This window comes from Gracilinanus agilis, chromosome 5 (assembly GCF_016433145.1).
Source record: "Gracilinanus agilis isolate LMUSP501 chromosome 5, AgileGrace, whole genome shotgun sequence".
Classification (NCBI taxonomy): Eukaryota; Metazoa; Chordata; class Mammalia; order Didelphimorphia; family Didelphidae; genus Gracilinanus; species Gracilinanus agilis.
Window position 1 is genome coordinate 193,797,610 of NC_058134.1, and position 72,089 is coordinate 193,869,698.

Below are 72,089 nucleotides of genomic sequence, written 5' to 3' on the forward strand. Positions count from 1 at the left end.
CTCACCTCAGACACTTAGTAGCTGTGGCCCTGTGCCTTCATCCAGTGGAAAAGGAAATGGCAAATGGCTCCAGTATCTCGTGGACTGTATTGGCATGGGCCAATTGGTAAGGGCACAAAGAGTCAGACATGGCTGAAGATAGTTGATAGTGGTAGTGGAAGAGGAAATCTTAGAATCCCAGAATCTTAGACTTTTAAAACTAGAAGGGACAGTAGAGATGATGTTTTCTGATTCTTGTAACTGAATGGTTCAATGGCCAGCTTATGACCACTTTAAGTTTTAGTCACTGTTTTTCTACACTCTTGGAGACCTCTAGGTTTTGTTTTTTTTTAAACTCTTACCTTCTGCTTTAGAATCAATATCATGTATTGGTTCCAAGGCAGAAGAGTAGTAAGGGCTAGACAATGAGGGTTAAGTGACTTGCTCAGGGTCATACAGCTAGGAAGTGTCTGAGGTCAGATTTGAAACTAGGACATCCTTTCTCTAAGTCTGGCTCTCAACCACTGAGCTACCCAGCTGCCCTCCTTTTGACTTCTTAATAACTCTTTTTGTCCTTAGTGGCATTATAGAACAACAATTGGAGGCAAAGCAAATATTTACTGCATTGGAAAAAAAAGAGAGAGATAAAATTAGAGATAAGCTTAGGCAAATAGCAAGCTAGAGAAAGGAGAAAGGGTTAGGTGAAAGGGGAACAATAAGATTTATTCTTTTTCTGTTTTGTTTTGGTTTTAGGTTAGGAAGAGTTTTATTTTTATATTTTATTTTTCCCAGTTACATGTAAAAATAATTTTTAACATTTTATTTTTTTAGTTTCAACTCTCTCTGTCTCTCTGTCTCTCTCCTTCCCTCTCTGAGACCGTAAACAATCTGATAGATTTTCATATATACAATCATGTAAAACATTTTTCCATATTAGTCCTTTTGTGGAAGAAAACTTGAACAATAAAAAATCAAGGAAGAAAGTAAAATATATAATACACTTTAATCTGCACTGAAACTTCATCAGTACTTTCTCTGGAGGTAGATGGCATTTTTTCATCATGATTTTGACTCATTGGGATTGTTTTGGCTCGTTTTTACAGAGAATAGCAAAGTCATTTATAGTTGGTCAACTCACAGTATTGCTGTTGCTATGTACAATGTTCAGGTTTTACCCACTTCTCTCTGCATCAGTTCATGTACATCTGTCCAGGTTTTTCTGAAATCATCCTACTCTTCATTTCTTATATCACAATAGTATTCCATTATAATCACATTCCACTACTTGTTCAGCCATTCCCCAATTGATAGACATCCTCTTACTTTCCAATTCTTTGACAACAAAAAAAAACTGTTATAAATATTTTTGTACAAGTAGATCCTTTTCCTTTTTTTAAAAAAACTCTTTGGAATATAGAACAAATACTGATATTGCTATGTATTCACAGTTTTATAGCTCTTGGGGCAGTGTTCCAAACTGCTCTCCAGAATACTTGAATCAGTTCACAACTCCATCAATAATTAGACTCTCAATTTTCTTCCATCCCCTCCAATATTTATCATTTTCCTTTTATGTTATTTAGCCCCATAGTTATTTTAATTTGCATTTCTGTAAACAGTAGCAATTTAGTGCATCTTCTGCATGACTATATATAGTTGTTTTTTTTTTTTAACCCTTAACTTCTGTGTATTGGTTCCTTGATGGAAGAGTGGTAAGGGTGGGCAATGGGGGTCAAGTGACTTGCCCAGGGTCACACAGCTGGGAAGTGTCGGAGGCCGGATTTGAACCTAGGACCTCCCGTCTCTAGGCTTAGCTCTCAATCCACTGAGCTACCCAGCTGCCCCCGACTATATATAGTTTTGATTACTTTATCTGGAAAATGCCTTTTCATATCCTTTGACCATTTTTCAATTGAGGAATGACCAATTTTTTTATGCAGTTGACTCATTTTTCTATGTATTTAAGAAATGAGGCCTTTATTAGAGAAATTTATAGGTTTTTCCCACATCTATGATTACTGTGCATTTTCCTCCATCCTATATCTCCTCCTGTTATCGTAATCTCTCTCCTTTTACCCTGTCCATTCTCAAAACAGTTTTGCTTCTATCACCTCCCCAAATTTGCCTTCCCTTCTACCCCCCGCCCCAATTCCTGCCCTCTCTTGTCCCCTTCCCTTCCTACTTCCTATAGGGTAAGATAGATTTCTATACCCAAATGATTGTGTATGTTATTCCCACTTTGAGCCAATCCAAATGCACCCCCCTCTCCACCTTCCCCTCCACTGCAAAAACTCTTTTGCACCTCTTTTATTTGAAATAATCTACCTTATTCTACCTCTCCCTTCCCCCTTTTCCCAGTGCATTCCTCTCTCTCACCCCTTAATTTTGTTTTTTTAGGTATCATACCCTCATATTCAATTTATACCCATGTCTTCTGTCTATGTATACTCCTTCTAACTGCCCAAATAATAATAAAATTCTTATGAGTTAAAAGTATCATCTTCCCATATATAAATATAAATAGTTTAACCTTATTAAATCCTTTATGATTTATCTTTTCTATTTACTTTTTTTATGCTTCTCTTGAATCTAGAATTTGAGAGTCAGATTTTCTATTCAGCTCTAGTTTTTTTTTTTTTTTTTTTTTTTTTAAACCCTTACCTTCTGTCTTGGAGTCAATACTGTGTATTGGCTCCAAGGCAGAAGAGTGGTAAGGGTGGGCAATGGGGGTTAGGGGACTTGCCCAGGGTCACACAGCTGGGAAGTGTCTGAGGCTGGATTTGAACCTAGGACCTCCCGTCTCTAGGCTTAGCTCTCAATCCACTGAGCTACCCAGCTGCCCCCGCTCTAGTTTTTTTCATCAGTAATGCTTGAAAGTCCTCTATTTCATTTCCACCCCCCACCCCCCAAAAAAGGATTAAACTCAGTTTTGTTTCATAGGTGATTCTTGGTTATAATCCTAGCTCTTTTCCCCTCTAGAATATTATATTCCAGGCTTTCTGATCCTTTAATGTAGAAATTGCTTAATTAAATCCTGACTTTGGCTCCACTATATTCATATTGTTTTTGACTGCTTGTAGTGTTTTGTCCTTAATCTGGGAGCTCTGGAATTTTGCTATGATATTCCTGAGAGTTTTCATTTTGAGATCTTGTTCAGTGGATGATCATGGTATTCTTTCCATTTCTATTTTAACTCTCTGGTTCTGGGCAATTTTTCTTGGTAATTTCTTGAAAGATGATGTCTAGACTCTTTTTTTGACCATGGCTTTCAGATAGTCCAATAATTCTTTTTTTTTTTTTAACCTTTATCTTCTGTCTTAGAATCAATACTGTGAAAAAAAAAAAGAATTAATACTGTGTATGGGTTCCAAAGCAGAAAAGTGGTAAGGGTGAGGCAGTGGGGTTAAGTGACTTACCCAGGGTTACACAGGTAGGAAGTGTCTGAGGCCAGATTTTGAAGCCAGGACCTCCCATCTCTAGGCCTGGCTTTCAGTCAATCTACTAGGTGATCTAGTCACCCCCAAGAAGTTATTTTCTTCAGTGAATTTGTGTATCTTTTTCCATGTGTCTAATTCTGCTTTTTCTCTTTTTATTAGATTTTTATACTTCTTTTATCATTTGGCCTATTCGTTTTTTTTTTCTTTTTTTTTTTTAAACCCTTACCTTTCGTCTTGGAGTCAATACTGTGTATTGGCTCCAAGGCAGAAGAGTGGTAAGGGTAGGCAATGGGGGTCAAGTGACTTGCCCAGGGTCACACAGCTAGGAAGTGTCTGAGGCCAGATTTGAACCTAGGACCTCCCGTCTCTAGGCCTGTCTCTCAATCCACTGAGCTACCCAGCTGCCCCCTCCTATTCGGTTTTTAAGATGATTTTTCTTCAGTTTTTTTTTTTTTTTTTTTTTTTTTTGTGGTTCCTTTACTAAGCTGTTGACTTTTTTCATGATTTTCTTGCATCATTTTTATTTTTGCCCCCAACTTTTCCTCTATTTCTCTTATTTTGTTTTTTTAAATCTTTTTTAAGCTCTCCCAGTAATTCTTTTTGGACCTTAGATCAATTCACATTTTTCCTTGAGGTTTTGGATGTAGCAGTTTTGACTTTTTGTCTTCTTCTGAGTTTATGTTTTGATCATCCCTATCTCCATAATACCTTTATGTGGTAAGTTTCTTTTTTTGTTGTTTGCTCATTTTTCTAGTTTTTTCCTTGACATATAACTCTAAAAACTATTAAAGTTGGGTTCTGTTCCTGTGGTGGAGGAAGCTCTGTTTTGTTGTACACATGATTTCAGAGCTACTTCTGGGTATTTATAAGTTTTTTTCTTTTTTTTTTCAAACTCTTACCTTCCATCTTGGTAACAATTCTAAGACAAAAGAATAAGGTCTAGGCAAATGTGGTTAAGTGAATTTTTGTTGTTTTTTTTTTCAGTTGTGTTTTGACTGTGATCCCATTTGTAGTTTTCTTTATAAAGATATTACAGTGGTTTGCCATTTCCTTGTCCATCTCATTTGACAGATGAGGAAACTGAGGAAAATAGGATTAAATTATTTCTCTAGGATCATACAGCTAGTAAGTGTCTGAGGCCAGATTTGAACTCAGGAAGATATGTCTTCTTGATTCCAGGCCCAGCACTTTAACCAATGTGTGCCACCTAGCTGCCCATTTATTAAATATCTACTATCTACAATAGGAAAAATAAAGCCCTCAAGGAGCTTATAGTCTGTCTACTGTGGGTTGTTAATATTTGTTTGTAAAGAATTATCTGTGAAAATTACCAAATTATCACCAGGAAATTAATAAACAAAGGGCAGAAAATTGCACAAAAAGGATATCCTATATATCACAATACTTTACCTTAGAACATCTGAGCTGAGTCCATTCAGAAACATTTAAAGACAATAAAGACTAGCCTAGGAAGAACAGGATTGATCAAAAGATATTAACCTCAGGACAGCTAAGTGACTCAGTGGTTGAGAACCAGGCCTAAAGACAAGAGGTCCTGGGCTCAAATCTGGCCTCAGATACTTCTCAACTGTGTGACCCTGGGCAAAAAACTTAACTTCAAATGCCTAGACCTTTCTGCTCTTCTGCCATGGAACCAATACAATACCAAAACCAATTGATTCTAAGCCACAAAACTTTAAATATATATATATATATATGCCTCCATTTATGGCATAATAAATTTGAGGTGACATATTTAGATAGCAGTGCAACAGCATTAGATTGGGAGTTACAGAAATTCAATAAACATTTGCATATAAGGCATTCCTTGCCTCTCAAAGAGATTTCATTCTCATGAGGAGGGCCCAGAATATAGCATATACTCAGATAGCAAGGAGCCTCCCCCAAATACACAATGGTTTCCACACATAAGAATCCCAAAATGTCAAGGTACACAGTGAGTGTGCAACCATTCGTTCAAATTCCTAAGCAAGCCTCCACTAATGTATTTACTTTTTCTAATTGGCCAGAAGATATAATTAGTTTGAAACAGGCCTTTGATTTTCTAGCATCATTTTTTAAAAGGCACGGTTATGAGAGAAACATTTTCCTCATAAACTTAAGCACTTTTCTACAAATACAACCAGCATTAGGAACAATGGATACATCTTAGTAACATGTAACCAAGGTCACCATGTGGAAGGGCACTTTGTAGGGAACATTTCCTATCTTTTTCAAGTGCTTCAGATGAGTCCTTTGATTGCTACCCCCATGCAACTCCATTGGATATGGGGTGTTGAATAGCTTCTGTGTTTTTAGCTTCTAGCTTTAGTTGAATTTCTTCACCTGAGGAAATTCTTCCTCCCCCACCAAAGCAAGAATGGACCCTCTTAATTATACTCTTCTAGCTTGATGTCAGCAACAGCAGAGTTTGAGGACTGAGAAAAGGTCATTTGAGAGCATGGTTTTGGTAGATAGGGGAAGAATCCCAATTGCAATGAGCTGAGAAAAGAGGGCTGAAAGTGACATGTTAAGTGTAGACAAGTTAATCCTACCACTGTGGTACTTTGCTTATTATACTATAATAATATACTATAATAATATAATATATTAAAATATAATAAAATAATAGACATAAAGCATTTAAAAATTTCAAAGTAGTTTACTTACCATAAGGTTTTATTCATGTATCTAAAGGTTGGCTGCATTCCTTATTAGAAATATTGGGTTCTGGGTGCAGATTTCTCAGCTTTGTCCTTGAGTTGTCTGCTTGTAATTATCTTGCCTACTTATTCATAATTCAGACTGTCCTGATTTTTTATAGATAAGGAAATTGAGGCTAGGACAATTCAGTAATAACTGCCCACTATCATAAGTAATAAAGTCCAATTTTGAACCCAGTATCTCTGACTCCAAATTTAGTACTCATTCCACTGCATCATGGTGCACCCATGCTTTAGTCAGTCATGAAGCACTGACTGAATCTGATGTACATTTAATCTTTAGGAGTTCAGTGGGGAGGAACACAGATGAGTTCTGGGATACCAACTTGTAGGAGAGAATTTATTATTATTATTATTATTATCATTATCATTATCATCATTATCATTATCATTATCATTATCATTATCATTATCATTACCAAGCTCACTGAGCCTGCCCAGCTTTTGTAAGGTTCATAGTGCAGTGAAAGGGAATAGACAACCAAAGCTATAGAAACCAACAATTTAGCTGCAAGTAGTCTGGTGTTTCTTCTCATTTCCCTCAGTATCATTCCCCCAGCAGACCTGGTTTGCTGATCATCTGGAACAGGCAACCAGAAGCTCAAATGGACTGACTGCCAGTGTTTCAGTTTAACTGTTGTTTATTAAGTTCTCACTGGGCTCCTGCGGTTATGCTAGATTTTCAAAATACAAGTAGAAAAAAATGAGATAATCTTTGCCTTCCAAATGCAAATACTTTGTCCTGGGAGAGACAGATTTGGATTTGGGTTTAGGTTTGGGTTTTTGTGACTTTTAGTGGGGTAGGAACATTAAAAGCAAGGATTAAGAAGCAGGGTTGGTACCTGATGGAACTAACTTTGAGAGAAGAAAAGGATTATAGGACATGGAGATGAGGAAGGAAAGTCATTCTAAGAATGGAGAACAGACAGAACCCTTCTACATAACGAAATATGAAAACTTTTTGTATTTGTATCCCTTTACAGAGACGAGAGATAAATATGTTGAGTTTAAGCAATAATTAAGTAGTCCAATTTGGCCAAAACATAAACTACATGAAGAATGGAAATAAGAAACAATGTTGGAAAAGTAGAGTAGAGTGAGATTGTTGAAGTAGCTTAAATCAGACTAAGGAATTAGTATTTTATTGTAGAAAAAAATCCCTGACAGTTTGGGGAGCAGAAGGGCAATGTGGCTAATTAGATCTTTGCTTTGGAAAGATTTAATTGGTCAGCTCTTCTGTAGATGGATTAAACAGGAAAAAGTGTATTGTGTGACCAGTACCTCTAGTGAGGAGGCTTGCCAAGCCCTTTCCTGGGCTGCTCATTCACCTTTGGTGTCCACCTGTCATCTAACTCTCACTTGTGGCTCCAGGTAGCTGTGGCATGCACATCAGTCCCACCCTGTATACCCAATATAGTGGGTTAAAACAAAACTGAGAACTACCAGCAGATCTCAAACACTTCAATGAGTTAGTTTGAGGAGATGTCTACCCTGAGCATGTGAAGACATTCCCCCATTAGAAGAGGTGGATGAGAGCAGTTCATTCTGACAGCCATGAAGGTGGCTAAAGCAGAAGCTGGGGGATCCTTAGAGCTTGGTTAGACATCAGAGATGCCAAGGTCATTTGCTGCATCACCAATTGTCTTGACTTGTCTTGCCACTGGATACTGATGCCTCTGGAAGAAAAAGTGAGGCTGATAACTTTGTGCAACTCTGCTTTATTTAAATCAAATTTGTGCACAAATCAAGACATTGCCCATTATTAATTGTGTGTAATCTCACCTCCAACATCATGACATTGCTAGTCTTCTTTGAAGAAGCAAAGGATGAACAATAATATTGCAGGAGAATGGCAGGAGGAAGGGAGAGTCTAATCAGGAGGTTATTTTAGTAGTCAGTGTAAAATAAAAACTGTACCAAATGCTCTGCTTAAAATTGAACCCATCAGTTCTTCATCTCAGTGAATCACCTTTGTGAACCTCAGGGCAATATTTATCCATCTCCAGACTTTCGTGAGATCTTCTCTTCTCCCTAATTTTTCAAAGATTGCTTTTAGAAGGCCTGGATTTGTTATGCCCTGGAGACGTTAAGAGAAGCTCAATGCTTTTCTGTAGAAGGCAGCTGTGTAGCTTGTGGATGGAACACTAGGTCTGGAGTCAGGAACACTTGAGTTCATACTTGGCCTCAGATATTTAGTGTTTTACCTTATATTTATATATATATATATATGTATATATTTAGTATTATTTTACTTTGGGCAAGTCATGTAACCTCTGTTTGCCTTAATCCATTGGAGGAGGAAGTGGCAAATTACTCTGGAATCTTTGCCAAAAAAAAAAAAAAAAAAAAAACGAAAAACCCATGCATCCCAGAGTCATAAAGAGTCAGACATGATTGAATAACAATGTTCTTTCTACTTCTTCCTCCCCTGTGTCAGACTTTAATTCCCCCTTAGCCATGTTTGTCCTATACTTTTCACTTTGGGGAAAAAGAGAAGAAAATAAAAATTTACATAGCACCTATAATATATCAGGTACTGTGCTAAGAAGGGCTTTACAATTATTATCTCATGGTGGGACTGATCCCATCAGCAACTCTGGGAAGTAGGTATTATTATCTCCCATTTTACAGTCGAGGAAACTGAGACAGAGGTTAAGTGGCTTGCTCAGGATCATACAGCTAGTAAGTGTCTGAGGCTAGATTTGAACTCTCATTTCTTCCTAACTCCTGGTGCAGTGCTGCATTCATTGTGCCGCCAGCTGAATATGATATTTTAATATAATTTTCCTGATAAAAGAAGGAAAAGTAAAGTATCAGGTGAGTACACATTGAGTTGCTCTCTCTATTTTCTGCTAACCTTAAACCAAGGTATGGGACAGTTTGAAGAATATGCCACAGAAATCCCAGTCAAGCCTATCACTACAGGGTGTTACACCAAATGGCAGGAAGGAAGGTAGAGAAGGAGCTATGACTCTCAAATGAACCCTGGGGTGCCTGGGGAAAGGGGCAAAGAATTTGCCTCACATCAGTGGTTGAGACCCAAGCCATTTCTTAGAGTTTATGGTAGCCTCATGATGACCAGAGAGAAAATAAATATATTTTAATTATAAATTTAATTAAAAAATAACACACCTCATGTTTGGAAGAGTTGGTGGTTGTCCTTTGTACTCAAAGAGGACCAATATGGCATCACGATGTCCAGGTCAATGTACAGTGTGTCCGATTGTGGCTGATTAGACCAATATGAGCTCAGAGGGCTCTCCTAGACATAAGGCACAAATAGCCAGTGTGAACATTTGGACTGGAGGTGTTTCTAAATTCGCACATCTCATATTTCTTTAGAGCTTCTGAAATTCATAGAGCATGGCACCTTCTTTGATGTGGATAACCAGTGTCTCTCTCACAATTGATAACAGAGTTCTTCAGAGAGACCTTGAGAGTGTCCTTGTATTGCTTTTTCTGACCTCCATGTGACTACTTGCCTTGTGTGAGTTCTCCATAAAATGTATATTTGGCATTCAAACATCAGAGTTTCACTCTCTGCAACAGTATGAATGCTTGACATTTTGGCTTAAGAAAGGATCTTAGTGTCCATTACCTCATCTTGCTGGGTGACCTTCAGAATCTACCCAAGCCAATTCAAATGGAAGTCATTTAGTTTCTTGGCATGGTACTGGCAAACTGTCCAGATTTCACAGGCCTGCAACAATAAAGTCAGCATACAAAAGGAAGTAAAAAAAAAAAAAAAAAAGAATGGAAAGGAATATTCCTTTCAAGAGTAAGTGGGGGGGTGGGATTGGGGGCCTCACTGGATTGAGAGCTAAGCCTAGAGATGGGAGGTCCTAGGTTCAAATCTGGCCTCAGACATTCTCCCTAGCTATGTGACCCTGGGCAAGTCACTTGACCCCCACTGCCTAGCCCTTTACCACTCTTCTGCCTTGGAGTCAATAAGGGCTCTTTAAACAAACAAATAAATGAATGAATGAATAGATAGATAGATAGATAGATAGATAGATAGATAGATAAGTAAATAGAAAGAGTAAGTAGCAGCAACCAGGTGACTCAGTAGATTGAGAGCCAGGCTTAGAGATGGGAGGTTCTGGATTCCAATGTGACCTCAGATATGGCCTAGCTGTGTGACCTTGGGCAAGTCACTTAACCCCAACTGTAATAGCCCTTACTACTCTTCTGCCTTGAAACTGATACTCAGTATCAATTCTAAAACAGAAGGTAAGAGTTTTTAAAATAAAGAGTAGTGAGCCAGGCTGTCTTAGGCATGGCTTATCACATGTGCCTGATTACTCTATTTAAATACCTAGAATATAGGGAAGACCCTGTATTTCTCTAAAAACATTTTGGTTCCAGGAAAAGCCTTTCCTAAGTTTGGGAGCTGAATTTAGAAAATAACTGGGGAATGATTATCAATGAGAGTCAAGATCTGTTTTTCAATTTAGTACCTTCCTTTTATGGCCAACAAACACTTTCCATATATCATATATGGTCAATCCACTTTACCAGGCTCCCTGAGATTACAAAGATTAGCATCTACATGTACAGACATGGTTTCCTCCCTCTTCAGTCTTATTGCCCATCTTTAAAAGTTGAGGTACCTCAGACTGGCAAATTATTTTTACGCCAACATTGGTAACCAGTTGAGGGTAAAGTAGCTCAGTCTTCCACTTTGGCCCCTGTGTTTTTCCTTAAGAAACTGACCTGCCTTTTCTTCTAAAAAAAGAAAAGAGTGAGAAGAGTACAAAACAGATAAATAACAGATATGACTATGCCCAACTGGTATGCATTGGCCAAAGATAAAACAATATCCAAGTGAAGTAAAAGATTGGGAAATGAGAAAAAGTACAAGAAAAGGGTTTTGTGTGAGTCTACCAGAGACTGAAAGGAATTGAGACATTTCTTAAGTGCCCATATTGGGTAGGGTTACGTCAAAAATACTAAACAATTTCAACTCAGACCATGGAGGTAGGAAGTGGTGGCTGCAGATTTTGAAAAGCAATTTGGTGGCTCTGATGAACAATAGATTTAGAATATGAAGACCTGGGTTCAAATGCCAGCTCTGCACCTTATTAGTCAGGGGAAGTTGGGCAATTTAACTTCCCTGACCTTTCATTTCCTTATTTGTAGAATGTGAGGGTTGTACCAGATAATCTCCTCCATCTAAATTCTATGCTTTAGTCTCATTTTCCTTGATATTTGTGACAGTATTATTTTCTTGTATGTTACTTCTTTCAAGGACAGGGTGGGCTCAGAATAGGTAAAACAAGGCAGTAAAATATGGCATTTACAGTAATTTCCCAAACTGTAAGATGTGAATAAAGAGATCAATAGATAGAAAGATGGAGTATTTACCAAATGCTTATGTTCACCAGGTACAGGGTACCATGGGCTGAGTATACAAACAAGCCAGACAAGTCCTTGCCTTCCACAAGTTACATTTTAATTAGGGACTCTGGAAAGGGGGGGAGAAAAATCTGATGCTAGTTAGGGCTGTTTTCCCTTTTAAATAGTAAACAAGGGGTACCAGTGGTTAGGGAGCCATCATGAGGGTATATATCAGATTAGAGCAGTCACAATATTTCAGTACCTCAGGATTCTCTAGTATTTTCAATTAGAAAAGAGTTAGTGATTGATCTACATTTTATAGGACTTTCCTGATAATTCCTCAAATAAAAGTAATTATAAAATTATACCTATGAGACAGCTTAACTCTCTTATTTGGTCCAAAAAATTCTGACCTTTATTTATTCTCTGAGTTTGTCAAGACCAAGGCCTTGGTACAACATTGATAGGAACCTTCATTATATTTTAAACTCAAAAAATATTCCATAGAAAATTCAGTTTGGAAAAAGCTGTTTTAAGTAAAATGAATTTGGGGAAAAAATTTGAATCCACAAAAGACTAAGTTTGTAGAGTGGTGAGTAATATATTATCTGGGAGAAGGTGAGAAATGTAAGAGAACAAGAAATAAAAAAAAAATAACTAGAAAGCTAGAGAGGAATAAGACCCAAAGATACAGAGGAGGATATATCTTAAATGAATTATTTCTTATATAGTTATTGACCTTAATGTCCATTCTGTAGATAGCACATAAGCATTTTTTGTTTATAGGGCAGCTAAGTGATACAGTGGATAGTGTGCCAGGCCTGAAGTCAGAAAGACATTTTCTTGGGTCCAAATCTGGCCCCAGATGTTGGGTGACTCTGGGTAAATCATTTAACCCTATTTGCCACAGTTTCCTCATCTATAAATGAAATGGAGAAGGAAATGGCAAACCACTCCTATATCTTTGCCAAGAAAATTCCAGATAGGATGACAAAGATTCAGATATGATTAAACAACAATAATTAAGGAATGACCCAATATGAAGTAAACTGCCCTACACCCAAACAAATTTCTACAGAATTGAATTATTCCTCAGCCAGTCTCCATGGGAAGTAGATCAGAACAGAAAACTCCTGCCCAGGACTGTGTTTGATCTCTAAAGGTTTTGTTCATCCACAGTTCATCCTTCTGACATCTGGGTTTATCTGTGCTCCTTCTCTCTCTCTCCCTCTCTCTCTTTTTCTGTCACTTTGGTCAATGATTCTTAACTTGTCTTGTATCTAGATTTTGCACATCTTATCCTCTGAATTGCCTTTTCCACCTCATGCCCTCAGGGTCTTGCTGTGGTTAAATCCACATCTATTTCTCTGCTTTTGTGAGATTTTCTTACTGTGCTGTTACTCTTTATGCCTCTTTACTGTATTTCTCTTTCAGCTTGTTTGCTCTATGATGACACTATCTCCATAGCAACCCCTTCTCTAGGGAAGAATGAGGGTGATGTGAAAAAAAATGAGTAAGAAAGGCTCTGTAGATAAGATAGAAAGACATGCAAAATGGAGGTGAATGGGAAACCCATATTCAATTTTTCTTAGGAATATAAGCTTGTAGGCAAGTCAGCTGGTACCTGGCTTCTCTATCATCCTCATCTGTGTCTTCCTCCTGTAGTCAAGGCTCATTAGGTACAGACTCATCTCCTGTGATCTGGGTCAGCTGTGGCTCCTATTTTGAACTAGGCTTTATGAATTTGGTAGCTATAGGGTCTCAGAAGTGTTCAGAGTAAAGAATATTTACATAGAAACCACAGTAATCCTCCCATTAGAGTATTTGTCTGTATTCGGTGTAATTGTTGGCATCATATATTAAGAAGGAACAAATATTTTTTTAAAAACCCCAAAAGGACATAGAAGAAATCAGAAATGGCTGCAGAAGAGGGAAGCATAGAACACCTTGGTAACGTTGTAAAACAGGAATAATAAAGGTATTGGGGTAGTAAAAAAGGCTGTAGCATAACTTTTTTAAGAAATTCATTTACTTTTAATATGTTTTTTTAATATTGAGATCCAAACTCCCGCCAGCCCCTCTGAGGGGCACCCACTGAGAAGGAAAGCAATGTGATATGAATTATACACGTGAAATCACATAGCATAACTTTTCAATAAGTTGAATGGTTTAAATTATATTGATTGCAGCACCCCAAAAGATGGCTACTACCTTCAGGTCAAGGGGTACCCTGGAGATACCCTTTTTTAAAACTAGTTGATAGGATTGATGTGGGCAGCAAGATCAGGGTCTTGTCAGAAGAACTGTCTGTCAGCTAAGGCAATCTTCATTCTGAGCAAGCCATTGCCTTTAGGGAGGAATGGCGTGGTTTGGCTGCGGGGATGGAAAACCTGACAGGTTTTCAGGAAGGCTTTTTATCTTGCTTGGTTGTCAGGGCAGGGGCGTTTGTGGCATCTCTACCCATGATTCACTCTGTTGGCCCAGGTTGGAGGGTAGTGGTGAGAAGGAAAGGTCCTGGTAGAGCTCCAAGGCCATCCTTACAGCAACCTGTCAGTATCTGCAGACCAGCCTGTAACCGGAGCTGGGAAAGTGGAGAGACCACAAATATAACCAAGTGCTTACTTAAATAGGCAAGGAAGCACTATTAAGTCAGGACATGAGAGAATGCCAGCAGGTGCTTGAGGGGAGGAAGGACTTACCAGAGACCCCAAGGGATGCTCATCATTAGCCACGGATTCACTTTGGGATCCTGACAGTCCCCATTTTCCAGGAAGGGCAGGGAACTCAAGGAGCCCCTTCTCCTCCCACTGAGGGAAAGGAGGAGGAGGCATAGCTTTACCCATGGCTCACTTTGGTCCCTGAGGCTCTGCCCATGATTCTTGTTTATCTAGGGGGGTGAAAACCACCATGCACATGGGAAGCCTAGGATAAGTTGACCTCCCTGGAGCTACTCTGGGTCAAATTTGACTAGTTGTGCACTGGCTCCTAGGAGGAAAAGTCCCTGGGACAGCTTGCCTGTGCCGATGGTGGGTTACAGGGTTCCTGCCTGCATCCTTCCAGCCGCCGATCAGCCTCGTATCCCAGCCTGGAGATCTGGTCAGGATGCCCCCATGATTCTCCAGTCAGTCACTGTCTCAGAGAACTAGGAGCAAAGGCAGCCACATGCCAAAAGATCCTCTTCCTAACCTGGGGCACCTCCCTGCGAATATACATGAAATCCACTGAGCTTAAGGCACCTGTCATGATTTAAGACTTTTTTATTTTTTAAGCCTTTACCTTCCATCTTAGAATCAAGATTGGTTTGAAGGCAGAAGAGTGTCAAGAGCTAGGCAAAGGTCACACAGCTAGGAAGTGTCCGAGGTCACATTTGAACCCAGAACCTCCCTGTCCCCTGAGCCACTTAGCTGCCCCACCTCCTTTTTCTTATTTAGCATTTATTTCTGACAGTCCTTCACAATTCAGTGCTAGTTTCTGTCCATGAGAGATTCCATCCCCATGGCTGGTGTCTAGCCAAACTATTTCCCCAATTATTGCAGACCATTTGTCTGCCATTCACTAGCAATCCCAAGCCTTTGGGCTCCTTGGGCTCTTATTACTGTAGTCTAGTATTCTTTTCTTTCCTTCTTTCTTTCCTTCTTTCCTTCCTTCTTTCCTTCTTTCTTTCCTTCTTTCTTTCTTTCTTTCTTTCTTTCTTTCTTTCTTTCTTTCTTTCTTTCTTTCTTTCTTTCTTTCTTTCTTTCTTTCTTTCTTTCTTTCTTTCTTTCTTTCTTTCTTTCTTTCTTTCTTTCTTTCTTTCTACCTTTAACTTCTATGTATTGACTTATAGGTGGAAGAGTGGTAAGGGTAGGCAATGGGGGTCAAGTGACTTGCCCAGGGTCACACAGCTGGGAAGTGTCTGAGGCCGGATTTGAACCTAGGACCTCCTGTCTCTAGGCCTGGCTCTCAATCCAATGAGCTACCCAGCTGCCCTCTAGTATTCTTTTAAAACTGCGCTTCTCCAGTTACCCAAGGGCCTGGGGGAAAGGTGGAGAAGCGCTCGGGTTCCTTGGGCACAAACCAGAGAGCTCCATCCAGCTGAAAGGGCTCAGCTCCAGATACTACCAGAGTGGGATCTACATCGTGGCTGCCATTTGCCCCTGAGAGGTGGCATGCTTGCTTGTCTGAAAAAGGTGCCAGACACACTTTAACACTGAAGAACAGAGTCGGTCGTAGTAAGTGTCGACGTGGAATCTAGAGACCCCCAACTTGTAGTCTAGTAAGATCTGATGAACCCCAAGTTTTAGGACTAGCTTGTAAGTTGGGAGACCCCAAAGCTTGTTCTTGTTCCCTGTTTCTGTAAGAATCCACCCTGAAGGGAATCTCAGACTAGCAGTTCAGACTGAATAATGAACCCTAAGGTAAATGCCAATCCCAGTTAGGTAAGGCTAAACAAATGCTAAGTACTCTCTTTGTCTCAGGTAGTCTTCCCCTTGGTATCAGAGACCCTTTCCCAAGAAGCCCCCCACCGGGGCAGGGACCATCCTTTTAGAATCCGGTTGTAAGTAGCCCCTTCCCTTACACCCTGGCCTCTGGCTGTGATTCCTTTCCCTAGCTTGAGTGTATCTAGTCTGTATAGTTTGAACACTCCCTTTTCTTTGTAGCTATGATAATGTCAATCATCTTTCCCTGCCCCTGGACCCCCCAAATGATATATAGGTCCCCCAAATTCTTTTGTTCCTTGGAGTTGTCATTCTAGCGAGGTTGGCTCTCCCAGGGGTCAGTGACCAGAGCAACTGGGGTCTTGGCACTGCGTGGGTGTGGAGACCTGGAGGAAAGCCCTGAACCCCTTTCCTTAATTAAAGAGTGGGTTTTCTGACTATTTAATAGTTCTCTGTTTTTTCCCAGGTAACAAAAGCCACCCCACCAAGGACTGGGCAAAACCCTGCAGCATGGGAAGCCTGAGGGACTGATGCCCAACCTCAGTGGGCGAACGAATGCCCAATGGGCAAATTCTAGAGAGTTGAGGGAGAAAGTGCTTGCTTTGGGCGGCTTAACAGAGGGGAGGAGCATGCAAAAAATGGCCTAGGAGCGCTGGGAAAAGGGGAAATGGAGCAGCAGAGCACTGCTGAGGCTCCACACGGCTTCCCTAGTAGTTTATAACCAAGAACAGGTGATGTTAATAAGGGGGTTATTGAGCTTTACATGCATTATTGGCAGTAGATATAATTAAATTAGGCTTCTATAGAGGCACATGCAGTATAAATGCCACTAATGTATGGGAGAAACTATCTACACCAGGGGAAATAGAGGTACACCAATCAGCTAGGCTTTCCACAAATGGTGATCTTAAATGACTGCTATTTTAGGGCCACAAGGCCCTAAAAAAATGAAGATCATTTTTTTCTACCCATTTCACTTTCCATCCTTTGGCAGCAAACGCTTGTCTAACTGGGTGTTTTTATGGCCACCCGGGTCAAAACTAGGAAAAGAAAAAAATGAGCCCAGGCACAATCCAAACAATGATTGTTGAATGATGTTTATGTGTAGCCAGCGAAACCTCCGGACAGCTCCAGGGAGGGTATATACCATGCAAGTTTTTAGGTTTGGCATTTGGGTTGGGTTTCAATGAATTGTTTGGGCTGCTGCCTGATGCTGGTGTCTTACCAGGCCATGTGCCTCCAAATGTGGCTTCCTGCCCCCCTTTTTTTAGTTTTGCACTCTTCCCTAGAATTAAACTTTGTGATCTTTGAGTGTACAATTGGTTGAGATGGGCAAAGGAGAGAAGGAAGAGTTTGGGTTATTCTTTGAAAACTTTGCAAATATATCAGGCTTTATTCTTAACAAGTAAGAGTTTTCCCTGGAGGGCCTTGGCTAGACTACAAAAGATTTGTCAGCAAATTTCTCAGGAATTTATGCCTCTACACTGGGGGCCATTAGCTCATAAAAGGCTCTGTGCCATTAAGTTTTCTGACAACTTTGAACCCTCCAGAACCGGCTTCCAAACTCCAAAGCACTCAGTAGGTGCAATAAACAGGTGTTCTTATATTCATTCAGGGCTTTTAGTTCAGTATTTTAGATACTGGGATGTTCTCAATCCATGACATGGGCTAGCAGGTAACTTAACAGAGGTGAAAATAGACCTTCCAGCATGACTCCCCTGAACTTCCTAGTGCCCTCCCCACACTATGTCTGTTCTAAAAATATGGTTCACTTATTGTCATTCCTTCTGATGGTGGCTAACGAGGGTCACCTAGGGCCTCTGCCTGTGGAACTGATTCTATGCTTCTATACTTGAGAAATATTTGATAGTAAAAGAGGAAGTGAGAAACCTGACTGTCAATTCTAGGAAAAAAAGATGAGGTTTACATCAATATCCTTCATGGCAAAAGAGCTTCCTTCCTCTCTTTCTTGCATCTTTGTTTTTTTAATGGGTTTTCTCCTTTATCCTAAACCCATTTCTTCATCTCTTTATTGCTTTATCTGTCAACTTTTTTAGATCCTCTGCTTTCCCCTCTGAAGTCAGTCCCTATTTTGCAGCCTCCCATCTCTTCCTCGTAACTCTTCCCCTGGATAGTAGCACATACCCTGCCCACAAGTAGTCCCTTCCAACTGCATTCCCAAATTTGTCCTACTTAATGTTTGAAATGCAGGCCATGACATTCCCAATCTCATTAGGGCAACCCCCTAGGCTTCCAGGAAATTTTTCCTCTTTGGGGACCATCTTCTTTTAGCCCTTCGAGCCATTCTTTAGCTCTTGTTTGGTCTGACCTGATCTGGCCTGCTCGGCCTGCCCTCATATTTTCCTTAGAGGAAAAAACTTCATTCCTCAAAAAGTGAAGGCAGCTGATTAAGATACCAGATTCTAGAACCAGGGTTTGCTGACCAAAGTTTATGAACCCCAAGGGGGAAGGGAGGGGTAAAGAGATTCGAGTGAAAGTGAAGAAGCTTGGGGGGAGGGGGAAGATGTTTAATGGGGCTATGGGACTATAGAAGGTAGACTGATCTGCCTAGGAACAGTGAGAAAAAATTAGGGAAGCCTGGAAGGGCTCAAGTTAGTGTAGGAGACTCCCGGGACCTTTGAGAGAAGTGGAATTTTATAGATCAAGAGAGGGACTGGCAAAATCGAATGGGACTCAAATGTCTTTGGGGTGAGCTTCCCAGGACTGAAGCATCCTTCTAGGCACAGGTCTTGTAAAACCTCTTCTCCTTCCCTCAGGGTCTAAATAAATTAATGGGTGATGTTTTGGCTTCTTCACCTTTTCTCAGTCAGCCCCCTTCCCTTTTCTGTTGAAGGGTTGGGGGGAGTTGCAGGGCTCAGACTGAGCATGAGCGATGCCTGCCTGTGGCTGCTGAGGACGTGTGGGGTGGCACGGAGCCGAGAGCTCAGCACACATCCTGTCCCCGCCCCATCAGACGAGCTCCCTCCTGGTCCTTCTTCTTTTCAAAGGGATTCCCTGATGAATCAAAAGAGAAAGGCTCCACTGGGTCCTCTATTTTTTTTTTCTCTCCAATGCCTTCCTTCTGAGATCAAGGTCAATATAGGAAGAAATCATAAGATGGAGAAGAGATAAATACGAAAAAGAAGTGAAAATGGGAAAAGATAGAAAAGAGTAGAGAAGGGAGAAAAGGATTTTGGAAAGGGTGATGCATATTTTGAGTAGAGCTAGGCTGAAGAGTAGGGGATTGATAAGATTAAAAGATTTGGTTTGGATATTTTGTAGGAATTGACAGAAGCCTACATTAAGTAACCTAAAATAGTAATTTACAGATAGTGATTATAGTCATTCTGAAGTTAGCAAGCTCCCTAGTTCGTTAAAAAAACTGTTCAATGGGGGCATCTGGGTAGCTCAGTGAATTGAGAGCCAGGCCTGGAGAGGCAAGAGGTCCTAGGTTCAAATTTGACCTCAGACACTTTCTAGCTGGATGACCCTGGGCAAGTCACTTAACCCTCATTGCCTAGCCCTTCCCGCTCTTCTGCCTCGGAACCCAAAGTCAATGTGGATTCTAAGAGAGCAGGTAAGGGTTTAAAAAAAAACAACAAATAAAGATAGTTCAGCATATAAAAATGGCATCCAGCTAGCTTTTCAGAAAGCCCTCTTGAATACACCTGATAAAGTATAGCTGGAGGGTTTATAAATGTTCTGAATTCCTTCAGTCCCTTCACATACACCCCCAACACACACACTCCCACCCCATCAATGCCTTCAAGGGAGAGGTGAAGATAGAGCTCTTCAGATCCTAACCTTTGATACTGCCATTCCTCCTACCTGAGCCTTTAACACATTCAATTTTCTTACTCTGGTTAAAGCAGAAGGCACTTATGCTAAAAGATACCCACCCCAAACCTACTGTGGCTTGAAGTTTCTGGTCAAAGAAAGAGGATCTTCCAACTTCTATCATTAATGATTGTTCTGAAATCCTTTTCTTAGGTCACCAAAAGAGACAAATGGCTAGACAAATCAGGAGAAGAGTTAAGTGGGTTGGTGATATGGGGATTTAAAACAAAAAGTTTCTCCATTATGTGCTTGAGATGCTAGGTCTTAAAAAGAATTTCTTGGAATCTGGGTATTAATCGCCGTAATATCCCTCTAGATTAGGGAAGAAAAGTAAATTTATTAGCTTGTGTTTGGTTTGTGTTTTTTCTTCACCTTCTCAGAGAGAACTGCTAAAAAGCCAATGTCCAAAGATAAAGCATGTCCTCCTCATTCTCTTAAAGTTGTTGTTGTTTTCACATATTCCTGGGAAATGTAGGAGAAAAAAAAAAACAGAGACTGGATTTTAGTTCTATATTCTGGCTCTTGTCTTCTTTTTCCTCCATCTTTTTATGCCAATTTCTTTATGTAATTCAACTGAACCTTTATGGTTGTGATATCTATGATCCAGATAGTTTTTAACCATTCAAAATATACATATAACACACACACCTCTCCTAATAACACTACCCTTTTTTGCTATATCTTCTACCCCAATTCAGTGGGGAGCTGATGTGGCTCTGAGATCTTTCCTTCATATGGTTTTATCTGATCAAATTCAGCCTAACTGAGCAGAAATTCCCAGCTCAAACTGAAGCATGCCTTTTTTTACTCCTCTTGGCTTCTCTTTGGTGTGGAGTCCAAAGTTTCTCAGAGTTCACCAGTTGCCAGCAATATTCTCTATGATGAGACTTTCTAGATTTCTGAGAACCTTCTGTGCTAGACCACTGGCACTCATCTCTTTCCCCTTCCCCCGAGTAGAAAAGTCACTTATCACTAGCCTCAGATTTCCTCAACCCCATCTGCGCTTCCTGTTTACCATGAGCCACTTAAGAAGGAGGCCACGAGTAGATTCCATTTCCAAAACCTAAAGTGAGATGAGAAGTTGGAAGATTCTCCTTTCATTTGGTTTTGCTTTTTAAAACCTTTGACAGTAGGCCAGAAGAAATAGAGATGAGACTCATGCCAGTTAATTATGCTACTTAAGAGCCTTAGAAATGATTGGCCCCCCTATTTCTTGGACTGCCTTTTTATTTATCCATGGTGGTTATGCACATTTTGTGTAATCATGTTCATGAAAGCATATATGAACCTAGTCAAGTACTCAATGCACATAAGACAGGATACAGGTAAACCGAGATAGAAAAGTCTACTAAGAACTTGACAGTCAGGGAACTTCTATCAGTGCTTCATGATTAAACTCCCCGGCACCCACCAAAGTGACATGTTAACATTAGATGCACATGCAAGAACATATCCAGGGACAGTTACGCTACATCAGAACATACACCAATATGTGCTGGCCATAAAAAAAAAAAGGAGAGGGAAGAAAGAACAGGGAAAGCACGCATCCCCCCATCCCCCCTCAAAAAACCTCTTAAGATGCCAGTATCCCTGCTAGGTGGAATTGAAGCATGCCTAAGAATTGATCCCAGATCCAGGGCCAGGGTAATGAGAGCCAAGGGGCGGGACCATCCGGTCTACGGAAAGGATCCCCTTAGATACCTCAGCTGATTCTCTGCACGTCCTCTTACGCAGGAAGGTGGAGCCCACGGAGCTGGTGCCCAAATAGGCAGCCACATCTCCAAGGTGGGAGGAAGGAAATAATTGTTTGGTTCCAAGGCCCGCCTCAGCCAAGTGCTCCCCGACTGAATCAGCTGAGGATGGGCAATTAAGTGGCACAGAGGGAGCTTGGTCATTGGCTGCATTCGGAGTCCAGGGCTCTAAATGGCATGACAATGCAGTGTTGTACTTGATGAAATGAGGAGATTAGAGTGGGGAAATATCAAATAATATAATTACTCCAATAGGTATAATAACTATTGATAATATAATAAAGATTGATCTCCCGATGAACTCTCTTTCCTTGTTCCCAGAGAAGAGAGAGGGTACCCTCTTCCGTTTTCTTCCCCATTAGACTGATATCTTTTTGAGAGCAAAGACTATCTTTTACCTTCTTTTGGATCCTCAGTGCTTACACTGGGAAGGGAACAAGCATTTATTCAGTGCCTTCTATGTGCTGATGGCCTTTATAAATATTATCTCATTTGATCTTTACAACAACCCTTTGAGAAAGGGACTGTTATTATCTCCATTCAGCAGTTGAAGAAACTGAGGCAAATAGAGTTTAAGAGATTTGCCTGGAGTCCCACAGCTAGTAAATGTCTGAAGCTGGATTTGAATTTACTTTTTTCCACCAAGTTGCCAGGTGGCCTGGCACATAGTGGGCATTTAAAAGTATATTGACTGACCTGCTGATACTTGTACCACTGGGGTGCAGATTGTCATCCCCTGCCATCTCAACTCCTGCAGTTGCTTACTGGTCGGTCTCACTGCCTCAAGTCTCTCCCCAGATTCCATTCAGCTGTCAACTTAATCTTTCAAAACTCATGGTCAGACCACATTACTGACATATACAATCAACTATGGTGTTTATCTACTGCCTCCAAGATGGCTTTTTTTTTTTTTTAAACCCTTAACTTCCGTGTATTGGCTCCTAGGTGGAAGAGTGGTAAGGGTGGGCAATGGGGGACAAGTGACTTGCCCAGGGTCACACAGCTGGGAAGTGTCTGAGGCCGGATTTGAACCTAGGACCTCCAGTCTCTAGGCCTGACTCTCAACCCACTGAGCTACCCAGCAGCCCCTCCAGGATGGCTTTTAAAGCCCTACATATAGCCTGGCCTCTTTATATCTCTCCAGTCTTCTTAACACCTTAATCCCCCTCCATATGCTCTTCCTTCCTATGTCATTGGCCATCCTGCTATTCCTAATACCAGACTTGCCATCTCTCCACACACTGATTGTTCCATTCCTAGAATCCTCCTCATCTACCTTCTGTCCTCCCTAGCTAAAATCTTTTACAGAAAGCCTTTCCTAATGTGCCTTGACTAGTGCCTTCCCCCTCAAATTCTTCTATAAATTTGTTTTCCTGTTGTCTAACTCCATTAGACTATGAACTCCTTGAAAGCAGGGAATACTTTTTACCTTTCTTTGCATCTCCAAAGCTTAGTTCAAGTCCTGGCACATAATAGGTGCTAGTTAATTGATTGAAATGGTCGTGATCTCTGGGGGTTATCCTTTCTCGGTCCAGAAGTCTTGTTTTGTGTTTGCCTGCTCAAATTCCCCTTAGGCTACTCAACTCCAGCTCTAATTCCCCAATCCAAAGAAAAAATAATGCACCTTTTTTGTTTGTTTATTATTTCCTCCTCTTCTTTCATCCCCCAACTAGGAGGGAAAATTATAGTCTTAGAGATGGAAAGGAGCTTATCCCTTGTAGTATGATCTCCAACCAGAGAGGGTGAGGGAAGTTGCATCTATGTCGGCATCTCCATTGTTACTCCTTTGAAGCCCCAGGAATTTATGACCCCTGCCCCCCTTTCTCTGGAGAAGCCTGGCTGATCCTAGTGTCTTTCTAATTCTGTTTACCAGGCATTTTCACAGTGTGAGATTCCTGAGGAGTACCACGTAGACCTTGCAAATCTAAAGGAGGGTTACAGCCATGGGGAGTTAGAAGTTGTTGGAAGCCTAACTAGGAATCATTGTGTTTGTCAGGCGAGGAAAGGGTCTATATCTTTGTGTATAGAAATAATAACTTAATAACTCAGAATACAATGAAATAAGCTTAGCAAAAAGAGGCAAAAATCTTACATAAAATCTTTAACCTGTAATAAGGAGGAACTCTATGTACAAATAGGCTAAGAAGATATCTTCATAAGGTATGCAGGCCTGCCTCTTTTGTCCTTTTCCTCTTCTCCCTTCTCTCCACCCCTAACCCCAGCTCCCCCCAGTTCTACCCTTCTTCATTGTAATTAGGTTGTAGTTCTGGTTTTGCTGATTTCCATTCTAGAATAATTTATAATTCACCATTTGCCTTTTTACATCCTTGTATTATTTATATTTACATGTTTATTATATTTATTTTGTTATTTATTAAGATATTTAATATTATATTTTAAAGATATTTAATATTGTCAATGTGGAATCTAGAAACTTATAAGTTGGGGGTTTCTAGATTCCACATTGACAATATTGATATTTAGTATTTATCTTTTATGGCATTATAATACTCCATTTTGTTAATGCACTATAATTTTTCAACCATTCTTTAGTTTCTTTGTACACATAGGCCATTTCTAACTTTGTTATTACTACAAAGAGAGGAGTTATAAATATTTTTATATAGATATTAATGGTTGATTTTTTGAGATCAAGTTCTATTTAATAGAATAGTAGATAACGGGTTGAAAAATGTAAGTTTTGTGACTCATCACATTTTTCTATATTGCTTTCCAAAATATTTATATTCATTTGTAGAGCTCTCAATGATATATAAAAGCCCTTGTTTCCCCACAGCCTTGCCAAGGTTGGATTTTGGTATCCTTTGCTAGGTTTGACATTAAAGGGGACATAATTTGGTGTCATAAGATTATCTTGATTCTCTGATAGGGAAGTTGATCTTTTCTTTGTGTTATTAGAAGTTTGTGTATTTTCCTTTACAGTCTGTTTATGACCTTTGACCCAATAGTGAATAATTCCCCCAAAACTCAAATTGAAGATGTAAGTGTATTAATTAATCTCAAGCATATGTATAAGTTCATATAGATTTTAGATATCAGACCTTTTTATTAGATATATTTATTTCAAATATTTTTCTAATCATTTTTTGAAGTTTAAAATAAAAATTTGTGCAAAACTCTAATGTCTTTATTTACTCACTCATTATTTTTGTTTCCAATGATTTCTTCCATTTGTTTGATTCATACAAATGCCCTTTCTCTTTTATTAAGATTTTATTTTTTAATTTTTATTTTACTTTTTTTTTAACCCTTAACTTCTGTGTATTGGTTCCTTAACTTCTGTGTATTGGTTCCTTGGTGGAAGAGTAAGGATGGGCAATGGGGGTCAAGTGACTTGCCCAGGGTCACACAGCTGGGAAGTGTCTGAGGCTGGATTTGAACCTAGGACCTCCCGTCTCTAGGCTTAGCTCTCAATCCACTGAGCTACCCAGCTGCCCCCTATTTTACTTTTTTAATAACACAAATCTACCTTTTCTTACTCTCTTTTCTTCTCTCCCCACATAAACATTCAAAGAAAGGGGGTGAAGGGGGGAGGGAACCTTGTAGCAAACGTGTAAGTCAAGCAAAACAAATTCCAGCATTGACTTCGTGTCATGTCAACATTATATATTTGCATATGTGTGTGTGAATGTGTCTAAGTCTACATTCTGAGTACATCATTGTTCTCTCTAGAGGTGGGTGGTATATTTCATCATGAGTCCTTTAGAATTGCTTTGAGAAAAGTTCTTAAGTTATTCAAAGTTTTTTTTTGTCAGTATCATTGTTATGGTAGAAACTGTTCTCCTGGTTTTGCTGACTTCACTCTGTATCAGTTCATGCAAGTCTTAGCAAGTTTCTCCAAAACTGCTCCATCATTTTTTTCAGCACAATAATATTCCATCACACTCCATTATCATAATTTGTTCAGCCATGCCCCAACTGATGGACAACCCCTCAGTTTCCAGGTCTTTGCCACCATAAAAAGATCTGCTGATTTTGCATATGAATCCTTTAAAATTTTTTTAAAATCTCTCTAGGGAATATATCTAGAAATTATCCAGTTTTGTTAAACACTAATGCTAATTGCTAATAATGACTAAATGCATTTTGAGGTTTTTAAAAGTGCTCCATATGTGTTTGATCCTCACAATAACCCTGTGGAGTAGGTCTTATCTTCATTTTACAGATGGGGAAACATAGGCTGAGAGAAGTTCAGTCCCATAGCTAGCAAATACCTGAGGCAAGATTCAGTCTTCCTAAGTCCAAGTCCAGTGCCTAACCTTGTTGTCTGAGAATGGAGACTCAAACATTATCAGTGTATCTGTCCTGGTTTTCAAGCTGATAGAGTGTCTTGGTGTTAGTATCTGTCCTCTATACCTCTATAGCCATAGTTTTGTATGGGATGGGGAAAAAGGTGATAACTTTTCTCCATCCTTTTTTTTTCTTCATTATTATTTGCTGGAATGATGACTACTAAGGACAGAATGGAGATCAGATTAAAAGGAGTCTAGGTTGTGACACTACCCTGTGACACTTCCCCTCCTTACGGTTCATCTCTTCCTTCCTTGCCCTTAGAACTTCCTCTCCCCATGGTGAAAATAGACAAGGTTGTCAGATATATCCTCATCAGTTAAGCTTTTCAAATGCCATGTATGGAATATCTACCGTATTGCTTATTTATCATTATGAGAAGCAGTTAGCATAGGGAAAAAATGCTGATTTGGAGTCAGAAAAGACTTGGAATCTAATGCCATCTCTGATACTTACTAGCATCATGGTCCTAGGCAAGTCACTTTACTTTTCAAATCTTAGTTTTCTAATCTGTAAAATGGGGATAATAATGTGTAAAAGGTGCCTTATAAATATTGAATTGAATACTCTAAGATTTCAGAATTTTTATTATTCTTACTATCAACATAGTATTCTAATAACAACAATAATGAATGTATGATTGTGCAGAACATACTTCTCTCTAAAGAAAGAATGTCCACGCCCAAAATATCAATCACACAATTGAAAGAGAACTTAGAGGTTACCTAGTACTCCCTCTATCTAATATATAAGTTCCCTCTACAAACCCTCAAGCCTTTGCTTGAATATAGTACTAGAGCTCACAAACAGACTTAAAAGCATAAAACGAGATATCTTAAGGAGATGAAATGTTCAGCAAGATAGCTGACCAAGGTTAGGAGTTGTGGCTATAGAATAGAGTGCAGCTAAGAGGCCCTAATAGGGGATTTTATAAATTACCAGTTGCTGGGTTCACTATCCTGCTAGTCTTGTATATGCTGATACATAGTCACAGCATAAAAGAAAGAAGGTATCAGGTCTTCAAAAAAAAAAAAGGATCAAATTTTGCCTCAATTCCAAATGTGGTTGTCTTATGAATTTGTAGAGCCCTTAAGAATGTTTTGTAGGCAAATGATTATGTCTTCACTTAGTGAGGTAGAGAGCATTAGGCATTTGTTAGTAGAAACATAGTTAATACAGATTTTTTTGGTCTTCCCACTTATCAAAAAGACAGCATGGGATAGTGGACAGAAAGTTAAAATCAAGAAGTCCTGGTTTCAGGTCTAGTATCTATGGAACAACTAGGTGAGGAAGAGGATAGAACACCGGGCTTGGAGTCAGGAAGACTGATCTTGAACTCATCCTGAATTCAAATTGGTCTCAGACACTTCCTTGCTGGGTGGTCCTGGGTAAGTCACTTAACTTTGTTTGCCTCCATTTCCTCATTTGTCAAATGAGCCGGAGAAGGAAACAGCAACCCCCTCCAGTATCTTTGCCAAGAAAACCCCAAATATTGACAAAATGTCAATAATCAAACATGACTAAGTGACTAAACAGCCACATGATCCACACTGGCTTGGATCACCCTAGGAAAAGTCAGCTTAATCTTTCATTGCCCCAGAGAGCACAGTGTGACCATAAAGAATGTGTCAGCTTCATTGGTGGAGGGAATCCAGGGATTTCTCTAGAATGAAATTACAAGTCTAGTACTTATCCTAGTTACCAAAATCCAAAAGTTTGTTTTTTTCCCTTCTTTGGCCTCTGTCCCACTGGACTTCTCGTCGACTTCTGGCACTGTTGACCACCCCTTTCTTTGGACACTGTTTCCTTTCCTGGCTACCATTACACTTTGCCCTCTTTTCTCTCTGGAGACTCAGTCATTTCCTTTGCTGGCTCCACTTCCTGCTCCAGGCTTCTATTAAGAGGTTTCGCCTTGCCTCCCTTTCCCTTTCCTTTCTCCTACCACTGTATTGGAAGTGCTCCTTTCAGGTCAGTAATAACTTCTTGCTCATTCCCTTCCTTCTTGAAATGACTCTCATTTGGCCTCTTTAACACTGAATTGTCCTGGTTCTCACTGCTCTTGGTATACCTTTGGTCTTTCCTATGGAATGATCTGTCCTAACTTATTGAGGTAGATAAAGAGCAGGTATCTCAGAGTTAGGATGACTGGGGTTCAAGGCTTACTTCTGCCATGGGACCCCAGGCTATTCCTCAAGACTAAGTTGCAGAGCAGGTACACATCTGCATAGTAAAGGGACTTTGCTTACCAAGAAGTTCTCTATACCAATAAAATCATGGGTCCAAGCAAAATAAACCATACGCAAACATAACACAGATCTTATAACAAATGAAAATGGTTATTGGACAAGGAAAGAAAACTATGACCAACTGAACCAACTATCAGCCATGAGAATAGTCTTTAGGTACTACCAGAAAGAGAAAAGCCAGATGACAGGGAGTGAGAAGGGGTTGAGGAAGTTGAAGTAGTGAGGGTAGACTACACTTTTTTTAAAAGATATTTTATGTTATAAATTACATGTAATAACAATTTATAAGTTTTCTGAAGTTATAAGATCCAAATTATCTCCCTTCCTCCTCTCCCCCTTCTTGGAGATGGTAAGCAATTTGATCTGGGTTATACATGTATTATCATGCAAAACCTGTTTTCATATTGTTCCTCGTTGTAAGCAAATACTCATATAAAATCAAAACCCTCAAATAAAAAAATAGTGAAAAATGGTATGCTCTGATCTGTACCCTGATTCCAACAGTTCTTTCTCTGGAAGTGGATAGCTTTCTTTGTCTTAAGTCCTTCAGAATTGTCTGAGATCATTGTATTGCTGAGAGTAATTAGCACAGTTGATCATCAGACAATATTGCTCTTAATGTGTAGAATGTTCTTCTGGTTCTGCTTATTTCACTCTGCATCAGTTCATGTTGGTCTTTTCCAACTCTTTCTAAAATCATCCTGTTCCTCATTCTTTACAGCACAATCACACCATCATTACCACAGTTTGCTTAGTCCTTCCCCAATGGATGGACATATACTCAATTTCCAATTCTTTGCCACCCCAGAAAAGGGTGCTATAAATATTTTTATAGGAGTAGGACTCTTCTCCCTTTTCTGATCTCTTTGGGATACGCACCCAGTAATGAAATTGATGGGTCAAAGATCATAGTTCCAAATTGCCCTCCAGAATGAGAGGATCAATTCACAACCCCATCAATAATGTATTAGTGTCCCAATTTTGTCACATCCCCTCCAACATTTATCACTTTACTGTCATATTGGCCAGTCTGATAGGTATGAGGTAGTACCTCAGAGTTGTAATTTGTATTTCTCTAATCAAGAGTGATTTAGGACATTTTTTCATAGGATTATTAATAGCTTTAATGTCTTCACTTGAAAATTACTTGTTCATATCCTTTGACCATTTGGTTAGACTACATTTTTGAATTTGGTGCTGATTGAAGGAATAAGGATGGTGAGCAGTTAGAGGGCCTCAGCAGACCTGACAAAATATTTTATAGATGAAGAGCCCTGAGCTTATTTGGAATAGGAAGGAGAGAAAATTAGAGTGATGGTAGAATTGATAGTGATAACTAAGCATAGTGGAGTGGCTGACTAACAACACAGGGATATTTTGAGAAAGCTGAGGAAACTCATACTGAATGGTTCTCAGCAAAGTGAATGAAAAGAGGTAGGGGCACCTGTTGGGTGCTTAGATTAAAACAATTTAGAGCCTCTATTGTGGTGAAGTTGATAAAAATGTACGAGATAAGTATCATCCAAACACAGTTTAAGGCTTAGTTGAGGTGAAATATCATGAATTTAGAGTGGACCCAACATGACAAATATCTTTGTTTTCTCTAGAATAACTTGACAGCCTCCTAATAAGAGAATGAATGAAAGTCCTACCTTTTTTTTAAATCTACCTTTTTAAAAGTGTGATTTCTAGTCCCAACACAATGCATTTTTGTTATCTTCAAATTTCTTGATGTTGACATCTTGATATGCTGACTACACATGGGCCTTTTCTATAATGGCAACAAGATAAGACCATATTCCATTAACCTTTCTAGAATTTGCCCCATTCATCACTGCATAGAGACTTTTTCCCCCCTTAGGGACTTTTCAAAGTGAGGCAGCATTTATTGTTGCTCAGTCACATCCGATTCTTCATGACACTATATGGTGTTTTCTTGGCAGAGATAATGGAGTGGTTTGCCATTTCCTTCTCCGGCTCATTTTACAAATGAAGAAACCGAGGCAAACAGGTTAAGTGACTTGCCCAGAATCAGCTGGATAATAAGTGTCTGAGGCCAGATTTGAACTCAAGAAGATTACTTTTCCTGACTCCAGGTCCAGTGTTTTATCCACTGTATCACCAAAGTGCTTACAGTGAGGCAGCATGGTAGAGTACAACATTTATTGGCGGTGCCTATTGCATGCTTGACCAGACATATGTTTAAACTCTGCTATTAACACTAGTTGTAAAATCATGTGCTAATAATCAGTTAACCTCAGTCTCCTCATCTTTAAAAGTAATTATGCCTGTAGTATTTACCTTGGAGAATTCAGCATCATGTTTGTAAAGTGCTTTGCAAATCTTGAAGCCCTGACTATGTGTCTGTTACTATGACTATGTTTTCAACTGAGCAATTTGAAAGCCAGCATGTGAAAAGCAGTGAAAAGCAATACTGGAGTACTAGTGAATAGACCTGTCTCTTGGTCTGGGCACTGCCACTTAACGAGCTAGCTGTATGACTTTGGACAAGGACTTCATTTACCTCATTTGCTGACAGAAGATGTCGAAACAGGTAATTGAGAGGATTTTTCCAGCTAAGAAAATCAGTGCATATAATTTGTCATTTCCAAGACATTTTCATAATAATTTTCAGAAGAATATAAGCCCTTTCGAGAGATGTAGTAGATAGCTGTTTTCCAAGTGAAGATTTAGGTTTAAGTCCTCCCTCTGCCACATACTGGCCTATAACTCTGGTCTTCCCAACATTATGCCTTCCCACATAGGAACCAACTTTGAATTGAGGAGGATTGCATTTATAGACATGAAGAGCTCCATAGCTATTGATGTCAATACTTGCAAGGTTTATTATGTATGAGTTGATAATATTATGGAACAGATAAAAATAATTAATTTGATCACAGGCTCTAGGAATAAGTAAGTCACTTAATTCACTTCTTAATTCTCCTTTCCCAACCATCTCAGGGAGTGCAATCTTCTACCTGTGCAACCAGTCCCTAGAAAGAGTAGATTCCAATTTGTATCACAAAGATACTGAAATATCCAGATAGAGAACAGGTGGCAGATGTGGGATACATCCTAATTCCTCTTCTTGGGAGTCCTTTTCTTCCTTCAAGGAAGACTTTTCTTCAAGAAATCCTCACCAAGTTTACATTAAAAGGAAGTGCACTCTTGTTCAGCTAAGTTGTCTCCTTTTAGGACACGGTGTCTAGGGTGATGGGCTACTCTGTGACTGGGCTGGAGCTTTTCCCAGATTCATCTGAAACTACCCCATTCATCATTTCTCAAAGTACAAAAGCATTCTATCATATTCATCTATGTTGATTTGTTCTGCCATTCCCCAGTTAATTGGACACCTCAGATTTTTTAAAAAACTCATTTATTTTGATTAATTTTCAATGAATTAAATTTTCAATTAACAGGCATGTTTTTTTCTATCCCTTCCACCTCACCCCACCACTGAAAAACAATTCAACCTTGTAACAAATACCCATAGTCAAGCAAAACAAATTCTCACTTTACCCATGCCCAAAAATGTATGTCTCATTCTGTATCTTGAGCTCAATACTTCTGTCAGAATGGGTGAATATAGGGGGCAGCTGGGTAGCTCAGTGCATTGAGAGTCAGGCCTAGAGACGGGAGGTCCTAGGTTCAAATCTGGCCTCAGACACTTCCCAGCTGTGTGACCCTGAGCAAGTCACTTGACCCCCATTGCCCACCTTTGCCACTCTTCCACCTAGAAGCCAATACACAGAAGTTAAGGGTTTAAACAAAACAAAAAACAAAACAAAGAATGGGTGAATACCACAGTTCATCATCAGAACTCTAGAATCACTATTGGTCATTGCATCAGTCAGTGGTTCTGTCACAGACGGTTGTCTTTGTATTCCTTTTGTTATTATATACTTGTTCTCCTGGTGATGCTCATTGCACTTTGCATTGGTTTGTACAAGTCATAGGCCATAATTTGTTCTTTCGTCATTCCTGAATTAGTGGTATCCTTTTAGTTTCTAGTCCTTTGCCACTACAAAAACAGCTGCTATAATTTTTTTCAATATCAATCCTTTAAAAAAAACAACTTTGTTGATATCTTTTGCTTTTACTTTGCCAAGAGGTGAAGGTGAGAAAGGTGAGTATTGAGGCATGTGTGAAGATTTCTAACTGCCAAAGGAGTTGGGCTTTCTGAAGTAGAAAGCAGAGTGTGGCAATTGTGTTGCAAAAGACTATATTCAGGGACACCAATTAGGAGACAATCATTGAGGGGGCAGCTAGGTGGCAAAGTAGATGAGCACCAGGCTTGGAGTTGGGAGGACCTTTTTGATCTCAGACATTTCTTAGCTGTTTTTTGACCCTGGGCAAGTCCTAGTCCTTGCCCTTAAATCTTAGAGTTGTTACCAACACAGAAAGTAAGGGGTTTGTGTGTTTGTTTGTTTTTTAAGGAAGCCTATAATTTAGACTTGAGATGATCTGGGTCTGGACTGTGGTTATTCTGGGAGTAGAAAGAGACCTTGGCCGATGGATAGATGTGGGCTGTAGAATTAATAAGATTTTGGAATTGATTGGATAGAGGAGGGGTGTCAACCTGGAAAAAAAACAGAACCACCAAACTAATTACAAAAGAACACTTCTTTAATCAGGACACAGGAACCAGTGCTCTCATAGCCACCATGGAGTCATTGGCAACACCAATATCACACTGAGCTATGGGCCTCAGAAAATGCACCATAAAAGGGAATCTCCATCATGGGAACTGAAGAACTTGAGGTCTTATATATCCTTTAGGGAGTATAGGAAAGGAAGGATGACTGCTTGGTTTATATGGAGGCAAGGAGGATTCCAACTAGGGGCTACCTGGGAGAGGCTTAGATACAATGGGAGAAACTTCTAAGACAAAAGTATACTTAGGGTTAAGTTATATCAGCTAATCCTATCTAGGATGATTTAGGAATGCTTGAGGGTTTCCTAAAAATAAGATTGGGGTGGGGGGGAGTGAAAGTGAAAAGATGAAGATGCCTTCTAGGCAGTGAACCTTAATGCCTGGAAAAATGGTGGTATGCATCACAGAAATAGGAAAAACAAAGCAAAAGCCCAACCCTCTTCTTCCTTCAGCCCCCAACCCTTTCCCCCCTACCCTTTTCCTAGCCAACTAAACACAGGTCTATGTCCTCACTGGAATTTCCCCAAGGAATAATAAAATTACCCTTGTGTGTTGAGGGGTAGGCAAACCAGTTTAGGTAGGCCATTTCTTCACCCTTAGGGCTTCATATATTTATTGCTTTCTGAGCAAAAGGCACATTCTACCTGACAAAGAACAATGTTTTCAAAAAAGCAAACAACTAACAAAAACCAACTCGTAAATGTGATATTATTGTGTGTACTCAGGTACCCTTGAATACCTTCCTTACACATTCTATGTGCAGTAGAGAGAACCTCTGGGAGCCTCCCTTTCGTTTTCTGTCCACTGATCATAATAGTACCAACCACGCAGAGCTTATCTTGAGGATCATGATGTGTCTATAAATGTTGTATGAAGTCTATAAAACAATGTTATGTAAATATCTGCTCTAATCGTTGAACCAGGCTAAGGAAACCAGAAGTCTTCATATATCTTCAAAACTGTTGACATATTGTGTATGACAAATATATGTCCTATTTGAAAGCACCTGTGATCAGATGAGCTAATAATCTCCTTCCAAGTAGTGCAGTGTGAGACTAGGATAGACTAAGAAAAGATTTGCTGTTTTGAAGTCATTTGGCTTTGAAGTCTTATGAAGCCTGCAGTACATAGCGGTGGAACAGGAAGATAGCTAGAAGTCAATTAGGACATAATATCAGATGACTAGAAGAAATCCTGGGATATTGTTTATTGCCCCAGGTCAGCTTTGCTTTGATTGTCCTTCCTGGTGGAATTCAACTCAATTATAAGCTGATTCATGCAGGAGGAAAATAAAGTCCTTAAATTAGCCCTAAAACCACCCTAAATAAGATTATTTACTAACAATGATGTATCCACTGATTGTGATTTCTTTTATTAGAATCTTGGAATAAGGGATAAGGAAGAGTGTCTTATGACATTCATTGCTTTGTTATACTTAAAATTCAAAGTATCTCCCAAACATAACTTTTTTAAAAAAAAACCTACAAGAAGGGGCAGCTGGGTAGCTCAGTGGAGTGAGAGTCAGGCCTAGAGACGGGAGGTCCTAGGTTCAAACCCGGCCTCAGCCACTTCCCAGCTGTGTGACCCTGGGCAAGTCACTTGACCCCCATTGCCCACCCTTACCACTCTTCCACCTATGAGACAATACACCGAAAAGTACAAGGGTTTAAAAAAACAAAAAACAAAAAAAAAAACAAAAAAAACCCCTACAAGATTTGTATTGATTTCCATTCTCATCAATTTCCATGCTTTTCCATATCTCCTAAACAGTTTAACTGGGGTATTTCAGTTAAAACAACTGAGCTAAGATAAGTTTACCTCTCAGGTGCCAAAAAGAGAAAGTTTTGAACTAGAGGTATTATTAATAAACCATCTTAGCTCCAATTTCTTCCCTTTTTGTCAATTTTTTCAGCACTGTTCTAAAACATTTAGGGTCAAAGAGTCAAAAGTTCCCCAAAGTTTCATGTCTGGTTTGATTAGAAGTGGAGGATGAAGATAGAAGCCACTTTTCCATCCTTCTGGTGGTATTTGTGGCTGGAAAAAAAAAAAAGAAACCCCACTATAAAATTGCTCATCTATTGGATGGGAAGGGAAAGGGAAAAGACACATAACAGAGAAACTGATAAAGGAAAACAGGCAGCGGGACCTAGCTTTCTTTATTTCTCCTAATTCTTCTGGCTAGAATAGCTTCCACTCCCTCACTCCAATAGTGTTTCTATAAATTTAAAGGAGAAATGACCCCTAGAAGGTCTGCATGGGTATGTAATTCTAGGCAAGTCATCTAGCCTTTGTTTGCCTCAGTTTGCTTATCTGTAAAATGGGAATAATAATATCATCTACCTCCCCATTGTTGTGAAGATAGTATCTGTAAAGTACCCTATGTATGTATAGAAATGTTATCTTACATAAAACTCATTTAATGCTATCTCCTCCTTTCATCTGAGGGCAGGGCTAAGGGAAGAAAGATAATTCTTTAAGGCCAACTCAGGAATGGGGGCAACTGGGTATCTCAGTGGATTGAGAGCCAGGCCTAGAGACAGGAGGTCCTAGGTTCAAATCCGGCCTTAGACACTTCCCAGCTGTGTGATCCTGGGCAAGTCACTTGACCCCCATTGCCCACCCTTACCACTCTTCCACCTAGGAGCCAATACACAGAAGTTAAGGGTTAAAAAAAAAAAAGGAATAGTGTGAATGAAAATATATACATAAAATGCTTACTATGTGTGCCCTAAGTCTAGTAGTATCAGTTTAAACTTTGTATCACTAACCAAAAATTTTCAAAGGGGACTCCCTGCCAGCCTACAAATTCTGTTAACTCATCCCTCCCACCCTAATACTATAAGTGCTCCTTTAGTCTTAGCTATACCTCTGCCATAAATCCATTAGAAAACTTCTTGTGGAGCCATCCCCCAACAGGTAAATGGGCAAAAGATATAAAGAATTTTCAGATGAAGAAATCAAAGCCATATATAGGTATATGAAGAAATGCTCCAGATCTCCAATTAGAGAAATGCAAACCAAAACAATACTGGTGGCTAAAATAATAAAAGGGCAAAGTGATGAATGTTGGAGGGGATGTGGAAAAACACACTAATGCACTGTTGGTGGAGCTAAGAACTGATCCTACCATTTTGGAGAGCAATTTGGAATTATACCCAGAGAGTTATAAAACTGTGTTATATTCTTAGACACGGCAATACCATTTATGGGTCTGTTTCCAAAGGAAATTAGAGAAAGAGGAAAAGAACTTAGATCTTCCAAAATATTTATAGTAGCTCTCTTTGTTGTGGCAAAGAATTGGAAATTGAGAGGATACCATTCATTGGAGAATGGCTTAACAAATTGTGGCATATGTTTGTGACAGAATGCTATTGTGTCCTAAGAAATGATGAACAAATTGATTTTTTAAAAACCTAGAAAGAGCTATACAAGATAGTGAACTCTGAAATGAGTAGAATCGGGAGAACATACACAGCCACAGCACTAATACTAAAAGAATAAAATGAGAATATTACCTCCAGAAAATGAACAAAAAGGAAAAATATGAAATACTTAATTTATATGAACATGTTGACCTCATGATAATATCTTATATTGATGCAGAGAAGGTGGGGAGGGATTGGGACACAAGTGGATGGGACCTATTATGTAGATATGAAGAAAAGTAAGTTAAAACATATGGGAGATCTATGATTTCATTTGTGTGATATCTTCTTATTCTTCATATATGGAAATGATTGTTTGGATTTGTAAACTAAAATTAAAAATAAATATATTACTTGCAAAAAAAGAAGACTTCTTTTGCTGTCCCTTTTTCTTTCACTTGATCATTTTGACCATTTTTCTGGACTTCCTATTTTCTCTAATTGAAGCTTCCTTTCTAGTGCTTTCATTCTTTTTCCCTAGGCTCTCCATTTTGTTTTCCTCTTCATTTTTGTCATTCTTTACCTTTTCTTTTTGCACCTTCAGTTTCCCCTCAGGTATTTTACCTGTCTTTCCAGAAATTCAAAGTTCCTAATAAGATTATGGCCTTGTTAGCAAAAGTCATCTGTCTTCCAGTAGAAAGGGGGCATAGGGTGGGGTAAGAGGGAGCTCAGGTATTCATTTGTTTGTTTTGAAGGCCAGGAGGGAAAAGATTGGAAAAACTGGGGAAGGATTTCTACAGGTAAACAGTTTTGGAAATGCAATTAGAATTGGGAAATTTCTAGGTAGTCTGCTGGGTACACCTTAACTTAGTATGTTTGAGATAGCGAGCTGGGCACACATTAGCTTGGCATATTGTCTTTCATAAGGGGGAAAAATTGCTTTCTCCTGTGTATGGGGAAGTGAATAGATTGTGGTTACAAATGGTAGTAATATCAACTTTTTGAAAGAGGAAGTTACCTTGGGCCTGGATGATTTGGTATGTCAGAATAAAATCTCACCCTATAATCCCATTCCCGTTTAGGGTCTTGCTGACCTTTCAGATGAGTTTGACCAGATGAAAAGTTAAAGTGGGAAAACACAAATAAGTTGTGGAAAATGGGACTGAATGGAGACTTGCCCTCTGAGTTAAGTTGCCTCTCTGTTCATTTGCCTGAGGAGGAGGGAGAGTTTTAGGAGTGAGAAGATTGAGGCTTTGCAGTGGAACTCAATGATATGTAGTGTTGCTCTAGCTAAGAAATCATTTGGCAATACCTGTTGCATCACCAGACTCCTGAGACTAAAAGACAATATTCCATCTCCTGACAGTCTCTGTACTTAGTTTTGGAAGATTCTCGCCCCAGAATCTTTGCTGGGGTATTTCTATCCTGCTTTCTCCTTAGGATTTGCCAGTTTTCTTTGTCACCTCTAGCTTTTAAACCACTAGGTGGTGTTGTTTTGTGCAGGAGAGTGCTAATATTCTCTATTTCAATGGAAGAGCCTACAAAACTAAAGTTGAAAAGGAGTATAGCCAAAATTAGATCACCATGATGGTCAAAGCATTTTTTATTACTATATTCTGTGACATGTCAGTCACGAAATCATCAAACATTTATTGAACTTGTTCATCCTTCATTTTCGAAGAGGTTAAGGATTATTCTATACAGCAATGTCTTGACCTGTGCATGAATTGGATTTAAGTGAGGCAGAGCTGCAGTCATCAGACTCTTCTAGTCATCAAAGTCCAGTGGCAAGACAAAGTCAGGATGATGGTGATGGCAGTGGATGGTCTTTGCTTCTTTGATGTCTAACCAAACTCTAAGCAGTCCATAGCAACCTGCTTCTGCCGACTTCAGGGCCACTGGACCAAATTGTTCTGGTCTGCCTCTTTCTGGGGGTGACAGAAGGAATCTTCCCTTGCCTGGGATAGACACTGTTCTCCCCAACTCACCAAGTTCAGCCAACTCACCTGTCAGTTACTCTCAACCTGGTTTTTACCCATCTGCTAAGATGGTTATACTGGGGTATGGCTGCTGTGAATGCTACGGCTTCTTGAACCCACAAATGAGAGCTGGATAGCAGGTAGACACCACAGAAGCATGAGCAGCTCTGGAAAAGGTTCAGCAAGCCCTCACATCAGAGGCATGCTAGACCCCTGTACCTTTCAATAAGAAAAGAAAAAGACCCTGAAGAAATGATAATAAGCAACAAGGAAAGGAAATGATCACTCTTTGCAGAGATGATGGCATACTTAGAGAATCCTAGAGAATCAACCAAAAAACTATTCATTGAGTAACTTTTATGTTTATTTTAGGTGCTTGAGGGACAGGGTAAAGATCATCAATATAAAGAACTTGATCCTTTATCAACAAGATGTAATGACAACCAAGAAGATGAGACAAAATATATTTTTAAAAGAAAAGCAGGGCAAGGAGGAAGAGTTAAATAAAGAAGAGAAATCCAGTGGGCAAGGCCGGAGGGGAAAGAGTAGTCTAGGACACTGGAGAAATATAAAGAAGAAGCAATGGAGATTATAGGGAAGGAATGATGAAAGTAGAGAGGTAGTTTTGGGCAAAATAGTACAAAACCTCAATTAAAGAATTTGGATTTCATTCTGTACACAATGATAAGCCATTATTTTTCCAGAAAGAGAAAAAATGAGGTATTCCAGAATATTTTGGAGGGGGAGCCTCCAGATTTCCAACTTGTCCAAGGAGTGCAGCAGTTCAGACAAGCTAGAATACATTATTTTTACCCTCATTCTCAGTTCATATGGTCATTCAACTGCCAAACAAAAAGCATCCAATAAGCCCAGGATATAATAATAATAATAAAATAATAGTTCACTTTTATATAGGCTTTTCAATTTAAAATTTCCTCATAAAAAGCTCAAAGATCTTTTTTTTTTTAAATTTAATAATTTTTTTCAATCAACAAAAATGTTTCTTCTCTTTTTCCTATCTCCTTCCTGAAATTCTTTTGTTCCAAATGTATAGAGTCAAGCAAAACAAATTCCCCATTGGCCAAGCTCCACTCCTCCACCTCCAAAAAATATATATATACATTTCAGTCATCACTCTGAATCTGTCACTCCTTCATCTGGAGGTAAGCCATGTTTCATTAGTCCTCTGGAATAATGGTTGGAAGTTTTTCAAAACTAACAATGTTATTGTAGAAAATGTTCTACTTGTCTCCTCACTTTACTCTGCATCACTTCAAGTATTCCTAGATTAGCATAAAAGTCTTCCATCATATTCATATGCCATAACTTGTTCTGCCATTCCCCAATTAAAGGATACCCAAGATCCTTAACTTTTGAAACTGATTTTTCAGTTAAGGAACATATACTTCCTATCCTTATTGAACCCACCACTGAAAAACAACCACTTTATAACAAAGTTCTGGTCCTGCTCCTGATTCATACAAGTCATAGGCCATAATTTGCTCAGTCATTCCCCAATTAATGACACCCCATTTAGGTTCTAGTTCTTTGCTACTATAAAAACAGCTGCTATCATTTTTTTTAATGAGTCCTTTAAAAAACATGAACTTTAATGATAGCTTTTATTTTGATCTCCCCATCTCATCTCACAAAAAAATATTTTTTATATGGATCCTTTTCAAGGGCCCCTTCCAGCTCTAAATATGTGGTCCTAGGAATCCTATGAAGTATATATTCTAATTTTCATTACCTCCTTTTGCAGCTGAAAACAAAACTGAAGCAAAGGTTAGGTGACTTTCATGAAATCCTAAAAATAAATAAACCAGACAGCTTTGAACCAAAGTACTCTTTCCATCCACCTTGAAGTCTTTCTTCTTAAGGTAACTTTAACCCTTGCTCTCAGCTTCACTTATTGTGTAAAATGGCCTTCCTGGCCTACTCAGCAAGGTGGTTTTGTAAGGACACACAATCTAGGTGGGAACTAGAGCCAAAAGAATTTGCCCTCCCTCCTAACTTTTCAGAGTCTGAATGAAAGGAGAAACAAAAATTTGCTTTTTCAGAGGGGGTGGGGTGGGGGTAAAAGAGGGCGGGGATTGGCTTAAAGAGGGGAGGGAGTTCTTGCTTTGCTGGGTGGGGGTGGATTAGCCCGAGGTTACTGAATTCTGAAAGGTCACAAGATTTGTAATGAGAAAGGCAGGCTAGCCCCACCCCTCACTAAAATTATAAATAGGCTGGAGAAAGCTTTTAACCTCAGACACTCTTCTCACTAAGCGAAGGTCGTGAAAGGCTTCCCTCTGGAACCGAACACAGCTTCCCCGGGTGTGTACGAGCCACTCGGACACCCGCCACCTTTCCGGGAGGAGGGTGGCTACTGGCTCCATCCAACTCCCCGGATTTCTGAGCAGGAATTTGTAAAGGATTCGACTGATTCGACTGAAGCCATGTCATCAGCCAGGGTAAGGATCGTGCTATTCCGTTATTCCTGGGTATCTTTTCCTGGTCCATGAGGATGAAGTCGGGGTGCTATTGGGAAAAAGAAGGCTGGAGCGGAGTGTGGGGGGTGGCGGTGGGAAGGAGAGGACCTGAATGATGCCTGCAGGATTGGGATGGATGCGCTTTATTCCTGCCATGCCATCATCTGGGCCATAAATATATATTAACACACACGCATGTATACGTCTCTGTCCTCTTGCCCTAGTTCTCTCGGGATGGCAACTAGGAGGGATTTCTCCTCCAACCTGTTTCCTTACTTAGGGAGCGGACGCCGCTGCACTGTCCATCCTTCGCGGGCTTTCTTTACTGGAAGAGCCGCGACAGAGCAAAGCAGGGATGATTCCTCCGCAGGGGATGAGCGGAGTGGGTTCGGGATTAATGGATGGATGGATGGAGGAAAGCCAGCTCCTCTGTTTTGGTTAGGTTTTCCCAGCCAAGCCTTGAGCGTGTGCCCGGATGGCAGGCAGCTTCAATGTCAAGCTTGGCCCAATGGCCCTTGGAAGCCATAATTCTTGATGGGAAGGGCCTCCTGCTCCTGTGATCCTACCAGCTACCTGGGGCTCCTGGGAAACTTCCTCGGGAAAAATCAACAAATTTCTAGTTGCCCTCTACTATTCGGATGGACCTGAGAAACCTAAACCCCACCTTCATGTTTTAAACGTGAGGGTTGGAGAGCGTGATCTGCCTCAATATATATGTATACATATATATATATATATGTATATATATATTGGTAATATCTTAGGGTGAGCGTGAAAGAAGGAGCTTTTGAAATGAGAGGAAACGGAAACGTAGCTATTAACATATACTCTGCCCCAGCTATTCTCTGTTGGGGACGAGTGGGTGGGGTCTCCCCACCAAGGTCACCCCTCCCCGTCATGGCCCCTAGTTACTTCTGCTGAAGGTGGAGGGAGCTGGAGATAAGAGGCAGAGGGCGGGAGAGGTCTGTTGATAGCCCTTGGCTGTGGGAAAGGAATCGGTTATACCCGGGTGGAGGTTATTGGGACTATGGGTTGGTTTCCCCCCTGCATGTCTAGTGTACTGGTTTGGGAGTGAGTGGGTAGTCTCTGCGCAGTTTGGAAAGCTGGACTCTTCAGAAGCTGAGAGAGGGGAGGTAACAATTTCAGATGAGGCACAAGGAGACTGTAAGAGAATCACTCTGGAAATTGTCTCAATTTGGGGACAGCTAGGGTTGAGATGGCTCTAAGGAACCTTAAAATGATGAGCCCACAGAAATTAGAGCTGTGCTTCTTGCTATTTCTGGTCATGTCCACCTTGTCTTTTAACCAAGATCAGATTCCCAAATGGTTACAAGTCTGCTTAGCCTCACCAGTTTTTGTTTGACTTATACCATTCTCTGACTGAGGGAATATCCGCCCACCTCCTCAGGCTCCCATTTGCTCCCCACTCCTTTCAAAATAAAAAGAACATTTTGCTAGTTCTTCCTTTACATAAACTTTCCTTTCCCCGTGTCATACTCTGCACTCCCAGTTGGGAACGTCCATTTTCACCTTGAGCCAGCAATAATATGCTCTTAATATAAATGTTGATTGATTTGCCTTACAATCTGTTTTACCCATATCCTCTTAAAGCACTCCTAGCGGAGCTGTTCTCTAACTGATCCCACCTTGAATGGGTGCTTAATCAATCATTCAAGAAGCCTGTGTTTTATTAAGCAGGAGGGATACAGTTTGTATATATGGAGGAGGCATATGAGCTATGATACAAGGTCACCTTAGAGGGGAGGGCATTAACAGCTTGGGAGTCTCCAGGAAGCCAGGGATTCATGGGAATGAGGGGGAGAGGGGTATATTAGGGTCATCAGGGATAGCCAGCCAGTGCAAAGGCTAGGAGACAGGTGTAAGGAGGTCATGTGGAAAGAAGAGCAAGTAGGTCGGTATGGCTGGACCTTAAAGTACTTGGAGGAGGGGAGTCATGTATAAGGTCCAGTATGATTGGACAGCTAGGAAGAGGCCATATCTGGCAGAACTTTATTGACAGCCTTATAGATCTTGACTCTGAAAGAAAGTTTGTTTTAAAGATTTTCTTTTCTCCCTCAGATTACCTGCCCCCTCCTCTTTGCTGTTACTATAGCTGCTATCAGCTCTTTTCAGTTTGGCTACAACACTGGAGTCATCAATGCTCCCGAGCAGGTAAGAACCAGCACCTGTTCAGTAGCATTAGTGGAGGAAAGAAGTCAGTCTCACTTGAAGAAGAAAGGTGAGAGCTGAGAACTGGGTGGGGGACCCAAGACCTCAGAACGCTCTTTCTTCCTGAGCCATTTGGACCAAAGCAAAGATGTTAGACGTCAACCCCTTTACTTGCTCCAACTAATGATCTCATTGATGGTGGATCAATTAGCATCAAATCCTTCAGCCCATGGGGAGGAAGGCAAGGGGTGACAATAGCTCTCGGGTGCTGCCACCTACTGAAGTCTGTAGATAGACTGACTGAAAATCTGGAGCACATGAGGAACAAGGATTCCTGGATCAGTCTTCTGGCTCCCCTTCTCTTCCACCCTCCCTTACCCCCTATGTCTTTGGGGAAATTGCCTAAGTTTTCCTACCCATTAAAGCAGAAAAATTCATCTATTTTACCCTACTAATCCACCTGCTACAGTTTAATGTAATCCAATCCACCATTCCTTGGCTTCTTTACAGATCATTAAGGAATTTGTCAACTTGACTTTGGAAAGCAAGTCTGGTGAGCCAACCTCTGAGTTTCTACTCACCTCACTTTGGTCCTTGGCTGTGGCTATCTTCTCAGTAGGTGGCATGATTGGCTCCTTCTCTGTTGGATTCTTTGTCAACCGATTTGGCAGGTATTATTACTCAAACTCAGTCCAGAAAGAATGGGTGAAGGGAGGGGGTCAGGTTGATCAGTGGATAGAGAGCCAGGCCTAGAGATTGAGGTCCATCCTGAGTTAAAATCTGGAATAAGACACTTTCTAGTGATATGATCATGGGCAAGTAAGTCACTTCTTTACCAACTACCTAGCCCTTCCCACTCTTCTGCCTTAGTATCAATGCTAAGACAAAAGGCATTGGTTTTAAAAAAAGATGAGTGTTTTAGTGGGTTAACCTGACTAGTATTAGAACAAAACATGTGACAGAAGCAGTTCTGAAAAGGAGCAAACTTTAGGCTTGTGACCACAATTAAGCCTCATTGGCTTAACTCGAGACATTTATTACCTCTTTTGAGCTTTTCAACAAACCTTTGACATAACTACTATAGATATTAGTTTAACTTATTAAAGGTTCAGTTTAAGTGATTTGCCTGAACTTGCACAACTAGGTAAAATATCAGAGGCAAGATTTGGACCCAAATTTCCCGACTCCAGGTCTGGAACTGCACTATAAGACAGCTTTCATCTTGGCCTCTTTGGAACTGCCTGGAATATTTTCTGTTTGCCTTCTTAGCATGCATCAGACTTATTTCAGTATTGTTTCTCATAGACTAACTGTAATATTTTTGGTGAGATTTCTATAACAGCTATGTTCATACAGCACTTACTATGTGGCAGGCACTGCTAAGTGCTTTACAATTATATTATCCCCATTTTAAAGACAAGGAAATTGGGACAAATAAGTGACTAGACCTTGGGCTAGTTTCTGAAGCTGGGTCTGAACCTTGGTCTAGCCTAACTCCAGGACCACCACTCTATCCACTGGGCCAACTAGTTAGTTGCCTATCAGTTTTCTATCAACTAATGTGGATAAATGGCATATTATTCTACCACCGACTTCCCTCTATTTTTTGTTGTGTCTTCAGATCCCTCCTAGATAGCCACCTCCTAAAGTAAAGAATTAAAAGGGGGAGGACAGTGGAGGAACAGTCCAACAAAACTAATAAACTTCATAAAGTCTGACATTAAATGCAATGGGCCACGCATAAGAGTTGCCTTTCTCTTCTCTCCTTTGGGGCTGAGCTTGATCATGATAGCTTCATATTATTCCTTCTCGGTTGCCATATTCTTTTGATGTTGTAGCTATTATGAATTTTTCCTAGCACTACCTTCCCATGCTTCTGGACTATTTCTTACTCTTATAGAGCAGCATTATTCTATTCCACTCTTGTTTATCTCCAGTTATTTGTTATACAAAAAAGTACTGCTATAAATTATTTTGATATATAAGAAACATGCTGAGTGGTGGCATCTCTAGATGAAAGGAAATGGACATTTGGTCACCTTAGCATAAATCCAAATTGCTTTCCAGAATGTTGAAGCTATCCCATTAAGAAGGCTTTAGTGTATCTCTAACACTGATTAGTCCTATCTTTTGTCATTATGGCTAATTTCTCAGGTGAAAGGTAAAACCTTATCAAGAGTTATTTTGATTTTGCATTATTAGAGATTGGAGTATTCTATTCTAAGGACATGTTGTTAATAGTATGCAATTTTTTTAACCCTTTATATCTTAGTAACAACTTAAGACAGAAGGGCAAAGGCTAGGCAAATAGGATTAAGTGAACTTACCCAGGGTCACACAACTAGGAAATGGCTGAAGCCCAGATCTGAACCCAAGTCTCCTACCTTCAGACATGACAGTTCTGTCCACTAAGCTTACCTAGCTGCCCCTGCAATTATTTTTTGAGAACTGTTTTTTCCTATCCTTGAACCACTAATCCATTGGAAAATGGCTTTTGATCTTCTGTGTTTCTGTTAGAAGTGACTGTATCTCATTGATTTCTTCACATTTCCATAATGCGGAACCATATTACCATAATACTGTAAACTTAAAGGAAGCACTGGCTTTCAATCAGCTTTAGAGAAGAGAAAGTATAGGTGAAATAGCTTATCCTTTTAGTGCTTTCTTTTTTTAGACTGATAATAATTACCATGATTCCATTTTGCGAAGGAAGAAACTGGAGCTTAATATGATTTGCCAGAGGTCACCTAGCCAGTGAGTGTCAGAGATAAAATTTGAACCCAAGTTTCCTGACTTTCCACTCTGCTTTTCCTAGAAGCCTCAGCAGCCTGAATGTGGAATCTTCCCCTTCTTGCTGATTTCAGCAATAATGGGGCTTCCTGGGAACACCAATAAGAACTGGTGAGGGATTGGCATTGCTCTAAATGAATCAAAGCTCTTTCCTGGCTACTTATCTCATTTGCCAGGACCATACGATTTGTATGTATAGGAATTTGGAACTCCCTCTAAATCCTCTAAAAATGTTTTTTCTCACAGTGGACCATTTGATCATATCTGTTTCTTTGCTTTTGCCAAGAAAGCTTTATGTGATCTAAGGATTAGTCAGAAGGTAGAAAATGTTAGCATTTGCCATCTTAAACTTGGCTAATATGTCTTAGAAAACAAGATACTTCAGGTAGTGGGGAGAACTGAAGGAACCAGTTTACAAATTGGAAACAGAATGCTTTTTACACAAGTCATAGTAACTATGATTGCTCAAATCATTGTCCTAATCATACTAATGGGAAAGACTTAATAGAGAGAAAAGTTTAGAGACAGACAAAAAATGGGAGGAAAAAGTGAGGTGAAGGAATGAGGACAAAAGAATCAAAACACAGGAAATATGGAGGAAATAAACTCACAGTAGACCATATAGAAAGGAGAGAAAGTGAAAACAAAGGACTAGAGAAACCATACTTATCCACAATTATCTCCTTCTATAGGCGCAACTCCATGCTCATCAACAATATACTAGGACTTATTGGTGGTGCCCTCTTGGGCTTGGCAAAGACTGCCAAGTCAGTGGAGATGCTGATCTTGGGCCGTATGGTCATTGGTTTCTTCTGTGGACTTTGCACTGGCTTTGTGCCCATATATATTGGGGAAGTCTCCCCAACTTCCCATCGTGGAGCCTTTGGTACCCTCAATCAGCTGGGTATTGTTGTGGGAATCCTCGTTGCCCAGGTATTCCATATATTCTCATTTTCACTGGGTGGAAGTGGATAAGGGAAGACACAAAAGATTATTTTTGCCTTTTCAGTTACATGTGCCCTGATGTGACCAAAGGCACTGAAAGCCAGTGTTCAACAATTTTCTATTCACTAAGAATGAATGGCTTTTTTCCTTACTGATATGAAAAGGCATGATAGGTTATTCCTTTGTTAGTCCATTGTTCTGGGAAAGGAATACTTTTTTGGGGGCAGTGATTTTTAAGATGAAAAGTGGCTAATGAGGGTAAAGATTTTAAAAAATACTTTGTCCCTTTCACTGTAGAAGGGTTTTTAAATAAGTAAGCAATAACTGCTCAGTTTCTCCAGAAAGCATTTGAGAGATTATCTTTGAACATGATCTTTAAAAGATTTCTTGGAATATAACTAAATTTTTTTGGATCCTTAGATCTTTGGACTGCAGTTCATTATGGGAACTGAGGAACTCTGGCCAATGTTATTGGCCTTTACCATCATCCCTGCTCTTCTGCAATCTGTAGCCCTTCCTTTCTGCCCAGAAAGTCCAAGATTCTTACTCATCAATAAGAAGGAAGAAGAACAGGCCCGAAGGGGTAAGTACTAAGTAATCTCTGTAATAGTATTACCTAAGATTTTTTACCTCCTCCCTGTCAATAATAGTTTCTTTTTAAGTCACAAGTTATTGAAGGAATCCCAACTCTTAAAACATGACAAAGTGGACCAAAACCCTGATTTTGATATGCCCCAGTCCACACTTCGGGGAAATGAATTTGGAAAAACTAATTGATCCTCTCTTCCTATTCCCAGTACTTGAGAATTTGTGGGGCACTATGGATGTAGAACAGGATATCCTGGACATGAAGAGTGAGAGTGTTAAAATGGCACAAGAAAAGAAAGTAACTATGTTGGACCTCTTTAGGGCACCCAATTATCGACAACCCATTATTATTGCCATCATGCTCCAGCTTTCTCAACAACTCTCTGGTATCAATGCTGTGAGTACCTAAATCCTTTATTTACTTACTATAGCATGATTTTTCTGGTTCCTTATTTTCTCTTATTACAATAATTGTAGCTACTATAGGTGTTTCTCTCCATGTACAGATAAGAAGGAAACTTGAGTCACAGAGGATAAATAAATGGCTTATTTCCTGGTTTGTCATATATCCACTGTGGTTCCATGCTTCATTATCATTTTGCCTGCCTTCTTTAACTCTCTTCAGTGCTTTTCTAGTATGAAAAATTGGCCCATAGCATTAGGCTACTTCCTTCCTAGTAGAACAGGCAGGAAAAAGGACACTTCCTGTGGTAGTCTTGCTGGGGTTTCTTTAATTACTTCCCTTTAAGTTCTAATTAGACAATTTGAGTACTCTGCCCTCTAGGGCAGGGAAAGAGGAAAAGGTAGTCAACTTTTTGAGGTCCAGAGGGGAAATCAAACCAGGCTACAATGACAGTATAATTTAAAACTTTGTGTTTTATTGTCTTAAAATTTTGTGGAGTCACTTCCCCTTAACAAGTTACTTCTCTTAACTCCCTTAACTTTTTAACAAAAGAAAAGTGTTAAACAAAACCATTGCAATTGAGAGCATCCTACCCCAAGTCCTGTTTCTATGGAAGATGGGCTTCATTAGATGTTCTCTTTTGGACTGAGATTATTTGCTTTACAATTCATTAACATTGCTTTTCAATGCTATTGTTCATATTATTAGTGTCACTGCCTATGTTCAGTCAGCTCTGCTTTCTATCACTTCCTATAAGGTTCAGGCTATCATAGTTTATACAGTATTGTATACTTTTAAAAAGAGAGGGACTAAGTGTCCTTAGGTCCTTCACCAAAGTGACAATGGATATTTTAGTCATTGATGGTGGGGATCAATACTTCAGCTGTTTTATGGTCTTACACTTTGAAGGACTTTTTAATAACATTAGTACCAATATGTTAAAAAAAAGTTAAGAATAAGGGTTGGATCCAATTAACAGCCATTTATTCAACTGACTGGGAGACAATGATTGTTAGACAAATGAGACCTTGAGCTAGGAGATAAGTTACTTTAAGTTCTCATTCTGATTATACTGTAAACTGATTTTTTTGGTGTGCTTTAGGCTAGTTAACGAATTTAATGGCACCTCCTAGTTTACTTCTTGAGATCATTTTTTTTTTAAGATCAAATGAAAACACTGTTGAAAGCATTTTATTTAAGTGGGAAAACTGCATATAAGTGAACCTAAAGCCCAAGTTGACTAAAGAAATTATCTCACAAGGATGAAGCTGGAATAAGGAAGGGAAGTAACCCTGACATTTATCAGTATGGTTTGAAGACCCAGGTTAAGTGTTTTAGGTTAGAAGGTTGAGGGGAGGGAAGGGGAATAAATGAAATTGTGTCAAGGAAGGGCAGCCTGCCTCATTTGTCTTTATCACCAGTTTATTGCTTAGAGCTCACTGAAGTTTTCTGAGCCACCTTTCTAACATGGCTACCTCCTCCTCCTTTTTTCCTCCCCAATTAGGTATTCTATTATTCTACAGGAATCTTCACAGATGCTGGTGTTAAAGAGCCAATATATGCTACCATTGGAGCTGGTGCAGTTAACACAGTATTTACTGTCGTTTCAGTGAGTTGGACATTTTTAATTTGGGGACAAGATAAAAGGAAACTATTCTGGGGCAGATGGGCAGTTGAATTACCTCAAGATTAGGTTTCTGTACTCTAGTTAAACAAGGATGGTGGTATTAATGCCTTTGGGAGGAGAAGGGGGTGGGTGGGAAAGAAGTACATTCTAAAGGTGAAGTGATTTGAATGATGGTATAACAGAAGAGATACTTCAATATTAGACAAATGAAGGGAAGGGAAAAGAGGATGAATATAACAGGAAATTACTGAATCCAGTAAGGCCCCTGCATCCTCAGGGGAAACATCCCTCTGTTTCAAGACAAGTCAAATGGCTGAAACTGAGGATAAGGGAGGGAAGGGGGGGGGGTCTAACTGTACTTAGAACCCACCTACCCTTAGAGGTAGGGGAAATAGAGTAAAAGCAAGGGCCAACCACTAACATGAGTGTATTGATTTGGGGAATGCCAACAATTCCTGACCATAGAGTATTATTGAGTAGGAAAACACTGTTTAAGGTTTTATTTGACATTATTCTCCTAGCTCTTTCTGGTGGAGCGAGCAGGAAGGAGAACCCTCCATCTGTTGGGCTTGGGTGGAATGGCCTTCTGTTCTATTGTTATGACTATTGCCATGTCTATGAAGGTGAGTACTCTTTTTTCGGGAGGGAAAAGGAAGCTCTTCTGTCTTGGTTATCTTGTTCTCATTCTTAGCTTTATGTTCTTCATTTAGAGTGGTGATCAGGTGATGATGAGCTATATCTGTATCGGCGCCATCTTTGGCTTCGTGGCCTTCTTTGAAATTGGGCCGGGGCCTATCCCTTGGTTCATTGTGGCTGAGCTTTTCAGTCAAGGCCCCCGCCCAGCTGCTATGGCTGTGGCTGGCTTTTGCAACTGGGCCTCTAACTTCCTTGTGGGGCTGTGCTTCCCAACAGCTGCGGTGAGTGAACTCTTCCCCCTGGAATCTTGCTTGATGAAACTATTAGCTAGTCATTAGCTCATTTAGGACTAGAGAATAGGGTGCCATTTATACTGCCTTAATCCTGACTTCATTGGTTGGCTCATCCAGATACACTAGAGATTAGTTATTCCCTTAATAAAAAGAACCAGGTTCTGACCCCACCCCCTCCCCCTAAATTCTAGGATGTATTTGAAGACAGAATTCCCAGGGGACTGGAAATGGCCATGAAGGCAGAATTTGGGGCCTTAAGGGTTTGGTATAAGGATGCAGACCCAATCTAGATTTTCCAAAAAGATCATTCCTGCCATTATGGCCATAAATGGGGAGGGGAGGCTTGGGCTGGGGATGAATGACTTTGACGACCTTTTTTTTTCTTTTTTTAGAAATATTTGGGATCCTACGTCTTTATTATCTTTACTTTCTTCCTCACCATCTTCTTCGTGTTCACCTTCTTCAAAGTCCCTGAGACCCGGGGCAGAACTTTTGAGCATATTGCCCAGGCCTTTGAGGGCAAGAATCAAGGTGCCATCAGCCCCACCTTGATTGCAGAGAAAGGCTCCATTGTAGATATGAACAGCATTGATCCAAACAAGGACTCTTCCTCCTCTGCCCTCTAAAATCCCACCTCCTTCTACACCTCTTCTTCTAATCTCCCAACATGGAAAAACATCTCCCTGAGGTGGGGGTCCCTCACCCAGATATCTATAACCCAGGACTGTTTCTGATTGCTGCTTCTGTTTTTCTTTTTCACCTTTACTCCATGAGCACTGAGACATAGCTAGTGCTAGAGTCAGCTGAGCTGCACCGGCTTTTTTACCTAGAGTATCTGGTCACTGTCTATGCTCTGCTAATGAACTTATGAAAGGTCAAATGAACTTTCCCTCCTTTCTGGAGGGATTGGCTCCTTGGCACATGTGCCAGTCTTTGCCACCTCTTCATTTCCTTGGGTTCTAATGAGAACTCATTGAGGAACTAGAAATTAGAAGAGTAGATAAAAACTCCCACCCCAATAACTACCAGTTATTTCAGTAGTACATAGGAGTTAGGGGTAGGAGAAAGGTAGGGGACCACATAAGAAGAGAACATCTTCCTCACCTTTTTTTAAAACAACTGCAGAGTGCATTTTATTTTATTTGCCGGTTTTATTTCATAAATATTTATTTTTTTAGTGTAAAAAAAAAGAATTGCACAAAATAATGAAAACTGTTGAGGTCAGAGAAGGGAGAAGGGGTATAAATCTATAAACAAGGGACTGGGGGAGAAGTAGAAATTATTTTGGCGGAGTTGATTCAATAAGGATAGAAGAAATGGAGAGATGGAGCAAGTGCATTAAAAGGACACCTGAAATTTGGTACTGGAGGTTTCACATTACCTTTAGCAATTTCTATACTCCATGAAAATGATAAGCTAGTGAAAGAAGTCGGGCAGTGTTTGTAATGCCTGCAAAAGCTACTGGTTTCCTTCGGGATTTTTTTTCCTTTTTTTGATTAGAATATATAGTATTTCTTGGAAACTGCACTATTGTTGCCATCCTAGGCAGTGAAGTTGAATGCGGTTGGTGGGTTCTAGCTCTGGAGAAAGATGGATTTTCGAGATAATTTTACTGAAAACTCTCTTCTCACCAGATGCAACTCCTTTCACTTTATAGCTTCTATTTTTTTTTCCTTCCCTTTAGGTGGGAAACTGGTGTCGAGGATTGTTTCTCAACACAAATTTTCCTTGGTTTTTGTTCTTTGGGATTTTTTTAGGTTTTGGGTGTCTTTGGTTTCCCATTCCCCCAAATTCCAACAGGCATTTTGAGAACAGGATTTAAGGGGTAATGTAGTATTCATAGGGGACTAGAATTTGGTATGCAGGGAGATTTGGGGACTAAGGGTTTCAATTCTAGAGGATTTACCTGGGCTTCCTTGTTCAAGTGAAGAAATGGCCATTGCTTCCTTGTAAATATGTATTTGCATCATCCCATTGGAGAAGACTTGAGTGAGGCAAAGAAGGCCCACTCATAGTTCATATTTGATTTAGATAGTAAGAATATATACGTAATGTCATTGTCTCTTCCAGGGGGCAAATGGATCTTAACTAGTCCATACTGTTATGCTTTATGTGTAAAGTAATAATTCATTCTTTCTGGGAAGGGATAATCCTAGTTCCCCAGATATATAAACAACTGCTGCCTTGGAGATTTAGCCAGTCTCCCTAGTACTCTTTGAATCTTCAGAGCCCATACATACACGCACAAACATACCACTCCACTTCCTTCAATGCTGGCTATATTATACATTCCATTGACCCACACCAATTAGAGTCCCTTGCTGAAGATGAAATAGCCTTCTATAATGAGCCTTACCATTGGAGGTGGAATGGGAAGGAAGGATGTTCCCAGTATTTAAGAGGTTCAGGACAGAGAGAAGGCTTGACCACTGTAGGCAAAAAAAGATTAAGATTAGGGTGTTAAAATTAGGGATTAATCTGAACTGGAAAAGGAAGAGGAGGACAAGATGACACTGCTGATGAAGTTGAATATCTTTCCAAATCTGTGGGCTTTGCTCTTCCAGAAACTTTGAGGGATTGTCCTTGGTGCTTATCTCCTCCTGACCCACCTTGTCTGTGGACAGTATTTAGTTCTCGATTCTCAACTTTTCCTGGTCATTGGAGGGGGAAGATCAATTGAGGAAAGCTTCCTTGCTTTTCTTGGTCCTACCTAGTCCCATCCTAGATTCCCAGATAAAGAACCAGGATCTGAGAATTGGCAATAGTAGAGTTTTAACAGTTTCTCCCTCCTTATTCTTCATAGCCACATTGTAAATATTTCCAAATGTATTTTCTATGCTTATTACTGTTACAATGGTTCTGTTTTTAAATAAAAGTTTTAATGTAAATATGGTATCATGGTCATCCTGTGTTTGGTTTGTATACCCTTTTCTGGAACCCAACAAGCAAGATAGGTATATTACAGGTGATTGTGTGATTTGTAAAGTATTTTCTAATTTAATAGTTTAATCTAGTTCAAGAGATAAACAGTAGTACACTATGTCTAACACCCCCAATTTATGGTATGAGTAGCAGAACATTTCCTAGAAGCAGTTTACAAGGCCAGGGAACATAGCCACATTTGCCACAAAGGCAGTAAATAACATTTAGATTAAGCTCCTACTAAGTGCTGGCACTGTACAAAGTGCTGGAGATAAAAAATGGCAAAAGATCCTGCAGGTAATATCCAAACAAGCATCTACAAAGCATGCTATGTAGATATAAGATAATTAGGAAATAGGAGGGAAAGAACTGGAATTCAGAATTAAAGGCTCACATTCACTACTTCATGGTATAGGATGGCCTTACCCACAACCAATACCTCTCTGGAGACTCCAATATATAATTGAATGCAAATACAGGCAGCCAGTATCAAAACTGGGGATGGGAAGAATTTGGCATTGGCCCAGGTCCTGTCCCCTTCTGTCTCCTGACTGGAGGACTGTGCAAGGTTCAAAGAAGCTAGAGGATTTGAGACTTCTCATCAGCATCCTAGCACTGTCCTACAGAGGTAGATTACATGTTGGCAACAAAGAACAAAAAATAGTAAAGGGGGATGGGATTGAGGGGGGGAGGGAAGGAACAAAGTCAGTATAGAGGAGGAGCCTTTGCATTAGAAAAGATAATTTTCCTAAACCTTCAGAGTATCTAGGGAATAAAATAGCCATGCTTAATTGGAATTATGCCCAAAGGGCTTTAAAAGGAAAAGCTTTTTGATCCAGCAATACCACTACTAGATCTGTATCCCAAAGATATTTTTTTAAAATGGAAATGGACCTTTTCATACAAAAATCAAAAGTTTATACCTGTGCTTTTTATGGTGGCAAAAAATTGGAAACTGAAGAGATGTCTCTCAGTTGGTGAATGACTGAACAAATTGGTGGTATATGATGGTGATGAAAAACTATTGTGCTAGAAGGAATGATGAATAGGATGATTTCAGAAAGACCACGAAGAACTGATGAAGAATGAAATAAGTGGAACAGGAGAACATTATACACAGTAACTGAAACATTGTGGGTTGATCAAATGTAATAGACTGCTACTAATAGCAATGCAATGAACCAGGACAACCCCCAGGGGACTTAAGAAAAAGAAAGTTATCCATCTCCAGAGAAGGAATTGTTAGAGCAGGAATGCAGATGAAAGCATATGATTTTCCACTTATTTGAGTATTATGATTTGGGTTTGTAACAATAGAGCCAATAACCAATATTAGATCGAAGGGATAGAGAGTCTGTATGAGTCTCTCTTCTAGCTCTCCCTTGTTCTGAATATACACTGGAAGACTTTAAGGGGGTGTCACCCCGAAACTGGGTGACCTGGATGGTTGTGCTGCCCCATGGGAGTTGGGGGCAAGGCTTCCCTATAAGACAAAGTATGTGGCACCCCAATCCAATTTTTTTTTAAATTTTTTTAAACCCTTAACTTCTGTGTATTGACTTATAGGTGGAAGAGTGGTAAGGGTAGGCAATGGGGGTCAAGTGACTTGCCCAGGGTCACACAGCTGGGAAGTGTCTGAGGCCAGATTTGAACCTAGGACCTCCCGTCTCTAGGCCTGGCTCTCAATCCACTGAGCTACCCAGTTGCCCCCCCAATCCAATTCTGGATAAGGATGGGGTTCACACTAACCTCCCCCCACCTTCCATCTTGGAGTCAATAATGTGTATTGGCTCCAAGGCAGAAGAGTGTTAAGGATAGGCAATGGGAGTCAAGTGACTTGCCCAGGGTCACATAGCTGGGAAGTGTCTGAGGCCAGATTTGAACCTAGGACCTCCCGTCTCTAGGTCTGGCTCTTAATCCACTGAGCTATCCAGCTGCCCCGCCAAGTTCTGCCTTATACTTTTATCATACAAGTAAGTGTGTGCATTTTCCAGATCTAGCAGTAAATGGCTCTTTCATTTTTTTGGTTCCAATAAATTACATTTTCAATGCCAGTGTAAATAATGACCAAGTGAAGGAATGGGCACACTGCTAGAGATGTCTCATAGACTCAGTACTGTAAGATTGTATAAAGTGCTTCTGGATTTAACAACTGGAAAGCTCTCAAGCACATCCATACTAATAAAGCAAAGAGCAAAGGCATTCCAGAAGATACCACATTGGAATCCTTCCTTCCCAGGTGGATTTTTTGCACTCAGTATTCCGCTCTGAGCCTCCAAGTTGCTAGCCTTCCATCCATGCAAAACCTCCTGGTTGCTCTTCAGGTAAGGGATTGTAATTGGGATCTTCATCTGGTGTATTAAAAATTGCCTTCAAAACAGCAAGCATTTTCAGAATCCTTGTTCTTGTTCTTCTTCCTTGGCTGATTAGGAAATGCATCTTCCAAGGCAAAATATGTGTCCAATTATATTTCCCAAAAGATTCACAGTGATCAAGTCATGAGACCCCAGGGCAGAAAGGGAGCCTGGATGTTGAGAATACTAAATAGCTTTGTTCTAAATATGTAGACAAACATTTTAATAAAACCTGGCCTGCAAAAACTAAGCTCACCAATAAACCAAAGAGTTATTAAGAATCCTCCTAAAAAGGATATATATATACACATATATATGTGTGTATATAAATACACAAATTCTGCTGTCCTGCCTCAGAAAGAGCCTTCTTCAAGCAATCAGAAATAATTGCAATATAAGAAATTCATATTAAACAAATAATTGAGTCCAATTTGTCCAAAGAATGAGAAATTAGTGATTAATCTCCATACCCATAAGTTCTGGAAGAGTATTGATGTAGAGAGCTAGAAAGGCAAGATCAGCTCCAATTGCTGTAGGAGAGGACCCAGAGGGGCAGGTGGCCTCACCCCTCAGCCTGCCAGCCCCCCAGTCTCTGCCCCAAGCCCATCAACTGAGCAAATCCTTTTTTCTTCTGGCAGTACAAAGTAAAAGGTTTTGCTTAATCATGTAGAACTAGGACTGAAGTTCTAGTCAATACTTGTTTAGTGAGGGTAAAAGCCATTTCACTCTCCAGAGACCAAAGTAGAACCTCCAGGGGTGGTGGTGACTAGGGTTATCTTTTTCAAGGGTTTAATAATTGTGGTGAGTACTTCTGGCATAACCCTCCCAGAGCAAGGCTGGCTACATTGCCCTCTTAGAATTCTAGGCTACTTATGAGGGAGCTGTGTGTCTCTTCTCTACTGATACTGGCTTGAGTCCTCACTGGTTGTATTCCTACCATTGTTAGATGCCACTGACTGGCACCCTAGTTCCACTTAACCACTTTACTTCAAATATATAGCAAAAACAAAAGTGCACACATCTCTCTTCAGCACCTTGGGGTGTAATCTCTTCTATCCCAATTCTTCTACCCCAATTCCATCTCTTAGAATAGTGGGCTTAGTTAGAGTCTGCTCAGTTCCTTCACAGCATTAGTCCCATCAAGTTCAAGCCCATATATGGCATTGCTGTCAGATGAGTCCTTGTCTCAGTTACAACCAGGCTAGATCTTAAAAGCCACTTTCAAAAGTCACTCTATTCCTCATGTCATTGTGACTAAGCTACCTGCCAGAATTGGATGATGGGACACACTGCTGCCCAAAGATTCATTCTTCTGACTTTTTGAAACTCAGGAGGTCAGTCTCTAATCCCTTCATCTAAAAGAGAAAAAGAATAATGGCAAAGGACCAAAGCCAATTTCATTGAGTCATACAGTGGCCTTAACAGAGAGAACCTAAAGCCCCCTCCCCTTACAGCATTGTCTCTCATGGATGTTATCAGCTAAGCAGTTGAACCAAGAGAGAACAGTGGAGACAGCCTTAGACAAGTGGAGTTATTTTGACCCTCTAAGTTTTAGGGACTCTGTAGTCCTCAAAAGGAAAGGGTGGGGCAGCTGGGTAGCTCAGTGGATTGAGAGCCAGGCCTAGAGATGGGAGTCCTAGGTTCAAATCCGGCCTCAGACACTTCCCAGCTGTGTGACCCTGGGCAAGTCACTTGACCCCCATTGCCTATCCTTACCACTCTTCCACCAAGGAACTAATACACAGAAGTTAAGGGTTTAAAAATATAAAAAAAAAAAAAAAAAGGAAAGGGTGGAGAGTGGTTGCAAAGGTAGATCTTATAATCTTTCAATGAAGGGGAAGCCAGGAGAAGATCATGTAATGGGGAGAATTTGAGGAGAGGTGTGTGGTAAAAGGGGATTTGAAGGGAGGTTGTCAGGGACTTGCTAGGTAAGTAATATGGGTTACAGGTATGCTGGAATAAGGAGATTCAGGATATAATATGGGGCTGAAGTCAAGGAGTATAGCACTGAAGGGAACAAAGATCTTCAGGGAGAGGGAAATTAATCTAAACAGGCAAGGAACAGCAGGGCTTATAGACTAGGACTTAGACTAAAGACAAACTGAGGGAAATAGACTGAACTGAAATTAACTACAGGCTTTAGTTAATTTCACAGGAAGGGACTTGTTTTAAAGTTACACCTTCCTTCAAGATGGATACCCCGGCTTCCCTTCAAGCCCAGAGTATGTTGGTTCTTTCCCTCTCCTTCCCTCTCTTACTAATTAACTGACAAAGTAACTAACAAGTCTATTGAAACACAAAAGGGTTTATTGTCTTTAAGGATGATTTGTCAGGAAAGTGGATTGAGGAAGCCCAAACAGTTTTTTAAAGAAACCTCAGGTGGGGGAAGGGAGGCAGAAATGGAGTCTGAGCAAGGTCCTGCCTTAGCTCAGCTCTCAAGGTACTCTTGATGTCTAAAGGGAATAAAATGATGACTAACCAATTTCTTTAGATAAAATACTGCCAAATTATAGTTAAACCCCTCACAGATTTGAACTACTCTCTAATTTACTCTCCTGATTCACTCCACAGACATTTAAGGTGAGAGAAGGAAGGTAGAAATAAGGTAGGGAATGAAGATACAAAGGGTTTATCTAAACTAACAATTCTTAAATAAATATTCCAAAGCTAGGCTAAATTTTCAACTCTTCAGATAGGCAAGGAAGCAGCTCAGCTGGTCTGACCCTTTCTCCACGAGATTCCCAAACCAACTGCCTTCTCTCCCTCAAGATTCTAAACTCCTAACTGATTTCAGAACTCAGCCAAAGCTTGAAAAAACTGTCATGACCCCCTCTCTCTGCACTACAATCATTACATACTGAGTTAAAGCAGAATCATGTTGAAATATAGTATCATCAAGATCTTTCTGGAGTATCTGTGAGAACAGTAAAGAAGAATCTATTACTTTATAACAACCTCATCCAAGTATACTGTAGACCTTGAGGGTGGGAAAAAATCCACTATCATAAAATGCAAGATCCAAATAAATATAAGGAATTAAATTTAGGTTTGACTAAATATGTGAGAATTCTAAAATAATATGGTGGGCACCAATTTAAAATATCATAACTCAAGTCAAAATGACTTTCAATAGTTTTATTTACAAAGAGGTAGAGTGAAAGAAAAATGCAAAAAGAGGGTAGAGAAGATGTCTAGCCTATCACACTAAATATTGCTCCAGTGCTCGATCCAGCCTGTCAGGGCTTGTTAACCCTCGACTTGAGGAGCAGATGTTCCACCCATTCAGCCTCCTCCAAGTGGGGAAGGCCTCTCCGGAACTAATATCTCCAGAAGCCAGGAAAGGAAGGCCAGCTACTCATTCACCCAAGAGCCAAGGTCCCAAGTCAAAGCTGAGGTCCAAGTCCAAAGTCACTTCCAAGAGGTAGGTGTTATAAAATATGTAGGGTACAAGGGAGATATAGAGATATAGTGATAGTGATGATGTGTATCTATATATTATCTCCTCAGCTGGTTGGAGGAACACCTACTCCTATTACCCTGCCTGCTGCTGCAAGTTATCCCCTTTTCTCTAACAGCTGTTCAAGTAAGGACCCTTGAGAGGTTAGATAGATGGTAACCTTTCAGGTCCAACCTGGGGTTGGATAAATTAGTATTGGGCTACTGTTATGCCTTGGATAACGTTCAGGATCTGACTGCGTTTGACTCCCTTCCCAAGGGCCATGATAGAAAGACCACTCAGGAAGGTACTTATTGAACACTCTTTTATCTACAAATAGGAAAAGGATAGCAAGGTCAAAGATTGGGTATTGGAAACCCTATTGATCTATTATCTATAGCCTAATTAACAATCAGGTCTGGAGGCTATGGATCAGGTGGAGGCTGGAGATTTCACCTTTCCTTCTATATCTGGCCAGACCTGACCATAGCCAAGCCAGAGAATAGGGAGACTATTGCCGCATATGTATTGATGGTCTTTATTCTCTCAGCTCTCTTATCACCAGTGTTGATGATTCACTAGCTCTCACAGTCTATCAGGAATTAGATTCAGGTTTATTCCTACCCTCTTCTTCTTAAACCTCCAGGCAACCCTTTACCACCCTTCAAACCACCCTTCCAGCCACCCACTTCCCAGATTGAACCACAGAGGTTGGCAGAGATCTGTGATCTCCAGGTCTCAGCCTCTGAGTCCAGAGACTTCAGAGACCAGAAACTTCTCAGTCCAGAGACTTTAATCCAGAGACCTCCCTCAAAGTGGCTGTGAGGGGTATTTTTAGGGTGAGGTCAACCGACATTTGCCCCTGGCTCACAGCACCTGGGAACATTCTGAGTCTCTCAACTGCCATTCCTGTCACTCAAGGTGGCATCCATCTCTTCCCAGATTATTGAATATAACACAGGTCATCAGCTGAAACTCCAAGCCCAAGATTCAAGCCGAAGAAGTTCAGTACTTTGTATAGTCCTTTCCTGTCCCTTCCCCTCTTTGCAGGAGCCAATCACAGCTTCTAAATTGCCTAACGCTGCCCATGGAGGCAGTGTCTGTGGGATCCACTTCTCATCCTCTGCAGGTGTCAACTCTTATCAAAGGATTGACAAGTTTCTCATTGATTGGGTTAAAAGGGTGGGGCTCTCCAAGTAAGTGCCTTGTTAATTCTCTTACTTGATAACAAAGTGTTAAGTAGGGGCTAAGTAGGGGTTAAGTAGGGGTTTCTTAGACTGATTAACTCAAAATAGACAAAGAGAATAAAGAATTCCCTTTCACATAAACAAGTGGTAAATCATGTTTTCATCTGCATTTCTACTCCAACAATTCTTTCTCTGGAGGTGGATAGCATTCTTTTTCATAAGTCTCTCAGAACTGTCCTGGATCATTGTATTGCTGATAGTAGTTGATAGATAGACTTAGGTCTATCACATTTGATTTTTCCACAATATTTCAGTTATTGTATATAATGCTCTCCTGGTTCTGCTTATCTCATTCTGCATCAGTTCATGATCATTTCATTCCAAAATCATCCTGCTCATTATTCCTTATAGCACAATAGTATTCCATCACCATTACATAACACAATTTGTTCAGCAGTTCCCCAATTGATGGATATCTCTTTAGTTTCCATTTCTTTTGTAATGTATAGGGGTTAGCTACAGAGCAGGAGAGGACTGGAGGATGGAATTAGGCCAGTCCAGAGGCTTTAGGATAGAGTACAGGGTGTGAATGTAACAGGGATTCTGCACCCAAACTGGCAGAGAGATAGGTGAAACTCTCCCTCACCAGCAAAGCCTAGCCCCTTTAAGCTCAAGATTCTATGGCCCTGCCATGAGAAAGAAAGTAATCCTATTGGTGAAATGATGGGGTCAAACAGGAAGAAGGAACGATACTTCCTGGACCCAGCATCTTAATGGAGTTGATAGCTTTAGCCTTCAGAATGTATGGACAGTTGCTCTTACTTGATCTATGTTTTGTAAGGTAAGGCAATGAGTCAAGTTCTTGGCTTAAAGGTTTAAGGGATTTATTTGGTGATAATTGTATAGGTAAAAGGGATTGGAGAGAAGGTAAGGTAATCTAAAAACTTAAGTCAGCTACTAGTCTTGAAACGTTGAGAGGTCTTCTTGTGAAGCAGAAGATAAGAAGCCTAGTGGGCAGACTTAACTCTGAAAATGCTTGGCTGCTGACCCAGGGCTGATAAGCCCTGGGTCAGATGGTGATGTTTAGTTGGTTGAAATATATTCTTGTTCCCTAAGAGATTGTTGGGTTTGCCAATGAGTTGTTGATATTGGGCCAGCAATGATAGATAAGCCTACCTGCCTAAGAAATCTAAACCCAAGTTCCTCCTTCCTCCTCCCAATCTCAAAAGAAGTAAAAGGAGAAGTGACCTAGTCAGGGATGTGGGACCCTTCTTATATACCCACACTTCAACTGTCAAGCCTGGCACCAGCCCCTGTCTCATGCCAGGTTCTGTGTTCTAACTGGGCAACTGTTAGCTTGCACCCATGAAAAACATGGCTGCAAGATTTATACACTACACTTTTCCACCATAAAAAGTGCAGCTATAAATATTTTTGTACAAAAAGGTACTTTCCCATTTTTTTTATCTCTTTGGGATGCAGACCTAGAAGTGGTATTATTGGATCCAAAGGAATGCATTATTTTAAAACCCTTTGGGCCTAATTCCAAATTGTCCTTCACAACAGTTGGATCAGTTTATAGCTCCACCAGCAATGCTGTTTTTGTGTTTTTAATCATTACCTTCTGTCTTAGAATTGATACTAAGGCTCTTCTAAGACTGAAGAGTGGAAAGGGTTAGACATTGGGACTAAGTGACTTGCTACAGGTAGGAAATATAAAATCTGATGCCAGATTTGAATTCAAGAACTCCATTTTCCTGATTTGGCTCTCTATCCACCCAGCCACTTAGCTGCTCCTAATACTTTGTTTTAAAAAACAAATAAAAAGCCAATTTGATGCCTTCCTTTGCCTGAGGGCATCAGATTTTAAATTCATATCTTCTGCTAGATAAGGCTATGCATAGAGTTGCCAGGTCTGAAGTCAGGAAGATTCCATCATCCTGACCTTAGACACTAGCTGGATGACCCTGGGCAAGTCATTTAACCCTGTTTGCTTCCATTTCCTAATCTGTAAAAGGAGCTGAAGAAGGAAATAGAAAACCAATCCACTATCTTTGCCAAGTGTCAAAGAATTGGGCATGATGGAAAACATATTGAACTCTGAGTGATTAAAAAAGAGTAAGACACTAGATGTCCAGGAAATGCTTTTTATACCAGAATTTGTTGTCAGCCAAGTTGAGTGCACCAGTGGTGCTCCCAGGAGCAACTTCCTTGACCCAGTCCAACTGTGGATACAGTTAGCCAGCAGCTGAAATGTCATGTTCTACAATAAGGGAGCAACTTGGTCAGTTGCTACGCCTTCAAAAATGAAGTTGGTAGTGAATGAACAGGGCAGCTAAGTGGCATAGTGGATAGAGTGTTAGACCTGGAGAAAAAAAGACCTGAGTTCAAATCTGATCTCAAGTTTACTAGCTGTGTGACCCTGGGTAAGCCACTTATTCCTGTTTGCCTCAGTTCATCATCTGTAAAAAGGAGCTGGAGAAGGAAATGGCAAAGCATTTCAGTATCTTTGCTAAGAAAAGCTCAAATGGGGTCAGGAAGAGTCAGAAACAATCGAAGAAATGACTGAACAACAAGTGAATGAATGCTTTGTAGCAGCTACTTAAATTTCAATCCACTATCTTCAGGGACTGATTCAGGGGAATATTTCTATACTCTGATTCTTATTATCTCTTTTAAGTAATATTCTTTTGTAAAAGTTAATTAATGGGGGGCAGCTGGGTAGCTCAGTGGAGTGAGAGTCAGGCCTAGAGACAGGAGGTCCTAGGTTCAAACCCGGCCTCAGCCACTTCCCAGCTGTGTGACCCTGGGCAAGTCACTTGACCCCCATTGCCCACCCTTACCAATCTTTTACCTATGAGACAATACACCGAAGTACAAGGGTTTTAAAAAAAAAAGTTAATTAATGTTCATGAGTAAAATGGCATCAAGGCATTAATCATTGGGTCAATCAATGATATTGGGGAGATACTAAGTTTAATTGGTTGATTAATATTGGGGAGAATATGCTAAAATAAAACTTCAGGCTAATCATAGTAAGAAGATAGCCTGGGGGGCAGTTAGGTGCCTCAGTGAATTAAGAGCCAGAGGCAGTGATGGGAGATCCTGAGTTCAAATGTGACCTCTGGCACTTCCTAGCTATGTGACCCTGGGCAAGTCACTTTACCCATGTTGTCTAGCCCTTACCACTCTTTTGCCTTGGAAGCTATACCCAGTATTGATTCTAACACAGAAGGTAGAATTTTTTTTTTTTTTAAAGAAAAGAAAAGGGGTAGCTAAGTGGATTGAGAGCCAGGCCTAGAGTGGGAAGGTCCTGGGTTCCAATGTGGCTTCAGACACTTCCTAGCTGTGTGACCCTGAGCAAGTCACTTAACCCTCATTGCCTAGCCCTTACCACTCTTCTGCCTTGGAACCAATACACGGTATTGATTCTAAGATGGAAGGTCAGGATTTAAATTAAAAAAAAAAGAAAAGAAAAGAAAAGAAAAATTCCTTAATTCCATAGGGTTACCCTTAGAAACCTGTGGATTTCATAGTCAGCCTCACTCTGGGGAATGGACTTATCAATGTGAAAGGGAGTTGGAATAAAGATCCTCAGAACCTATATAGGCTACTTAAGCCTTTCCATATACAAAATAGAAATGAAACTGAGAATTGTATATGAAGCCATGCATCACTATCATATATAACATGATTTTCTTTTTAAGTATATGAGGAATTCACTGTGATTTTTGAAGCTGTCTTTGTTTCTAACCAAACTTCCTTCTGTTTTGTTTTTTTCTGTGAATTAAAAAAAAATGATTCAACAACACTGTTTTCCTTCTTTTTCCTTTTTAAAATTTTGGTAAGCCTACTACTATACTTCCTGTCCCCCAGGTCCCTACTGCATTGGGAAAAAAAGTGAAATATTTGTATTAAATACCCAGATTCAAGTAAAACAAACTCTCACATTGGTTCTGTATGTCAGAAAAAGTAAATATTATTGTTCATCTTAAGTCTATTAACTGTGAGTCAGAAAACAGATAGCAGGTTCCATCAATACTCTGACTTTCATCTTCACATCCTCCCCACAGAAAACTTAGACTCTGACCCTGGAATCACGGAAGATTTTTATAAGGGGAAATTTCTCCTTATCTTTCTCAGACTTAGGCTTCCACCTTACTTCCCAACGATGTCTAGACTTTGCCATGAACCATCACCAGCTTTCCAGTCTTGATTTGTATGTAGTCTTCCCACATTAAAATGTAAGATCCTTTCCAAAGCAAGGCTGGGGGACTTATGAGAAAGAAAACTAGCCACATTCAGAGGAAGAACTGTAGGAGGAGAAACACAGAAGAAGAAAAAACTGCTTGAACACATGGGCTGATGGGGATATTATTGGGGATGTAGACTATAAACGATAACTCTAGTCCAACTATCAATAATATGGAATTAGGTCTTGATCAATGATACACGTAAAACCCAGTGGAATTGTGTGTCGGCTAAGGGGGTTAGGGAGGTTTGGGGGAGAGGGAAAGAACATGAAACATGTAACATGGGGAAAATATAAAAAATAAAAATTTTAAAAATAAAAACAAAACAAAATGTAAGATCCTTGAGGCAGTTAGGTAGCACAGTGGATAGAGCACCAGGCCTGGAGTCAGGAGGACCTTGGTTCAAATCTGATCTCAGACACTTCCTAGCTGTGTGACCCTAGGCAAGTCACTTAACCCCCATTGCCTAGCCCTTACTGCTCTTCAATGTATGCATTCTAAGATTCTAAGACAGAGGGCAAAGGTTAAAAAAACAAAAACAAAATGTAAGATCCTTAAGAGCATGGGACTATCTTACTTGCTTGTATTCATATAACCAAGTCAATAATTAAAGGAAGAAATAAGGAAATTACAGCTTCTAGATAATTCTAAAGAAAAACTAAAATTGGCAGAATGTAATTTTAATAATTATTTTGAAATTATATATTTCCCCTGCAGTGAGCGTTTTCCTACAATCATAGCAGAATAGAAGATGACTGTATACAAAATTGTGAATGTTCATTTCATATAGCTTGCTTTTGTAAAAGTTGGTAATAAATTCAATGTTACTTTCAAAATTATACTGCTTGAATTTTCAGAAGCAATCAAAACTATTAATCATCATGAAAAAATGCTTTCAATCACTACTGACTAGAGAAATGCAAATTAAAACAATTCTGAGATACTACCTCACAACTATCAGAAAACCTGAATTCAAATCCAACCTCAGACATTAGTTAGGTAATCCTGGGCAAGTCACTTGACCTTATTTGCCTCAGTCTCTTCATCTGTAAAATAAGTTGGAGAAGGAAATGGCAAATTCCTCAAGTATCTTTATCTGTCCTCAGAATGGAATCACAACTGGAATGACCTCCAGGAATTGATGCAGAGCGATAGGAGCAGATCCAGGAGAATATTGTACACAGAAGCTGATACACTGTGGTACAATCAAACATAACGGACTTTTCTACTAGCAGCAATGTAAGGATCCAGAGCAAGGCTGAGGGACTTATGAGAAAGAAAACCAGCCACATTCAGAGGAAGAACTGTGGGAGGAGAAACACAGAAGAAAAACAACTGCTTGATCACATGGATTGATGGAGATATGATTAGGAATGTAGACTCTAAATGATCACCCTAGTGCAAATATCAGTAATATGGAAATAGGTCTTAATCAATAATACTTGTAAAACCCAGTGGAATTGCATGTTGGCTATGAGAGGGAGGTGGGAGGAGGGGAGGGAAAGAACATGAAGCGTGTAACCATGGAAAAATTTTCATAATCAACAAAAAAAAACTTAAAATAAATAAATAAGTGGAATCACAAAGAGACGAACACAGCTGAATTTACCAAACAGCAAAAGATAATATTGTTCCTTCTCCTAAATCCCCATCTCCCCTAATTAAAAGGAGAAACCAACCAAGAACTGAGTGAGATAAGGGAGATGACATACAAACAACTAGGTACAACAAGATATATACAAGATAAACTGGAGATAATCACATAGAGAAAGCACAAGTATTCATAGAAATTAGGAAAAGCTTCCTGTAGAAGATGGGACTTTATCTGGGACTTGAAAGAAGCTAGTGAAGATAGTAAGCAAAGATGAGGGAGGAGAGAATTCCAGGCAAGTATACCAAGTAAGTATATTCAAACAAATCCAACCTTATGCCATGACTTCTGCATCTCTAGCTCATCACCTACCTCGCTCTTAGGAGATGGGTAACAGACTTCATCTTCTGTGACATAATTAATCATTGCTATGATCACAGTTCTTAAATCTTTCACAGTTAGTTTTCTTTACAAGGTTCCTTTTGGTTTGCTTCACTTAACCACATCAGTTTACATTTCCCAGGATTCTCTGAAACATTTTCTTTTGTCATTTCTTATAGTGCAATAACATTCGATTCCATATTTGTGTGCCATCATTTGTTCAGCTATAATTCACATATGATTTCAATTCTTTTCATTTCCTTTTAACCCTCCTTCAGGGTCAGGAAGTTTGTTTTGATTGTAACTACTCTGTCCTCAATATTCTCCTCCCTCTTAATATTCCCTCTCCCAATGCTTATCCTTCTTGACCTCTCTGCAATCTCTGGTGCTGTTGCTTATCTTTTTCTTTTTCTTTTTCTTTTTATACTATTCTCTACTGATTCTCATTCTTGTCTGACTACTTCCCAGTTTCCTTGGTGTACCAGAAAGAAGTCTGGTTCCTGTCATTAACCATGAATGTCCTACAAAAGCTCAGATCCTGAGCCCTCTTCTTTTCTCCTTCTAGGTATTTCTCTTGATGATCTCATCAGAATCAATGGATTCAATGGTAATTTCTATTCAGATGATTCTCAGATCTACTTATCCAGCCCTTACCTCTTTCCTGACCTCCATTCTTATATTTTCATCTGCCTATTTAATGGACATTTCTAAGTAAATGATCTGTAGGTATCTAAACTCAGTATGTCCAAAAGTTAACCCATCTTTTCTGCAAAACTCTCCTCTCTAACTTCCTTATTATTGTCACAGGTACCACCATCTTCCTCTTCACCCAGGCTTGCAAGTATGGGCTATCTCGCCTATGATCAAATGAGATCAGATCTCATTTGAGAGCCCTTAGCAGAGTACCTAACACATAGTAAGTACTATAAGTACTTATTTTCTTCTCCTTCCCCCTTCTTCCCCTCTATACCTCACTTTCACATCTCTGATCAGTTGCCAACTTCTAGGGATTCTTCTCTGACTGCCAGAACCCTGATACAGGACTCAGTCACCTCACATCCGAATTATTATAATAGCCTTCCTGCCTCAAGTCTCTGTCCCCTCCACACTATATATTCAATAAACTTTGGTGGCTTTCTATTACCCCCTCAAATTAAATATAAATTCCTTTTTTTTTTTTAAGAAAGGCTTTTAAAGCTCTTCATAACCTGACACCCTCCTACCTTTGCAGTCACATTATACGTTACTATTTCTTCATACACTCTGCAAACCCATGACACTGGCTTCCTTGCCTTTCTGTCTCTGGACTGATGCACTTTGACTAGCTGTTGCTATGCCTAGAATTCTCTCCTTCCTCATCTCTACCTTCTATCTTCACTAGTTTCTTTCAAGTCCCAAATAAAATCCCATCTTCTACAGGAAGCCTTCCCAATTTCTATTAATACTAGTATCTTTTCTATGTGATTATCTCTTATAAATATCTTGTTTGTACATAGTTGTTTATATGTTGTCTCCCTTATTTCATGGAGTTCTTTGAGAATGGGGACTGTTTTTTCCCTTTCTTTTTATCTTTAATGTCTAGCATATAATAAATATTTAATAAATACTTGTTGGATACACACAAACAAGGAGGAGGGGGCAGACAGGAGTGGCTGCCTTCTAAATTTCACTTTCTTCTGAACTGGTCAAACAAAGGAAGAATAGGAACACCCAGGGCTGGGTATAAAAATCCATACGATTCAATAGGAAAATAACAGGGAAAAGGGAGATGTAGGGGAAAGAAAAAGAGGAAAGATTAAAGGAGGTAATAAGTCCTAAACAAAACAAACTCGGGATGCACAAAAATATTTTCACCTTTTTTTTTTTTAAGGTAACAAAGAATATGAATTTGAAGGGGTATCCATGTGCTGGGGAGTAGACACACAAGTTATGGTATATAAATATGGTGGCATACTGTTGTGCTGAATTCTTACCAGAGTAATGACAAATCAGGATTCCAGAGGACTGATGATGAAACATGCTACCGTATCTCTTATCAGGATTCCAGAGGACTGATGATGAAACATGCTACCGTATCTTCTTCCTGATAGAGATAAAGGACTCAGAATGCAGAATGAAACAAATATTCTTTGGAGATGGTCAATGTGGAAATTTTAAAAAATTTATTTAGAATATTTTTCCAGGGTTACAGGATTCATGTTCTTTTCCTCCCCTCTTCCCTACCCCCTCCCAGAGCTGACAAGCAATTCCACTGGATTGTACATATGTCATTGTTCAAAACCTATGGAAATTTCTCTTGGGTGACACTACGTGTTTGTAATGGAGTATGTTTCTCTTGTGTTCTCAGTTGAGAGGGAAGGGGAGGATGAGAAGGCAGATTTTGACTGATTAAAACAAATAAAATATTTGTTTAAAAATGCTTTTTGACTGATTGACTACCTGACCTCTAAACTTCTCCTAAGCTTTAGCTCTATAAAGCAATGGGTAAAGTTACTTGCTATAAGTTACTCTGGTAGCAAGGAAAGAGCCAGGTCTTAAATTCAGGTCCCTTAACTCTGTCTTGTGTTATGACTGTCACGACAGAGAAAATCCATCACAGAGTGGAAAGGAAAGGGAGAAGAGGATATTGACTAAGGAAGGACCAGGAGAGAATTTACTGTCACGGCAGGCACCACTGGCTGGTGAAGCTGGCACTGAATTGTATTTCCCAGCTGCCTTTGTGCTGATCTCTAGCAATGGGGATTTTCAGGCCAGAAGTTCATGTGGTTGGCAGGGGATAAAGGGCACAGGAGGAAGGCAGCTTGAAGGCTAGAATATGTAGCAGTTGGTGAGTGGGTGGAGTCATGATCCTGGAAGTCCCCCCCAATGAGGAAAAACCCTGGGGACACTGTCATGTTGGGTACTACCTTACTACTCCTACACTAATGCTAGTTCTGGTTCAAGGGAAGGCTCTTTACAATTTTATCATTCTCTTCAGTATCTATCAGCAACTGAGGAAATGGACTAGTACATAGTACTCCGCAAGTGTTCTTACTATTGACTTCCAGATGAAGGTAATCTTGAGAAAATCCTCTCCCCTCTCACTGTAATCTACAGCAGTTGCTGGGGCTGTTGGAATCATAGATTTCAATGGACATAGAGTTGAAAGATCTTGGAGATCTAGGCCTTGGAGATCATCTGATCCACTTTCTCATTTTATAGGTGAGGAAACTGAGATCCATAAAAATGCAGAAGATCTCTGAAGAAAGTACTCGTGATTTTTTTTTTTTCCCTTTTTGGTCCGGAAAATATTCTTTGGAAATTCCCCCCTTAATTCTTATGAGCAACTCCTTATCCTAGAACATAGTCTAGGCTACTATCTGAGAAGATAAGTAACTAGACTCTAGTCACACAGCTGTTATATGTCAAAGGTAGGACCTAAACCCAATTCTTACTGATTCCAAAGGAGCCTTTCTATCCACTAACCTATCACACTCCTTTCTTTTCCTTTCCTATTGTTTCAATCATATCAGGCTCTTTGTAATCCTATTTGGAGTGTTCTCGGCAAAGATACTAGAGTGGTTTCCATTTCCTTCTCCAGCTTTAACAGATGAGGAGACTGAAGCAAACAGGATTAAATGACTTGCCCAGGGTCACCCAGCTAGAAGTGTCAGAGCTCAGATTCAAACTCAGGAAGATGAGTCATCCTGACTCCAGTACCCACTGCACCATCTAGCTACCCATTAGCTTCAAAGAGCAGCTGCTTATGACACATGGAAAACCCAGTGGAATTCCATTTTGGCTCTGGAAGGGGGATGGGAGGAAGGGGGGGGGGGGGAGAACATGAATCATGTAACCGTGGGAAAATATTCTAAATTAATTAACTAAATAAAAATTTTCAAATAAAAAAAGAGTAGTTGCTTAAGGAGTCATTTATTTTCAAATTGAAACCACTAGCTATAGTAAGGATGAGTCCCAAATGGGTTGTTTAAACAGTTATGAGGGGGGCGGCTGGGTAGCTCAGTAGATTGAGAGCCAGGCCTAGAGACGGGAGGTCCTAGGTTCAAATCTGGCCTCAGACACTCCCCAGCTGTGTGACCCTGGGCAAGTCACTTGACCCCCATGGCCTACCCTTACCACTCTTCCACCTATAAGTCAATACACAGAAGTTAAGGGTTTAAAATAAAAAAAAAATTAAAAATAAAAATAAACAGTTATGAGGTCATCATCCTAAAGCCTCTGTTTTTTGATGCTCTATCTCAGATAATCATGATAGTGCCATTTGTTGTATATACACCATAATCGTGATAGTGCCATATATTTATATACACCATTAGACACCTGTACCTCCATGGCAGCAGCAGTCCAGAATGGCTAATTCACTGCCTTCTTCAAGCCTTCTGAAGGGCAATATGTCACCATATTAATGATCCAGCAAAGGAGTGAAATATCTGACATTTCCACGAGGTGGCTCTCTTCTAGAGCCACCAACCCCATTATGCTAATTCTATTGCTCTCTGGCAATACACAGTTCAGTCTCCCTAAAAGCACCAATACTGCCACTTGCCTCCACCCCCTGAGAATACCTAGTTTATTATCCGTTCCCACCACTGCAGAAAAGCATAACTTCTTTGGGTGGTGCTGGCCAGCCCACATAGTAACTTATTGAGTAGGTGAGATGGAATATTGTTCAAAATAAAAACGAGTGACTCTAGAGTAGGATATTTCCCTAGACTCTAGAGTAGGGTATTTGAATAGAGTATTTCCTGAATTCCTTTGGCAATCTGTTAAAGCATATAGACCCCTTCTCAACACCATGTTTTTAAATGCACTAAATAAAATATGTAGAATTTACAAAGGAAACTTGCAGTGAAAAATAGTTATCAAAACATATATTTTTTTTAAGTTCATGGGCTTATATCCCATATTGAATTGCTCGTCAGCTCTGTGAGGAGGGAGGGAAAAAGAAAGGGAGATGATATGGATCATATGACTTTGGAAAACTTACACGGAAATTTGTTATTAAAATAAAAAATAAATAAAATAAAATTTAAAAAAGGTTTATGGACCATGGGTTAGGAACCCCTGCTCTACAGCTTCTCCCAAACATTTAGAATCTCTTCTCTTAGTCAAAGACTTCCCACATTCACTAGATACAAGGGACAATGGGAACTTCTTAGGGGAACAAATATCACCCTTCTAAGGAGTACAATTTAAGAACTTTAACTCCCCCGTCTTTAAACTCAGGGTATTGGCAAGGAAATGCACATCTCTTAGGATGGGGCCAGGGTGACTTTAGAGGCTGGAGAAGAACACAGTGTGGACTGAAAACTACAAATAATAATCTCAGCAGCCATCCAATTAGAATATGAATTGAGAATGATGGGAAGAAATCACTGATTTGAGCTTGTCTTTGGTTCCCATGGCTTGGGAGCTTCATAATACATATAAAGCTAGGAGAAGGAGTTGAATAAAGGGAAGGAGTAAGAATGTGGGGTGAAACTATCAATAATATGGAATTAGGTCTTCATCAATTATACATGTAAAACCCAGTGGAATTGTGTGTTGACTAAGGGGCTTAGAGGGGCTTGGGGGAGAGGGAAAGAACATGAAACATGTAACTATGGGAAAATATTCAAAATAAAAATAATAAAATATTTTTTAAAAAAAAGAATGTGGGGTGAGGGAAGGGCCCCAGAAGGAGACACATGCATGTAGTTACTGACTAATCAATGTCTCGGATGAAATTTCCTCAATGGTATCTCTTTCTGTGCAGGATGCTAATAAGCTACCGGGCTTCAGAAATCCCAGGGCTACCTACCACTGGGACAGACAGACATTAGCCAGACAGAGGTAGGAGGGATGGCTTTCGGAAAATCCTGCAGATGTCCTGGGGCTCATTGTTTGAATCTGTAGGAGAGTCTTAACCAGAAACCGGAGCTGAGGGAAACTTGCTAAACAATGACCCCCATTAGAGTAGACAAAAGCTTCTGACACAGGAAGCCTCTGGGACTGGGGATG

The 72,089-nt window shown here is 39.9% G+C and overlaps 1 protein-coding gene across 1 annotated transcript; it reads left to right on the forward strand.

Moving 5' to 3' along the window:
• The first annotated feature begins 40,474 nt into the window (after positions 1-40,474).
• SLC2A3 (solute carrier family 2 member 3) lies at positions 40,475-52,857 on the forward strand. The gene is made up of 10 exons (XM_044679971.1): positions 40,475-40,496; positions 42,594-42,686; positions 43,194-43,354; positions 46,166-46,406; positions 46,839-47,001; positions 47,216-47,403; positions 48,914-49,018; positions 49,558-49,659; positions 49,747-49,953; positions 50,358-52,857. Exons 1-10 carry the CDS (start codon positions 40,482-40,484, stop codon positions 50,589-50,591), a joined length of 1,509 nt encoding a protein of 502 aa, XP_044535906.1. The 5' UTR covers positions 40,475-40,481; the 3' UTR covers positions 50,592-52,857.
• The last annotated feature ends 19,232 nt before the right edge of the window (positions 52,858-72,089 follow it).

Coding starts and splice junctions, on each gene's coding strand:
- SLC2A3 (XM_044679971.1), top strand. Junction 43,355..46,165: donor TTTGTCAACCGATTTGGCAG/GTATTATTACTC, acceptor CTCCTTCTATAG/GCGCAACTCCATGCTCATCA. Junction 49,660..49,746: donor CTATTGCCATGTCTATGAAG/GTGAGTACTCTT, acceptor TTCTTCATTTAG/AGTGGTGATCAGGTGATGAT.